The sequence below is a fragment of the Ranitomeya imitator genome, chromosome 9 (assembly GCF_032444005.1).
Source record: "Ranitomeya imitator isolate aRanImi1 chromosome 9, aRanImi1.pri, whole genome shotgun sequence".
In the NCBI taxonomy this organism is placed as follows: domain Eukaryota; kingdom Metazoa; phylum Chordata; class Amphibia; order Anura; family Dendrobatidae; genus Ranitomeya; species Ranitomeya imitator.
The window spans coordinates 151,858,139-151,930,227 of NC_091290.1; the positions used below are offsets into that span (position 1 = coordinate 151,858,139).

The 72,089-nt window shown below is 43.6% G+C and overlaps 2 protein-coding genes and 1 long non-coding RNA gene across 6 annotated transcripts in view; 1 reads left to right on the forward strand and 2 right to left on the reverse strand.

The window, feature by feature from the left end:
• Positions 1 to 19,551: 19,551 nt before the first annotated feature.
• LOC138649835 (uncharacterized) lies at positions 19,552 to 28,314 on the reverse strand. Its single transcript, XR_011315371.1, has 3 exons — positions 28,251 to 28,314; positions 22,774 to 22,865; positions 19,552 to 20,035 (listed from the first exon to the last, which is right to left on the reverse strand). It is a non-coding gene; the product is annotated as an uncharacterized lncRNA (long non-coding RNA).
• Positions 28,315 to 29,031: 717 nt separating this feature from the next.
• Positions 29,032 to 37,180, forward strand: FOXF1 (forkhead box F1). Its single transcript, XM_069739446.1, has 2 exons — positions 29,032 to 30,669; positions 36,462 to 37,180. The coding sequence occupies exons 1-2, from the start codon at positions 29,697 to 29,699 to the stop codon at positions 36,614 to 36,616; spliced, it is 1,128 nt and encodes a 375-aa protein (XP_069595547.1). The 5' UTR covers positions 29,032 to 29,696; the 3' UTR covers positions 36,617 to 37,180.
• A 32,010-nt stretch (positions 37,181 to 69,190) lies between these two features.
• The window catches only part of MTHFSD (methenyltetrahydrofolate synthetase domain containing), a 13,401-nt gene continuing 10,502 nt past the window's right edge, over positions 69,191 to 72,089 (reverse strand). For all 4 annotated transcript variants that reach the window (XM_069739449.1, XM_069739447.1, XM_069739448.1 and 1 more), the window contains exons 5-8: positions 71,377 to 71,467; positions 70,632 to 70,744; positions 70,435 to 70,560; positions 69,191 to 70,252 (exon numbers count right to left, since the gene is read on the reverse strand). In XM_069739449.1, coding sequence (XP_069595550.1) covers positions 69,704 to 70,252; positions 70,435 to 70,560; positions 70,632 to 70,744; positions 71,377 to 71,467 — 879 coding nt within the window. In that variant the 3' untranslated portion in view covers positions 69,191 to 69,703. The remainder of the gene's footprint in view (positions 70,253 to 70,434; positions 70,561 to 70,631; positions 70,745 to 71,376; positions 71,468 to 72,089) is intronic.

Below are 72,089 nucleotides of genomic sequence, written 5' to 3' on the forward strand. Positions count from 1 at the left end.
TCAGGTATTATCTTTATCTTTGTCATGATTCATTAACATTTCAATGCTTGTATCAGCCTAACACATACTGGGGCATAGTACAATTATTTGATTGTTTTGATTTTCACTCTTGACGTGCGTACATATGATTTATACCCACTGTGGTTTTACTTTCTGCACATTTGTCATTTTTTCTCCCATTTTTTTCCTTCTATCCTAGCATATGTTTTAGCACTGTTTTGTCATCATGGATTCATCGCATGCACTTGTGCCTTGTTGATTCTTGATTTTTTATTTTACATCATGAAGCAGGTTGTTCCCGGGTATTGTGTCTTTACTAATATCTTTCTGATAATTGTATCTAGTTCTATGTATTGATTTTTGGGTCACTTACTAAGTTTTCCCATGTTGGTATTGCTCTCTCTCTAATTGGTCCCCGGAGTGGCGCAGGTACTCTCATGTGCTGTTAGTGCCTTTTATTGTTTGTCTCAATAAACGTGATATTTTTTATATACTTTTTAATTTTTGTTTCACCATTTATTACCTTTTTGTTCGGATTGTTCTCCTTATACACTAATCCTCTTTCCTGGGGTCTGGCTGATCATGGAGGGGTCCCTGATATCATCTGCGATTTCTGTGGGGGCTTCTTTACTACAGGGGTTTTCAGCAATTGCAGAAGTTAATGTGATAATGAAGCTGCGCAACCGAACAATGAGCAAGTAGTGCAGGCAACAATGTGGACAACGTCCGGTCACCTCGATGACTGTGCGGACATGATGGCGGCTCCCAGACACGGTAATATCAGCATCGCGGAGCTCAAAATGGTAATTTATAACTAAATATATCCTGAAATAAGTGGAAAGATGCAGCATTACCACATCTATGCAGGAACTACTGCGTTCATCCTGTACCTTCTGGTTCATGAACAAAATCCTAAAACCAAAAGCTCATCAACAGAATGCCAAGAGTGTGCAAAGCAGTCATCAAAGCAAAAGGTGGCTACTTTGAAGAACCTAGAATATAACACATAATTTCAGTTGTTTCACACTTTTTTGTTAAGTATATAATTCCACATGTGTTAATTCATAGTTTTGATGCCTTCAGTGTGAATGTACAATTTTCACAGTCATGAAAATACAGAAAAATCTTTAAATGAGAAGGTGTGTCCAAACTTTTGGTCTGTACTGTACTTGGCACGTAAACTGGCCAATTCATGTGTGCCCATCAATCACAGCACCATTAGGCTTATGGTCTCTTCAAAGAAAGGTTACCCTATGGTGGCTGCAGACAGGATCTTATCATATATCTCTGTATACAGGGAGCTCCCCCTATGGTGGCTGCAGACAGGATCTTATCATATATCTCTGTATACAGGGAGCTCCCCCTAGTGGTGGCTGCAGACAGGATCTTATCATGTATCTCTGTATACAGGGAGCTCCCCCTAGTGGTGACTGCAGACAGGATCTTATCATGTATCTCTGTATACAGGGAGCTCCCCCTAGTGGTGACTGCAGACAGGATCTTATCATGTATCTCTGTATACAGGGAGCTCTCCCTAGTGGTGGCTGCAGACAGGATCTTATCATATATCTCTGTATACAGGGAGCTCCCCCTAGTGGTGACTGCAGACAGGATCTTATCATGTATCTCTGTATACAGGGAGCTCCCCCTAGTGGTGGCTGCAGACAGGATCTTATCATGTATCTCTGTATACAGGGAGCTCTCCCTAGTGGTGGCTGCAGACAGGATCTTATCATATATCTCTGTATACAGGGAGCTCCCCCTAGTGGTGGCTGCAGACAGGATCTTATCATGTATCTCTGTATACAGGGAGCTCCCCCTAGTGGTGACTGCAGACAGGATCTTATCATGTATCTCTGTATACAGGGAGCTCCCCCTAGTGGTGACTGCAGACAGGATCTTATCATGTATCTCTGTATACAGGGAGATCCCCCTAGTGGTGGCTGCAGACAGGATCTTATCATATATCTCTGCATACAGGGAGCTCCCCCTAGTGGTGACTGCAGACAGGATCTTATCATGTATCTCTGTATACAGGGAGATCCCCCTAGTGGTGGCTGCAGACAGGATCTTATCATATATCTCTGCATACAGGGAGCTCCCCCTAGTGGTGACTGCAGACAGGATCTTATCATGTATCTCTGTATACAGGGAGCTCCCCCTAGTGGTGGCTGCAGACAGGATCTTATCATATATCTCTGTATACAGGGAGCTCCCCCTAATGGTGACTGCAGACAGGAGCTTATCATGTATCTCTGTATACAGAGAGCTCCCCCTAGTGGTGGCTGCAGACAGGATCTTATCATGTATCTCTGTATACAGGGAGCTCCCCCTAGTGGTGACTGCAGACAGGATCTTATCATTTATCTCTGTATACAGGGATCTCCCTCTAGTGGTGACTGCAGACAGGATCTTATCACGTATCTCTGTATACAGGGAGCTCTCCCTAGTGGTGGCTGCAGACAGGATCTTATCATATATCTCTGTATACAGGGAGCTCCCCCTAGTGGTGGCTGCAGACAGGATCTTATCATGTATCTCTGTATACAGGGAGCTCCCCCTAGTGGTGACTGCAGACAGGATCTTATCATATATCTCTGTATACAGGGAGCTCCCCCTAATGGTGACTGCAGACAGGAGCTTATCATGTATCTCTGTATACAGAGAGCTCCCCCTAGTGGTGGCTGCAGACAGGATCTTATCATGTATCTCTGTATACAGGGAGCTCCCCCTAGTGGTGACTGCAGACAGGATCTTATCATGTATCTCTGTATACAGGGAGATCCCCCTAGTGGTGGCTGCAGACAGGATCTTATCATATATCTCTGCATACAGGGAGCTCCCCCTAGTGGTGACTGCAGACAGGATCTTATCATGTATCTCTGCATACAGGGAGCTCCCCCTAGTGGTGGCTGCAGACAGGATCTTATCATGTATCTCTGCATACAGGGAGCTCCCCCTAGTGGTGACTGCAGACAGGATCTTATCATGTATCTCTGTATACAGGGAGCTCTCCCTAGTGGTGGCTGCAGACAGGATCTTATCATATATCTCTGTATACAGGGAGCTCCCCCTAGTGGTGGCTGCAGACAGGATCTTATCATGTATCGCTGTATACAGGGAGCTCCCCCTAGTGGTGACTGCAGACAGGATCTTATCATGTATCTCTGTATACAGGGAGCTCCCCCTAGTGGTGACTGCAGACAGGATCTTATCATGTATCTCTGTATACAGGGAGATCCCCCTAGTGGTGGCTGCAGACAGGATCTTATCATGTATCTCTGCATACAGGGAGCTCCCCCTAGTGGTGACTGCAGACAGGATCTTATCATGTATCTCTGTATACAGGGAGCTCCCCCTAGTGGTGGCTGCAGACAGGATCTTATCATATATCTCTGTATACAGGGAGCTCCCCCTAATGGTGACTGCAGACAGGATCTTATCATGTATCTCTGTATACAGGGAGCTCTCCCTAGTGGTGGCTGCAGACAGGATCTTATCATATATCTCTGTATACAGGGAGCTCCCCCTAGTGGTGGCTGCAGACAGGATCTTATCATGTATCTCTGTATACAGGGAGCTCCCCCTAGTGGTGACTGCAGACAGGATCTTATCATGTATTTCTGTATACAGGGAGATCCCCCTAGTGGTGGCTGCAGACAGGATCTTATCATATATCTCTGCATACAGGGAGCTCCCCCTAGTGGTGACTGCAGACAGGATCTTATCATGTATCTCTGTATACAGGGAGCTCCCCCTAGTGGTGGCTGCAGACAGGATCTTATCATATATCTCTGTATACAGGGAGCTCCCCCTAATGGTGACTGCAGACAGGAGCTTATCATGTATCTCTGTATACAGAGAGCTCCCCCTAGTGGTGGCTGCAGACAGGATCTTATCACGTATCTCTGTATACAGGGAGCTCCCCCTAGTGGTGACTGCAGACAGGATCTTATCACGTATCTCTGTATATAGGGAGCTCCCCCTAGTGGTGACTGCAGACAGGATCTTATCACGTATCTCTGTATACAGGGAGCTCCCCCTAGTGGTGACTGCAGACAGGAGCTTATCATGTATCTCTGTATACAGGGAGCTCCCCCTAGTGGTGACTGCAGACAGGAGCTTATCATGTATCTCTGTATACAGGGAGCTCCCCCTAGTGGTGGCTGCAGACAGGATCTTATCATGTATCTCTGTATACAGGGAGCTCCCCCTAGTGGTGGCTGCAGACAGGGTCTTATCATGTATCTCTGTATACAGGGAGCTCCCCCTAGTGGTGGCTGCAGACAGGATCTTATCATGTATCTCTGTATACAGGGAGCTTCCCCTAGTGGTGGCTGCAGACAGGATCTTATCATTTATCTCTGTATACAGGGAGCTCCCCCTAGTGGTGGCTGCAGACAGGGTCTTATCATGTATCTCTGTATACAGGGAGCTCCCCCTAGTGGTGGCTGCAGACAGGATCTTATCATGTATCTCTGTATACAGGGAGGTCCCCCTAGTGGTGGCTGCAGACAGGATCTTATCATGTATCTCTGTATACAGGGAGCTTCCCCTAGTGGTGGCTGCAGACAGGATCTTATCATGTATCTCTGTATACAGGGAGCTCCCCCTAGTGGTGGCTGCAGACAGGGTCTTATCATGTATCTCTGTATACAGGGAGCTCCCCCTAGTGGTGGCTGCAGACAGGGTCTTATCATGTATCTCTGTATACAGGGAGCTCCCCCTAGTGGTGGCTGCAGACAGGAGCTTATCATGTATCTCTGTATACAGGGAACTCCCCCTAGTGGTGGCTGCAGACAGGATCTTATCATGTATCTCTGTATACAGGGAGCTCCCCCTAGTGGTGGCTGCAGACAGGAGCTTATCATGTATCTCTGTATACAGGGAGCTTCCCCTAGTGGTGGCTGCAGACAGGATCTTATCATGTATCTCTGTATACAGGGAGCTCCCCCTAGTGGTGGCTGCAGACAGGATCTTATCATGTATCTCTGTATACAGGGAGCTCCCCCTAGTGGTGGCTGCAGACAGGAGCTTATCATGTATCTCTGTATACAGGGAATTCCCCCTAGTGGTGGCTGCAGACAGGATCTTATCATGTATCTCTCTATACAGGGAGCTCCCCCTAGTGGTGGCTGCAGACAGGAGCTTATCATGTATATCTGTATACAGGGAGCTCCCCCTAGTGGTGGCTGCAGACAGTATCTTATGTATCTCTGTATACAGGGAGCTCCCCCTAGTGGTGACTGCAGACAGGAGCTTATCATGTATCTGTGTATACAGGGAGCTCCCCCTAGTGATGGCTGCAGACAGGATCTTATCATGTATCTCTGTATACAGGGAGCTCCCCCTAGTGGTGACTGCAGACAGGATCTTATCATGTATCTCTGTATACAGGGAGCTCCCCCTAGTGGAGGCTGCAGACAGGATCTTATCATGTATCTCTGTATACAGGGAGCTCCCCCTAGTGGTGGCTGCAGACAGGATCTTATCATGTATCTCTGTATACAGGGAGCTTCCCCTAGTGGTGGCTGCAGACAGGATCTTATCATGTATCTCTGTATACAGGGAGCTCCCCCTAGTGGTGACTGCAGACAGGATCTCATCATGTATCTCTGTATACAGGGAGCTCCCCCTAGTGGTGACTGCAGACAGGATCTTATCATATATCTCTGTATACAGGGAGCTCCCCCTAGTGGTGACTGCAGACAGGATCTTATCATGTATCTCTGTATACAGGGAGCTCCCCCTAGTGGTGACTGCAGTCAGGATCTTATCATGTATCTCTGTATACAGGGAGCTCCCCCTAGTGGTGGCTGCAGACTGGATCTTATCATGTATCTCTGTATACAGGGAGCTCCCCCTAGTGGAGGCTGCAGACAGGATCTTATCATGTATCTCTGTATACAGGGAGCTCCCCCTAGTGGTGGCTGCAGACAGGATCTTATCATGTATCTCTGTATACAGGGAGCTCCCCCTAGTGGTGGCTGCAGACAGGATCTTATCATGTATCTCTGTATACAGGGAGCTCCCCCTAGTGGTGGCTGCAGACTGGATCTTATCATGTATATCTGTATACAGGGAGCTCCCCCTAGTGGAGGCTGCAGACAAGATCTTATCATGTATCTCTGTATACAGGGAGCTCCCCCTAGTGGTGGCTGCAGACAGGATCTTATCATGTATCTCTGTATACCGGGAGCTCCCCCTAGTGGTGGCTGCAGACAGGATCTTATCATGTATCTCTGTATACAGGGAGCTCCCCCTAGTGGTGGCTGCAGACAGGATCTTATCATGTATCTCTGTATACAGGGAGCTCCCCCTAGTGGAGGCTGCAGACAGGATCTTATCATGTATCTCTGTATACAGGGAGCTCCCCCTAGTGGTGACTGCAGACAGGATCTTATCATGTATCTCTGTATACAGGGAGCTCCCCCTAGTGGTGACTGCAGACAGGGTCTTATCATGTATCTCTGTATACAGGGAGCTCCCCCTAGTGGTGGCTGCAGACAGGATCTTATCATATATCTCTGTATACAGGGAGCTCCCCCTAGTGGTGGCTGCAGACAGGATCTTATCATATATCTCTGTATACAGGGAGCTCCCCCTAGTGGTGGCTGCAGACAGGATCTTATCATGTATCTCTGTATACAGGGAGCTCCCCCTAGTGGTGGCTGCAGACAGGATCTCATCATGTTTCTCTTTATGCATGACTTATCCTTATGTTAAATGTCAGCAATTTATAAAATGTAAATGCTCCTTTTATTTTTCCTTGTGTGAGAAGTTTACTGTTTCTGACACCCTACGTCCACTTCTAGAAAGCTCAGATGTGGTTCTCTACTAATGAGACTGATAGTTTGTAGCACAGGGGACATCGCCATTGTGCGGTCAGGAAATTGATACGATGTATCTGCTGATGACGGATCCCACACAGTAATGTCGTCCATCCGTCATGAAGTCCGGAACGTAGAAGAGAAGACGACCCCTCGGGGGCTGATTTTTGTGGGACTTTTCGATGTTCTGACATTTTCCCTCAGTCTGTGTGGCCTGTAAATGAAGTGACATCTCCAGCAGTTCATTATTGCTCGTGGGATCTCACTGCCATGGCCGCTTCTCGCAGTCTGTGTCTCTCTGATTAGATGGCCCCTGTGTCTGCGGACCCCCTGACATGAGGCTTGTATCAGACTAAACATTACAATCCACTCCGCGCAGTCCGCAGCGCTGATGAGGAGCCGGAGACGCGCCGCGCATTAAGCACCTGCTCCGGACGCTTTGTGGGATCGTCTTGGTGCTGACAGACAAATTGAGGGGATTGATGCCGGCGCTGGAGATGTGGGGGCTCCGACTGCCGCATCATGTGCAAGTGATGGCGCTTTCATCTCCACTTTCTCTGATGAGACCTCAAGAAGACGTCTCATGTGACCCGAGGTGCCGCCGAACAAGCCCCATCCCCCCAGAACCTGATAATGGGGCGTCGGGATGAAGAATATTCATGACTTTGCATAGTGTCAAAGGGAACTTCGCTCTGTACATGCCGCTCTATCTGCAGGCTTCTCGTGGGAAACCACTCATTATAACACGTTATGCATGTCATTTCCTGCTATCCTGAGCTTAGGAGTCCAGTGGGCGGTCCTACCAGTGACTGACAGCTAGGTGTCTGCAGACTCACCTGGAGTCTGTCTGCGGACCCCTGCTACCCGCAGATCAGGCTCGGGGTTAATGTGACAAGTTCCCCTTAATAATATCATACTTGAGGGCTGAGATGCAGTGGATGTTCTGTTATTGGGGGGCTTAGATGCAGTGTATGTTGTGTAATGAGGTCCTATATGCAGTGCATGCTGTGTTGTCTTAGATGCAGTGTATGTTCTGTTATTGGGGGCTTAGATGCAGTGTATGTTGTGTTATGGGGTCTTAGATGCAGTGTATGTTGTGTTATGGGGTCTTAGATGCAGTGTATGTTGTGTTATGGGGTCTTAGATGCAGTGTATGCTGTGTTATGGGGTCTTAGATGCAGTGTATGTTGTGTTATTGGGTCTTAGATGCAGTGTATGTTGTGTTATGGGGTCTTAGATGCAGTGTATGTTGTGTTATGGGGTCTTAGATGCAGTGTATGTTATGTTATGGGGTCTTACATGCAGTGTATGTTGTGTTATGGGGTCTTAGATGCAGTGTATGTTATGTTATGGGGTCTTAGATGCAGTGTATGTTGTGTAATGAGGTCCTATATGCAGTGCATGCTGTGTTGTCTTAGATGCAGTGTATGTTCTGTTATTGGGGGCTTAGATGCAGTGTATGTTGTGTTATGGGGTCTTAGATGCAGTGTATGTTGTGTTATGGGGTCTTAGATGCAGTGTATGTTGTGTTATGGGGTCTTAGATGCAGTGTATGCTGTGTTATGGGGTCTTAGATGCAGTGTATGTTGTGTTATGGGGTCTTAGATGCAGTGTATGTTGTGTTATGGGGTCTTAGATGCAGTGTATGTTGTGTTATGGGGTCTTAGATGCAGTGCATGCTGTGTTGTCTTAGATGCAGTGTATGTTCTGTTATTGGGGGCTTAGATGCAGTGTATGTTGTGTTATGGGGTCTTAGATGCAGTGTATGTTGTGTTATGGGGTCTTAGATGCAGTGTATGTTGTGTTATGGGGTCTTAGATGCAGTGTATGTTGTGTTATGGGGTCTTACATGCAGTGTATGTTGTGTTATGGGGTCTTAGATGCAGTGTATGCTGTGTTATGGGGTCTTAGATGCAGTGTATGTTATGTTATGGGGTCTTACATGCAGTGTATGTTGTGTTATGGGGTCTTAGATGCAGTGTATGTTGTGTTATGGGGTCTTAGATGCAGTGTATGTTGTGTTATGGGGTCTTAGATGCAGTGTATGTTGTGTTATGGGGTCTTACATGCAGTGTATGCTGTGTTATGGGGTCTTAGATGCAGTGTATGTTGTGTTATGGGGTCTTAGATGCAGTGTATGCTGTGTTATGGGGTCTTAGATGCAGTGTATGTTGTGTTATGGGGTCTTAGATGCAGTGTATGCTGTGTTATGGGGTCTTAGATGCAGTGTATGTTGTGTTATGGGGTCTTAGATGCAGTGTATGCTGTGTTATGGGGTCTTAGATGCAGTGTATGTTATGTTATGGGGTCTTACATGCAGTGTATGTTGTGTTATGGGGTCTTAGATGCAGTGTATGTTGTGTTATGGGGTCTTAGATGCAGTGTATGTTGTGTTATGGGGTCTTAGATGCAGTGTATGTTGTGTTATGGGGTCTTACATGCAGTGTATGCTGTGTTATGGGGTCTTAGATGCAGTGTATGTTGTGTTATGGGGTCTTAGATGCAGTGTATGCTGTGTTATGGGGTCTTAGATGCAGTGTATGTTGTGTTATGGGGTCTTAGATGCAGTGTATGCTGTGTTATGGGGTCTTAGATGCAGTGTATGTTGTGTTATGGGGTCTTAGATGCAGTGTATGTTGTGTTATGGGGTCTTAGATGCAGTGTATGTTATGTTATGGGGTCTTAGATGCAGTGACTATCACTATTGCCCAGATGTTCCCCTCTTTGATCGATGACAATGGCTTTTTTCTGCAGTGATTCCTGGGCTCTCAGCTGAGATTTCATTTGACTTTATGTATTTATACAAACATGGAATCTTCGCAATCACCTTTCATTTAACCCTTTCTCTTTCTTCTGTTCTGCGCAGCCACAACACTGGATGAGAGAGCAGAGGAGGAAACATTTGAATGTAGCGCAAGCACCAGACACACTGCACACTGTATAATCATAAAGATTGCTCCAGCTCCAAAGGGTTAAAATAGCTCTCTTTATTAAAACTTCACAATCACAGGGAGAAAATAGAAGAAAACTAGTTTCGGATGCAGCAAAGATCCTTAATGGTGGCACACCACACTGCGTCTGATGCAGAGGTTTGTTTTTTTTTTCTAATTTCTCACAGTGACTGTGAAGTTTTTATTATATAAATAAAAAGTTATTTTAACCCTTTGAAGCTGGAATAATCTTTATGGATTAACATTACCCAGTTGGAAGTCTTGTTACGGAGCAGTGTGTGCAGCAAGAAACATCAGCACCACATGGAGGAGGAGCACGTCACATCCACTGCTCATTACTGTACAGCATCACACGTTACACTGCAAAATATTATCTGCCACAGTGACTACTGATACATAACACACTGCACAATATTATATATCACACTGCACAATATTATACATCACACTGCACACAGTACATAGCACACTGCACCGTATTATATATCACACTGCACAGTATTATATATCACACTGCACACAGTACATAACACACTGCACAGTATTATATATCACACTGCACACAGTACATAACACACTGCACACAGTACATAGCACACTGCACCGTATTATATATCACACTGCACAGTATTATATGTCACACTGCACACAGTACATAACACACTGCACAGTATTATATATCACACTGCACAGTATTATATATCACACTGCACACAGCACATAACACACTGCACAGTATTATATATCACACTGCACACAGTACATAACACACTGCACAGTATTATATATCACACTGCACACAGTACATAACACATTGCACAGTATTATATATCACACTGCACAATATTATACATCACACTGCACACAGTACATAGCACACAGTACATGACACACAGTACATAGCACACTGCACCGTATTATATATCACACTGCACAGTATTATATATCACACTGCACACAGTACATAACACACTGCACAGTATTATATATCACACTGCACACAGTACATAACACACTGCACAGTATTATATATCACACTGCACAATATTATACATCACACTGCACACAGTACATAGCACACAGTACATGACACACTGCACACAGTACATAGCACACTGCACCGTATTATATATCACACTGCACACAGTACATAACACACTGCACAGTAGCATAACACACTGCACAGTATTATATATCACACTGCACACAGTGCATAACACACTGCACGGTATTATATATCACACTGCACACAGTGCATAACACACTGCACAGTATTATATATCACACTGTACACAGTGCATAACACACTGCACAGTAGCATAACACACTGCACAGTATTATATATCACACTGCACACAGTGCATAACACACTGCACAGTAGCATAACACACTGCACAGTATTATATATCACACTGCACACAGTGCATAACACACTGCACAGTATTATATATCACACTGCACACAGTACATAACACACTGCACAATAGTATACATCACACTGCACAATATTATACATCACACTGCACACACTGCTTAACACACGACACAATATTGTACACCACACTGCACACACTACATAACACTGCACAATGTTTTAACACACTACACAATATTATACATCACACTGCACACATTACATAACACACTGCACAATATTGTACATCACACTGCACACACTGCATAACATAGTAACATAGTAACATAGTTAGTAAGGCCGAAAAAAGACATTTGTCCATCCAGTTCAGCCTATATTCCATCATAATAAATCCCCAGATCTACGTCCTTCTACAGAACCTAATAATTGTATGATACAATATTGTTCTGCTCCAGGAAGACATCCAGGCCTCTCTTGAACCCCTCGACTGAGTTCGCCATCACCACCTCCTCAGGCAAGCAATTCCAGATTCTCACTGCCCTAACAGTAAAGAATCCTCTTCTATGTTGGTGGAAAAACCTTCTCTCCTCCAGACGCAAAGAATGCCCCCTTGTGCCCGTCACCTTCCTTGGTATAAACAGATCCTCAGCGAGATATTTGTATTGTCCCCTTATATACTTATACATGGTTATTAGATCGCCCCTCAGTCGTCTTTTTTCTAGACTAAATAATCCTAATTTCGCTAATCTATCTGGGTATTATACACCAAACTGCATAACAAACTGCACAATGTTATATCACACTACATAACACACTGCACAATATTATTTCACACAGCACATAACACACTGTGCAATATTATATATCACACTGCACACAGCACGTAACACACTGCACAATATTATTTCACACTGTACACACTATAACACAGCACAATATTATATCACACTGCGAACACTATATAACACACTGCACAATATTATATATCACACTGTACACAACACACTGCACAATATTATATATCACTGCACACACTATATAACACACTGCACAATATCATATATTACACAATACATAACACACTGCACAATATTATATATCACACTGTATACAACATAATATTATATATCACACTGCACACAGTACATAACACACTGCACAATATTATATATCACACTGCACACAGTACATAACACACTGCACAATATTGTATATCACACTGCACACAGTACATAACACACTGCACAATATTGTATATCACACTGCACACAGTACATAACACACTGCACAATATTGTATATCACACTGCACACAGTACATAACACACTGCACAATATTGTATATCACACTGCACACAGTACATAACACACTGCACAATATTGTATATCACACTGCACACAGTACATAACACACTGCACAATATTGTATATCACACTGCACACAGTACATAACACACTGCACAATATTGTATATCACACTGCACACAGTACATAACACACTGCACAATATTGTATATCACACTGCACACAGTACATAACACACTGCACAATATTGTATATCACACTCCACACAGTACATAACACACTGCTCAATATTATGTCACACTGCACACTAATACATAACCTACTGAACTACGTCAGACTGCACACAGTGCATGACACACTGCACAATATCATAGATAACACTGCAAATAGTACATAACACACTGCACAATATTCTATATCACACTGCAATATCTGCCAAAGTGACTATAGACAAAACTAAAGAAAAACAATGTGTGCATATACTCTAATGAAAATAAACATTAAATTAGCATAGGGTATTTAGTAAACACTGTTTTTGATACGTAACACACTGCACACTATTATGTCACATTGCACACAGTACATAACACACTGCACAATATTTACACCGAGCCCAGGATATAACGTATATTAGCCCCATGTTGTAATGTTATATACACTGATCCCAGGATATAATGTATATTAGCCCCATGTTATATACAGTGGGCCCAGGATATAATGTATATTAGCCCCATGTTATAATGTTATATACACTGATCCCAGGATATAATGTATATTAGCCCCATGTTATAATGTTATATACACTGATCCCAGGATATAATGTATATTAGCCCCATGTTATAATGTTATATACACTGATCCCAAAATATAATGTATATTAGCCCCATGTTATAATGTTATATACACTGATCCCAGGATATAATGTATATTAGCCCCATGTTATATACAGTGGGCCCAGGATATAATGTATATTAGCCCCATGTTATAATGTTACATACACTGATCCCAGGATATAATGTATATTAGCCTCATGTTATATACACTGAGCCCAGGATATAATGTATATTAGCCCCATGTTATATACACTGAGCCCAGGATATAATGTATATTAGCCCCATGTTATATACACTGAGCCCAGGATATAATGTATATTAGCCCCATGTTATATACACTGAGCCCAGGATATAATGTATATTAGCCCCATGTTATAATGTTACATACACTGATCCCAGGATATAATGTATATTAGCCTCATGTTATATACACTGAGCCCAGGATATAATGTATATTAGCCCCATGTTATATACACTGAGCCCAGGATATAATGTATATTAGCCCCATGTTATATACACTGAGCCCAGGATATAATGTATATTAGCCCCATGTTATAATGTTATATACACTGATCCCAGGATATAATGTATATTAGCCCCATGTTATAATGTTATATACAGTGGGCCCAGGATATAATGTATATAAGTTCCATGTTATAATGTTATATACACTGATCCCAGGATATAATGTATATTAGCCCCATGTTATAATGTTATATACAGTGGGCCAAGGATATAATGTATATTAGCCCCATGTTATAATGTTATATACACTGAGCCCAGGATATAATGTACAGTAGCCCCATGTTATATACACTGAGCCCAGGATATAATGTACAGTAGCCCCATGTTATGTATACTGAGCCCAGGATATAATGTACATTAGCCTCATGTTATATACACTGAGCCCAGGATATAATGTATATTAGCCCCATGTTATATACACTGAGCCCAGGATATAATGTATATTAGCCCCATATTATATACACTGAGCCCAGGATATAATGTACATTAGCCCCATGTTATATACACTGAGCCCAGGATATAATGTATATTAGCCCCATGTTATATACACTGAGCCCAGGATATAATGTACAGTAGCCCCATGTTATGTATACTGAGCCCAGGATATAATATATTAGCTCCATGGTATATACACTGAGCCCAGGATATAATGTACAGTAGCCCCATGTTATATACACTGAGCCCAGGATATAATGTATATTACCCCCATGTTATATACACTGAGCCCAGGATATAATGTATATTACCCCCATGTTATATACACTGAGCCCAGGATATAATGTACATTAGCCTCATGTTATATACACTGAGCCCAGGATATAATGTATATTAGCCCCATGTTATATACACTGAGCCCAGGATATAATGTATATTAGCCCCATATTATATACACTGAGCCCAGGATATAATGTACATTAGCCCCATGTTATATACACTGAGCCCAGGATATAATGTATATTAGCCCCATGTTATATACACTGAGCCCAGGATATAATGTACAGTAGCCCCATGTTATGTATACTGAGCCCAGGATATAATATATTAGCTCCATGGTATATACACTGAGCCCAGGATATAATGTATATTATCTCCATGTGTTATTCACTGAGCCCAGGATATAATGTACATTAGCCCCATGTTATATACACTGAGCTCAGGATATAATGTACATTAGCCCCATGTTATATACACTGAGCCCAGGATATAATGTACATTAGCCCCATGTTATATACACTGAGCTCAGGATATAATGTATATTAACCCCATGGTATATACACTGAGCCCAGGATATAATGTATATTAGACCCATGTTATATACACTGAGCCCAGGATATAATGTACAGTAGCCCCATGTTATATACACTGAGCCCAGGATATAATGTACAGTAGCCCCATGTTATATACTCTGAGCCCAGGATATAATGTATATTAGCCCCATGTTATATACACTGAGCCCAGGATATAATGTATATTACCCCCATGTTATATACACTGAGCCCAGGATATAATGTATATTAGCCCCATGTTATATACACTGAGCCCAGGATATAATGTACAGTAGCCCCATGTTATATACACTGAGCCCAGGATATAATGTATTAGCTCCATGGTATATACACTGAGCCCAGGATATAATGTACATTAGCCCCATGTTATATACACTGAGCCCAGGATATAATGTACATTAGCCCCATGTTATATACACTGAGCCCAGGATATAATGTGCATTAGCCCCATGTTATATACACTGAGCCCAGGATATAATGTATATTAGCCCCATGTTATATACACTGAGCCCAGGATATAATATACATTAGCCCCATGTTATATATACTGAGCCCAGGATATAATGTGCATTAGCCCCATGTTATATACACTGAGCCCAGGATATAATGTATATTAGCCCCATGTTATATACACTGAGCCCAGGATATAATGTACATTAGCCCCATGTTATATACACTGAGCCCAGGATATAATGTATATTAGCCCCATGTTATATACACTGAGCCCAGGATATAATGTACATTAGCCCCATGTTATATATACTGAGCCCAGGATATAATGTGCATTAGCCCCATGTTATATACACTGAGCCCAGGATATAATGTATATTAGCCCCATGTTATATACACTGAGCCCAGGATATAATGTATATTAGCCCCATGTTATATACACTGAGCCCAGGATATAATGTATATTAGCCCCATGGTATATACACTGAGCCCAGGATATAATGTACAGTAGCCCCATGGTATATACACTGAGCCCAGGATATAATGTACAGTAGCCCCATGTTATATACACTGAGCCCAGGATATAATGTACAGTAGCCCCATGTTATATACACTGAGCCCAGGATATAATGTATATTAGCCCCATGTTATATACACTGAGCCCAGGATATAATGTATATTAGCCCCATGTTATATACACTGAGCCCAGGATATAATGTACAGTAGCCCCATGTTATATACACTGAGCCCAGGATATAATGTACAGTAGCACCATGTTATATACACTGAGCCCAGGATATAATGTATATTAGCCCCATGTTATATACACTGAGCCCAGGATATAATGTATATTAGCCCCATGTTATATACACTGAGCCCAGGATATAATGTATATTAGCCCCATGTTATATACACTGAGCCCAGGATATAATGTACAGTAGCCCCATGTTATATACACTGAGCCCAGGATATAATGTATATTAACCCCATGGTATATACACTGAGCCCAGGATATAATGTATATTAGCCCCATATTATATACACTGAGCCCAGGATATAATGTACATTAGCCCCATGTTATATACACTGAGCCCAGGATATAATGTATATTAGCCCCATGTTATATACACTGAGCCCAGGATATAATGTACAGTAGCCCCATGTTATGTATACTGAGCCCAGGATATAATATATTAGCTCCATGGTATATACACTGAGCCCAGGATATAATGTATATTATCTCCATGTGTTATTCACTGAGCCCAGGATATAATGTACATTAGCCCCATGTTATATACACTGAGCTCAGGATATAATGTACATTAGCCCCATGTTATATACACTGAGCCCAGGATATAATGTACATTAGCCCCATGTTATATACACTGAGCTCAGGATATAATGTATATTAACCCCATGGTATATACACTGAGCCCAGGATATAATGTATATTAGACCCATGTTATATACACTGAGCCCAGGATATAATGTATAGTAGCCCCATGTTATATACACTGAGCCCAGGATATAATGTACAGTAGCCCCATGTTATATACACTGAGCCCAGGATATAATGTATATTAGCCCCATGTTATATACACTGAGCCCAGGATATAATGTATATTACCCCCATGTTATATACACTGAGCCCAGGATATAATGTATATTAGCCCCATGTTATATACACTGAGCCCAGGATATAATGTACAGTAGCCCCATGTTATATACACTGAGCCCAGGATATAATGTATTAGCTCCATGGTATATACACTGAGCCCAGGATATAATGTACATTAGCCCCATGTTATATACACTGAGCCCAGGATATAATGTACATTAGCCCCATGTTATATACACTGAGCCCAGGATATAATGTGCATTAGCCCCATGTTATATACACTGAGCCCAGGATATAATGTATATTAGCCCCATGTTATATACACTGAGCCCAGGATATAATATACATTAGCCCCATGTTATATATACTGAGCCCAGGATATAATGTGCATTAGCCCCATGTTATATACACTGAGCCCAGGATATAATGTATATTAGCCCCATGTTATATACACTGAGCCCAGGATATAATGTACATTAGCCCCATGTTATATACACTGAGCCCAGGATATAATGTATATTAGCCCCATGTTATATACACTGAGCCCAGGATATAATGTACATTAGCCCCATGTTATATATACTGAGCCCAGGATATAATGTGCATTAGCCCCATGTTATATACACTGAGCCCAGGATATAATGTATATTAGCCCCATGTTATATACACTGAGCCCAGGATATAATGTATATTAGCCCCATGTTATATACACTGAGCCCAGGATATAATGTATATTAGCCCCATGGTATATACACTGAGCCCAGGATATAATGTACAGTAGCCCCATGGTATATACACTGAGCCCAGGATATAATGTACAGTAGCCCCATGTTATATACACTGAGCCCAGGATATAATGTACAGTAGCCCCATGTTATATACACTGAGCCCAGGATATAATGTATATTAGCCCCATGTTATATACACTGAGCCCAGGATATAATGTATATTAGCCCCATGTTATATACACTGAGCCCAGGATATAATGTACAGTAGCCCCATGTTATATACACTGAGCCCAGGATATAATGTACAGTAGCACCATGTTATATACACTGAGCCCAGGATATAATGTATATTAGCCCCATGTTATATACACTGAGCCCAGGATATAATGTATATTAGCCCCATGTTATATACACTGAGCCCAGGATATAATGTATATTAGCCCCATGTTATATACACTGAGCCCAGGATATAATGTACAGTAGCCCCATGTTATATACACTGAGCCCAGGATATAATGTATATTAACCCCATGGTATATACACTGAGCCCAGGATATAATGTATATTAGCCCCATGTTATATACACTGAGCCCAGGATATAATGTATATTAGCCCCGTGTTATATACACTGAGCCCAGGATATAATGTACAGTAGCCCCATTTTATATACACTGAGCCCAGGATATAATGTATATTAGCCCCATGTTATATACACTGAGCCCAGGATATAATGTATATTAGCCCCATGGTATATACACTGAGCCCAGGATATAATGTATATTAGCCCCATGTTATATACACTGAGCCCAGGATATAATGTATATTAGCCCCATGGTATATACACTGAGCCCAGGATATAATGTATATTAGCCCCATGTTATATACACTGAGCCCAGGATATAATGTATATTAGCCTCATGGTATATACACTGAGCCCAGGATATAATGTATATTAGCCCCATGTTATATACACTGAGCCCAGGATATAATGTATATTAGCCTCATGGTATATACACTGAGCCCAGGATATAATGTATATTAGCCCCATGTTATATACACTGAGCCCAGGATATAATGTATATTAGCCCCATGGTATATACACTGAGCCCAGGATATAATGTACAGTAGCCCCATGGTATATACACTGAGCCCAGGATCCTATCAGCACAGAGCAGATAATATTCTATGTACTGACCCAGGACATGACATACACTGACCATATACATACACAGACTGTTTTACATAATTATTATACAAATATATGTCACTAAATGACCTGGATTAAATAAAGGTAGGACATTAATTGCTAATTATAATTATCAAATGTAAAAATAGGCTAAATAAAATATATTAACCATGTGACCACCTGGGTGAGAACATGTAATATACATGTATGGTAGATGTCACAGAGATCCAGATACATAGAGTTTACATCATAGACGTGTGTACATACAACGCCCATGGAAACCCTTATATATTATTATTATTATTATTATTATTATGTATTTATATAGCATCATTGATTCCATGGTGCTGTACATACAAATTACAGATATCACTTACAGGAAACAAATACACCTAATATCCATAATAAATGATCTATCTCTCCACGTAATACACCTACTATTAACCCTTATATACAATGCACAGAATATTATATATGATGATTTATAGTAGAATCCCTGATGTGTAGTGCACATAATACATGACATCTCATCACATATAATACACATAATAATCGTCTGTGATTTGTGCCTTCTGTAGTCTCCATTTTGTCTGTCCAGCGGCTTCTTTGTGTGTAATCGATCCTGTATTGGTTGTAATATCTTTGATAACCCCTATTGTTTCTGGTACACTCTGGGTATACATATTATGAGTTTGTTTCTCATTGTGTCGGGTGCTGAATGTAATAAATGTTGGCACCTGACATCTAATGCACACAGCACACCCCGGTATATGTCAGACACATCATTAGCTCTGCTACTCTGCAGCTTTCTGCCAGGTTCTTGCCATATTTCTGTCCTTTTGCTGCGGATCCTCCGGTGTCATCAGGGAGTGATCATTGCGATCGATTACAGATCGTGTGATCCCCGGGTTTTCCCCAATTCTGGCCTCCTGGGATCCAAAGTGACAATCTGCAAAAAAGATCAGCGCAATGAGGAGATAAGCCGCTGTTCACACACAGAAGCGGGGCCGGGGCAGCGACCACCTGCGACCAGGGGGCATGGGAGGGGGGTATCTGCCCGCAGCAATCACAGGACTTGTAGTCCTTCTAATCGCAACAACAATCTGGACTTCTCACCTTTATAGATTCCAGGACAGAGACACAGACTGGCGGCTGAGTGATCACCGGCAGACAAATGGTTAATGAGCTGCAGCCCCCAGGACCCCCTCTTATCAGGCAGCAAAACACCCCTAGAGATGTATATATGGCATATCTATTCATTATCTATTTATATATGATCTATTTATTATCTATATATATATATATATCTATATATCTATTATCTATATATCTATTATATATCATCTATCTATTATCTATCTATTATCCATCTATCTATCTATTATCTATATATATCTATCTACTATATATCTATTATCTATCATCTATCTATCTATTATCTATTCATCATCTATCTATCTATTATCTATCTATTATCTATTTATTATCTTTCTATCTATCATCTATTATCTATCTATTATCCATCTATCTATTATCTATCCATCATCTATCTATCTATTATCTATCTATCTATTATCTATCTATTATCTATCTATCTATTATCTATCTATTATCTATCTATCTATTATCTATCTATTATCTATCTATTATCTATCTATTATCTATCTATTATCTATCTATTATCTATCTATTATCTATCTATTATCTATCTATCATCTATTATCTATCTATTATCTATCTATTATCTATCATCTATCTATTATCCATCTATCTATTATCTATCATCTATCTATCTATTATCTATCTATCAATCTATATATATATATATATATATATATATATAAAATCTATCTATCTATTATCTATCTATCTATTATCTATCTATTATCTATATATCTATTATCTATCATCTATCTATTATCCATCTATCTTTTATCTATCTATCATCTATCTATTATCTATCTATATATATAATCTATCTATCTATTATCTATCTATTATCCATCTATTATCTATCTATTTTTCATCTATCATCTATCTATTATCTATCGATATATAATGTATCTATCTATTATCCATCTATTATCTTTTTATCTATTATCTATCCTTATAGCTATCTATTATTAACTGATCTAATATCTATCTACCTACTATCTATATTTCTATTATCTATCCACACTATATGGGCTTAAAAAAAGTCCACTCTTTTCATCATTTATTGGAGTGCTGCATATATATATATATATATATATATATATATATATATATATATATATATATATATATATATATATATATAATTATTATTATATATTTTTTTTCTACAAATGGATATTTGTTTGGAGGACAATTCACCCTAAATTCCTTTTTACGGTGCTGTTCCATTTTTCTCCTATTATCTATCTATCTATCTATCTATCTATCTATCTATCTATCTATCTATCTATCTATCTATCTATTATATATCTATCCATTATCGATCTATTTATCATCTATCTATTATTTGTCTATTATCTTTTATCAATATATCTATATATTATTATCTATCTATTATCTATTTATTATTATTATTTATTGCTATAGCGCCATTTATTCCATGGCGCTTTACATGTGAGGAGGGGTATACATAATAAAAACAAATACAATAATTGACAATACAAGTCACAACTGGTACAGGAGGACAAGGGATGGGTGAGGATACAGTAGATATCCATCAATAATCTATCTATTATCTATCATCTATCTATCTATTATCCATCTATCATCTATCTATTATCTATCTATCTATTATATATCTATCTATTATCTATCTATCTATCTATCTATCTATTATCTATCATCTATTGTATATCTATCTATTATCTATTATGTATCTATTATCTATCTGTCTATTATCTATCATCTATCTATTATCTATCTATCATCTATCTATTATCTATCATCTATCTATTATCTATCTATTATCTGTCTATTATCTATCATCTATCTATTATCTATCTATCATCTATCTATTATCTATCATCTATCTATTATATATCTATCTATTATCTATCTATCTATTATCTATCATCTATCTATTGTATATCTATCTATTATCTATCTATTATCTGTCTATTATCTATCATCTATCTATTATCTATCTATCATCTATCTATTATCTATCATCTCTCTATTATATATCTATCTATTATCTATCTATCTATTATCTATCATCTATCTATTGTATATCTATCTATTATCTATCTATTATGTATCTATTATCTATCTGTCTATTATCTATCATCTATCTATTATCTATCTATCATCTATCTATTATCTATCATCTATCTATTAACTATCTATTATCTATCTGTCTATTATCTATCATCTATTATCTATCTATCTATCATCTATCTATTATCTATCATCTATCTATTATCTATCTATCTATTATCTATCATCTATCTATTGTATATCTATCTATTATCTATCATCTATCTATTGTATATCTATCTATTATCTATCTATTATGTATCTATTATCTATCTATTATCTATCTATCATCTATCTATTATCTATCTATTATCCATCATCAGATAATTTTCGGCTGATTGTATATTTGCTGGTGGGGGCATTTTACAATCTAAAGTGTCTTTTTGCTAAGAAGAATTATTTTTTTCGGACATTTTATCATCTGAACCTTCTTACGTTTTATACTTTTTCCACTTTGACATCAGGGTCAGAAATAAATGGAGGCAGGAGTGCAGGTATAAAGGCTACAGAGGCTGATGTGCTGTATACTGCAAAATGGAGATGATATATCCTAATAAAGGACTGTAAATTGTATAATTAATACACAGCAATTGTCATATGTAATACACACTGCACCGGACATACAGCCATTCCATAATGTACAGAATATATTGTCATTACCAGGAATGAATGGTGCACAGACCTCCACATACAGTGACTATATACCATATATGTAATATACAGTGAATATATATATATATATATATATATATATATATATATATATATATATATACATGTAGTACAGTGGCTATATACACACAATCTACATTAAGTATATACTATATGTATTATACAGTGACTATATATACAGGGCACGGCGACTGTATCCTATATATACAGTGATTGTGTTCAGTATTCCTCCAATAGTGTGATGAGTATACACTGTATAGACACTGCAAAAATGGACACTGTGAAATGCACAGTGTATGGACAATAAATGGGTACTATGTTCACACTGTATGGACACTATATCGACACTGCATGCACACTGTATGGACACTATATTGACACTGCATGCACACTGTATGGACAATGTATTGACACTGTATGGACAATAAATGGGTACTATGTTTACACTGCATGGACACTATATTGACACTGCATGCACACTGTATGGACAATAAACGGACACTGCATGCACACTGTATGGACAATAAACGGACACTGCATGCACACTGTGTGGACATTATGGACACTGCATGGACACAATATGGACACTATGTTGACACTGCATGCACACTGTATGGACATTATGGTCACTGCATGCACACTGTATGGACACTGTAGGCACACTGTATGGACAATATATTGACACTGTATGGACAATAAATGGGTACTATGTTCACACTGCATGGACACTATTGACACTGCATGCACACTGTATGGACACTGTAGGCACACTGTATGGACAATATATTGACACTGTATGGACAATAAATGGGTATTATGTTCACACTGCATGGACACTGCATGGACACTGTATGCACACTGTATGGACAATATGTTGACACTGCATGCACACTGTATGGACGATAAACGGATACTGCATGCACACTGTATGGACACTGTAGGCACACTGCATGGACACTATGTTGACACTGCATGCACACTGGACATTATGGACACTGCATGCACACTGTATGGACACTGTATGGACACTGTATGGACACTGTAGGCACACTGTAGGCACACTGCATGCACACTGTATGGACATTATGGACACTGCATGCACACTGTATGGACACTGTATGGACATTATGGACACTGCATGCACACTGTATGGACATTATGGACACTGCATGCACACTGTATGGACACTGTATGGACATTATGGACACTGCATGGACATCATGGACACTGCATGCACACTGTATGGACACTGTATGGACATTATGGACACTGCATGCACACTGTATGGACACTGTAGGCACACTGCATGCACACTGTATGGACACTGTAGGCACACTGTATGGACATTACTGTATGGACACTGTAGGCACACTGCATGCACACTGTATGGACATTATGGACACTGCATGCACACTGTATGGGCATTATGGACACTGCATGCACACTGTATGGACATTATGGACACTGCATGCACACTGTATGGACATTATGGACACTGCATGCACACTGTATGGACATTATGGACACTGCATGGACACTGCATGGACACTGTATGGACACTGCATGGACACTGTATGGACACTGCATGGACAGAGCTTGGCCCTGTAGGTCGCACACTAATCTCTGAGATTGTATTGCTGCTCCTTGTATCGCACCCACCTGCAGAGATCCGGCCGATCATTGCTACATCGTGTAGAATGCCCCATAATAAGAGACTACATTATTATGTTACCCCGGATGATGAATACAGTGGGCATCCTGAGACTTATAGTCCGACAGTAAAGTAATCACACAATGAACCTTACTTGGAGCCATTGTCATGTGTTACATCAGGGTGATTATGATATGGGGGTCTCCTGACCACTGAGGGTCCTGTCATCACCACTGAAGTGTCAGTACCAGGGGTCAGCAGCACCTTATGTAAACGCCCCCCAGTCCTACATCAGATCAGTGTTAATGAGAAGCAGGGAGAGCAGAGGGGAGCAGGCCTGTCTGCTGTGTCCATGGGTGGTCTCCAGTCTGATAAACACAGGCCCCTCACAGAGCTGCAGTCTGCACCTATAGACACACACTGGGGCTCAGGTTACACCCAGCTCCTCTGCAGTCTACTGCCCCACTTAAACAATTAGCTGCTGCACAGAAAGGGTCCTCTGTGTGCCCCCCACCGTCCAGAAAACACAATGCCCCCCAAAACACACAGACAAACACCTCCCAACCCAACCCACGAGTCAGTCATATTCTACACAGGAAAGATTCAATTGTCCATAAAATAAAAGAAAATAAGAACGAAGAATCATTATTATTATTATTATTATTATTATTATTATTATTATTATTATTATTATTACTATTATTATTGGTTGTAGTAGTAAAACTATTTCACCTTAGTGCCCGAAGGAATACAAAATAATAAGTATAAATATCAAATATGTAATATCAGAAGATACATAAACAAGAGAAACCAGAGATGGATAACAGATATATAGATAATATATAAATATAGATAATATATACATAGATATAGATATATATTATATACATAGATATAGATAGATAATATATATAGATAGATATATACATAGATATAGATAATATATTGATAGATTATATAGATAATATATACATAGAAAATAGATAAATAGATAGATAATAGATAGATCATATATACATAGATAATAGATAATATATAAATATAGATAATATATACATAGATAATAGATAATATGTAAATATAGATAATATATACATAGATATAGATAGGTAATAAATAATATCTACATGGATAATAGATAGATAATAGGTGATACATAATAGGTAGATAATAGATGATAAATAGATAATATATAGATAATAGACAGATAATAGATTCTATATATATTTGTAATAGATAGATAATAAATAGTGAGATGATAGATAACAAATAGATGATAGAGAGATGATGGATAATATATACATAGATAGATGGATAATAGAAGATAGATAATACATAGATAATATATAATAAATAGAGATAGATAATAGACAGATAATACATAGATAATAGATAAATAATAGAATATAGATAGATAATAGATAGATAATACATAGATAATAAATAGAGATAGATGATAGATAACAGACTGATAGATGATACACAGTAGATAATAGATTATAGAGAGATGATAGATAATAGATAGATAAAATATACACTATAGATCGATAATAGACAATAGATAGTAACATAGTAACATAGTTAGTAAGGCAGAAAAAAGACATTTGTCCATCCAGTTCAGCCTATATTCCATCATAATAAATCCCCAGATCTACGTCCTTCTACAGAACCTAATAATTGTATGATACAATATTGTTCTGCTCCAGGAAGACATCCAGGATAACAATATTATTATTATTATATATAGACAATAGACAATATATAGATAATAATTAATAGATAGATAATAGATAATAAATAGATGTGAACCTTAGACTTCTATCTGTATATGGTGCTCTGACAATTGTTTGGACTGTATTGAAGGTCTGTTATGTACCTGTTCGGTTTTGCACTGGTGCTGACCCCCCAGATATATAGATACAATGATATCATGCAATTGCTTTCTACCCATGATCCTCGTTCTTATTTTTGTTTGTTATTGTAGAAGTATGAAGCGCTATACTGAGATCATATCATATGCCGGATTTGGGCTCGGTGTCAGCACCCAGTGTTATGTGCTGTGATGATTATTTTCCCCATCTACAATAATGAATATTTGCTCCCAGGATCAGTGCGGATCTGTGAATGTGTCCATATAGGAGACTATAACGTTTTGTATATGAGGCGGGGTGCTGGACAGAGTCTAGAAATAATATAGATGCTCGGCAGGATAGATCAGATGTTTTATGAAATGCCTAAACTGGCAATATAAGAACTGCAGTATATAAATACTTCGTTATATACATAATATAAAATAAGAAAACACTCCTGATATATATATATATATATATATATATATATATATATATATATATATATATATATATATATATATATATATATATACACTCCGACTATCTATGAATAGTTCTGGTTGTCATAGAATCATCTGGAGTAATCACAGAAATTAAATAATTAAAGGAAATTTAGATATTTGCCAGAGATGAGCCAAGAGATAACTGGGGAATACAAATAATCTACTGAATATACTGGGAGAACAGAGATAATGAGACATTATATTGTACAGGACATAATTTGTTGCGCACCCTCATTATATATATATATATATATATATATATATATATATATATATATATATATAGTGTGTTTATTTTACACCCTCTATGTCGCATATTGAGACCTGTATATGTTCCTCCCACATAAGGTCGCTATGATACACTTATTATACACCTTCTGCTGTATTATTATTTATTATTCCATTCTGTGCTTCTTCTGTTACATATTCGATGCCTTAACTATACAATGTTTTTGTGCTATTGTCTCCAGCCATGGTGTGTGTTATTCTAGAGGCTGCATGTTATTTATTGCACATGATACATGCTCTGATATATATATTATATATCTTGTCTGCAGTCAATCATTCTACCTTTTCTTCCTCTTATTATACATATTCTGCATTCTACTTTCTTCCTATCCTGTGCTGCATACAATATAGATACATGTTCTCTGTCACTCATCCTCTATGTTGTATATCATATATGTCGCACACTCTACGCGTTTTGTGCTCCTTCCTATAAGCGTTTTACATTTATTACTGATGTTACAATATATTCACGTTTTATATTATTTGACAAATCAATACAGAACAAAAATAAACATTTATTGTCTTCTCTACAGGCAGAAAAGTTTGTTGTTCTGGCTTTTTTTTCTTCAATGACATAAAATCTAATAATAATAATAATAATAATAATAATAATAATAATAATAATAATAACCCTCATCATTGCTTCTCCAGGTTTTTGTAGTAGTTGTCGCCTCCATAAATGAAAATCCCGTTTTTAATGTAATGATGTATTTTTTATTTCTCAGGGATGTCACACTCTTGGTGGATTTGTAGGGTATACGATCATCTCTCCGGGGGTCTCTGCAGACAGAATGCTGGCCCCCATAGTGATTAACCCTCTGGGGCAGGGCCTGGTGATTGTCACCTGGGGAGAGGTGACCTGATGTCCCCATTTCGCAGCCACTTGAGCTCTTAGCCCAGATCTGAGGCCGGGGAGAGCGTCAGCAAGTAGGTGACAGGACTTACCCTGGCCGAGGCTCGGTCTCTGGGGCTTTGGCCCCCTGTTCGGCTGCAGCCTGGTGCAGACCCTGCGGACGGAGCGGATTTGAGGCTTCTGAGGACTCGGCTGCGGTTTTTTTTCTTCCCAGAACCTGTTTACATTGAGTTGTATAAACTTCCTGCCATGTTCTCTGTATCTCCAGATCTCCCGCACAAGCCTCGACCACCTTCCCTCAGCCCCAGTGTCCCCCCATCTGCTCCTATTACTTCCTAGCTGGAGATTTCAGGCTTTTCTGCCCTTTTCTGCCAAGTCCTGGGAGCCACAAGTATGTTCTAATATCCGCTGTACAGTGAGGCCGGGGAGACCGTCAGCAGCCAGGGCAGAGCCGACAATCTCTGCAGCGGACAACAAGTCGCAGACTATCAGTCAGGCTGCAGTTATTGGGGGCAGCCTGGGACTTGTAGTTACACAATATATGGGGGGGGGGGGGCAGAATTGTGATCGGGTCAATGCAGAGAGATGGAAATAATACCCCCCAGAACAGGAGGAGACCCCTGTGCCCCAGAGCAGGGGCAGCTCGGTGTCCACTCTGGTGGGGGATCTATGGGGGCAGAATGGAGAGGAGATGTTATAAAGTGAGATAAATCGAGTTTAGGAGAGAGTTGGGCTGTTGCTCCTTTAAGTGACCCCCAGTTATCGGGGGAGGGGAGAAGAGGGGGGGGGCAGTGGGCGGGGAGACCCCTCTTCTTACGTCTCTCTGTGAAGAGCCGACAGAGTCTGATGACAAGAGATAAGTAAAAGGCGATCACTCCGGAGGGCAGAGTCCTGCTGCCATGAGAAGCAGCAACTGCCTGCAGAGCTGAGGACCCCCGAGCAGAGCTGACGACCCCCGAGCAGAGCGGAGGAGCCTCACACACAGCAGCACAGCTGTGAGCAGAGCTTAGGACCCCAACACTGCCGTGAGCCGAGCTGAGGACCCCCAACACTGCCGTGAGCCGAGCTGAGGACCCCCAACACTGCCGTGAGCCGAGCTGAGGACCCCCAACACAACTGTGAGCAGAGGACCACCAGCACAGCAGCACGTCTGTAAGCAGAACCGAGGACATACGGACACAGTAGCAGAACCGAGGACACACAATTTGGACTCCGTCTTCTTCCTGCTCCATCTTTCCCCACAAGTCCAGAGCAGCAGAGCCTCATCTGTGAGCAGCAGAGCCTCATCTGTGAGCAGCAGAGCCTCATCTGTGAGCAGCAGAGCCTCCGCCTTCTCCAGAGCTGCAGAGCCTCATCTGTGAGCAGCAGAGCCTCCGCCTTCTCCAGAGCTGCAGAGCCGCCAGACAGACAGCGGAGTCCGGTCAGACATCCAGGACAATCTTCCTTCTGCTCCATCTTTGCGCACCAGCTGAGGAGGAGCCGGACCCGTCCATCCCCAGCACAGCTCCACATCCTCGTGACTGCCTGCAGCGCTGACAATGACAGCAGAGATCCAGCAGCCCCCAGCCCAGACCCCTGCACAGAGCAGCCCCATGTCAGCAGCTGCAGACAAGCACAGCGGCCAAGCCTCTGTCATGGAATCTGCTTCCTGCGCCACCAAGACCAAAAAGACCAACGCCGGCATCAGGAGGCCGGAGAAGCCCCCCTACTCCTACATCGCCCTGATCGTCATGGCCATCCAGAGCTCGCCCACCAAGCGGCTGACCCTCAGTGAGATCTACCAGTTCCTACAGAGCCGCTTCCCCTTCTTCAGAGGGTCCTACCAGGGCTGGAAGAACTCGGTCAGGCACAACCTGTCCCTCAACGAATGCTTCATCAAGCTGCCCAAGGGCCTTGGCAGACCCGGGAAAGGGCACTACTGGACCATCGACCCCGCCAGCGAGTTCATGTTTGAGGAAGGGTCTTTCAGGAGGAGACCGAGGGGCTTCAGAAGAAAATGCCAAGCGCTGAAGCCCATGTACAGTATGATGAATGGCCTGGGGTTCAACCACATCCCAGACACCTACAGCTTCCAGGGGTCTGCAGGGACCATCTCCTGCCCACCCAACAGCCTGGCACTGGACAGTGGCATAGGGATGATGAACGGTCACTTATCCAGTAACGTGGATGGGATGGGGCTGAGCGGACACCCGCACCTGGCTGCCAATGGTGCCCACTCCTACATGGGCAGCTGCACAGGGTCCACAGGGGGAGACTATTCCCACCATGACTCTGGCTCTCCTCTCCTGGGTGGGGGAGCAGTAATGGAGCCTCATTCCGTCTACACGAGTCCTGCGTCTGCCTGGGCACCAACCTCTACTGCCCTGTCTGGAGGTGCCCCCTATATCAAGCAGCAGCCCCTCTCACCCTGCAACTCTGCCAACAACCCCCTGTCCTCCAGCCTCTCCTCACACTCCTTGGATCAGCCATACCTGCACCAGAACAGCCACAACTCAGCGTCAGACCTCCAAGGTAAGTGCCCCCTGCTCTGCCCAAGGACAAGCCCCCCAGAATCATGCACTGGCACAAAACCCCCAAAGACATCCACTGGCACGAACCCCCCCCCCCCCCCCCCCCCCAGAGTCATACACTGGCACAAACCCCCCAGAGACATACACTGGCACAAACCCCCTCCCAGAGAGATGTACTGGCACAAAAACCCTCAGAAACATGTACTGGCTTAAAACTCCCAGAGACATGCACTGGCACAAAAAAAAACCCCAGAGACATCCACTGGTGCAAAATCCTCCAGAGACCTGCACTGGCACAAATCCCCCCAGAGTGATACACTGGCACAACCCCCCAGAGAAATACACTGGCACAACCCCCCCCCCCCAGAGAGATGTACTGGCACAAAACCCCCCAGAAACATGTACTGGCGTAAAGCTCCCAGAGACATGCACTGGCACAGATCCCCCCCAGAGATATGCACTGGCACAAAAAAACCCAGAGACATGCACTGGCCCCAAACCCTCCAGAGACCTGCAGTGGCCCAAACCCCTCCAGAGACATGCACTGGCAGAAAACCCTCCAGGGACATCCACTGGCGCTAAACCCTCCAGAGACATGCACTGGTCCAAAACCCTCCAGAGACATGCACTGGTCCAAAACCCTCCAGAGACCTGCACTGGCCCAAAACCCTCCAGAGACCTGCACTGGCCCAAACCCCTCCAGAGACATGCACTGGCACAAACCCCCTCCCCCCCCAGAGTCAAGCACTGGCGCAAATCCCCCAGAGACATGCACTGGCGCAAAAAACCCCAGAGACATGCACTGGCACAAAACCCTCCAGAGACCTACACTGGCACAAAAGCCCCCAGAGACATCCACTGGCACAAAACCCCCAGAGACTAGCACTGGCGCAAAACCCCCAGAGACATGCACTGGTGCAAAACCCCCAGAGATATGCACTGGCGCAAAAAACCTCAGAGACATCCACTGGCGCAAAACCCCCAGAGACATGCACTGGCACAAAACCCTCCAGATACCTGCACTGGAACAAAACCCTCCAGAGACCTACACTGGCGCAAAAACCCCCAGAGACCTGCACTGGCCCAAAACCCTCCACAGACATGCACTGGCCCAAACCCCTCCAGAGACCTACACTGGCGCAAAACCCCCCAGAGACCTGCACTGGCACAAAACCCTCCAGAGATATCCACTGGCACAAAACCCCCAAGATACATGCACTGGCGCAAAACCCCCAAGAGACATGCACTGGCGCAAAACCCCCAAGAGACATGCACTGGCCCAAACCCCACCAGAGACATCCACTGGCCCAAACCCCCCCAGAGACCTGCACTGGCACAAAAAACCCCATAGACATGCTGACACCCTCCATAGACATGCACTGGTACCCCCCATAGACATGCACTGACACCCCCATAGACATGCACTGGCACCCCCCATAGACATTCACTGGCACCCCCCATAGACATGCACTGGCACCCCCCATAGACATGCACTGGCACCCCCCATGGACATGCACTGGCACCCCCCATGGACATGCACTGGCACCCCCCATAGACATGCACTGGCACCCCCCATGGACATGCACTGGCACCCCCCATGGACATGCACTGACACCCCCCATGGACATGCACTGACACCCCCCATGGACATGCACTGACACCCCCCATGGACATGCACTGACACCCCCCATAGACAGGCACTGGCACCCCCCATGGACAGGCACTGGCACCCCCCATGGACATGCACTGGCACCCCCCATGGACAGGCACTGGCACCCCCCATGGACAGGCACTGGCACCCCCCATGGACATGCACTGGCACCCCCTATAGACATGCACTGACACCCCCCATAGACATGCACTGGCACCCCCCATAGACATGCACTGGCACCCCCCATAGACACGCACTGGCACCCCCCATAGACACGGACTGGCACCCCCCATGGACACGCACTGGCACCCCCCATGGACACGCACTGACACCCCCCATGGACACGCACTGACACCCCCCATGGACATGCACTGACACCCCCCATGGACATGCACTGACACCCCCCATAGACAGGCACTGGCACCCCCCATGGACATGCACTGACACCCCCCATGGACATGCACTGACACCCCCCATGGACATGCACTGACACCCCCCATAGACACGCACTGGCACCCCCCATAGACACGGACTGGCACCCCCCATAGACACGCACTGGCACCCCCCATGGACACGCACTGACACCCCCCATGGACACGCACTGACACCCCCCATGGACACGCACTGACACCCCCCATGGACATGCACTGACACCCCCCATAGACAGGCACTGGCACCCCCCATGGACATGCACTGACACCCCCCATGGACATGCACTGACACCCCCCATGGACATGCACTGACACCCCCCATAGACACGCACTGGCACCCCCCATAGACACGGACTGGCACCCCCCATAGACACGCACTGGCACCCCCCATGGACACGCACTGACACCCCCCATGGACACGCACTGACACCCCCCATGGACATGCACTGACACCCCCCATGGACATGCACTGACACCCCCCATAGACAGGCACTGGCACCCCCCATGGACAGGCACTGACACCCCCCATGGACATGCACTGGCACCCCCTATAGACATGCACTGACACCCCCCATAGACATGCACTGGCACCCCCCATAGACATGGACTGGCACCCCCCATAGACATGGACTGACACCCCCCATAGACAGGCTGTGCACCATGGAGTCACCTATCAGGAGCATTAGGATGTTGGGAGTTGTAGTTCTTGCTCTAGTCCTGGAGAAGCTGAGGGGGGACAGGGGACGTTGTGTTCTGTGAATCTCCACATCTGGGACATGGCAGCAGTTAGTGTGGAGACCCCGGTAATTATGGCTCCTGGGGGGGCGGCCTGTGTCTGTGGCCCTGGGCTCCGGCGCCTGCACAGGAGGATGTGTGAAAGACCCCCAGTCACATTCGTCTCGTCCCCAGAGACCCCTCTGCTCTCAGAGGAAACCAGTTACCACCTAATGACCGGGAGTAGTCAGCTGATCGATCAATATTATTATTAATATTAGCTCCTGATCTCCAGATGTCAGTATACTGGGACCATCAACAACTGGGAAGAAACGTCCCAACTAATGATCCCTAATATCACTAGTGAGAGGAGACCCTGCGGCTGTGATGAGGATGATGAGGGTCCGGCTGCTCCTCCTCAATGTCTCCTTCCTCCACAATCACCAGAATTATAAGAAAATCTGCACAAAATACACAAATATATACAAGATCCATCTCTACAAGTCCTAACAGTTACACTCACTCCTAACAGTACTCCTCCACACAATCTGCCCCTTTATTTTTAGTGTGTCTGTCTATTATCTATCTATCTATCTATCTATCTATCTATCTATCTATCTATCTATCTATCTATCTATCTATTATCTATCTATCTATCTATCTGTATCTATCTATTATCTATCTATTATCTATCTATTATCTATCTATCTATCTGTATCTATCTATCTATTATCTATCTATCTATCTGTATCTATCTATCTATCTATCTATTATCTATCTATTATCTATCTATCTATCTGTATCTATCTATCTATTATCTATTATCTATCTATCTATCTATATATCTATCTGTATCTATCTATTATCTATCATCTATCTGTCTATCTATCTATCTATCTATCTATCTATCTATCTATCTATCTATTATCTATATACCTATCATCTATCTATCTATTATCTATCTATTTATCTATCTATTTATCTATCTATCTATCTATCCATCTATCTATCTCTGTACAAATCCCTAGTTAGACCGCACATGGAGTACTGTGTCCAGTTTTGGGCACCGGTGCTCAGGAAGGATATAATGGAACTAGAGAGAGTACAAAGGAGGGCAACAAAATTAATAAAGGGGATGGGAGAACTACAATACCCAGATAGATTAGCGAAATTAGGATTATTTAGTCTAGAAAAAAGACGACTGAGGGGCGATCTAATAACCATGTATAAGTATATAAGGGGACAATACAAATATCTCGCTGAGGATCTGTTTATACCAAGGAAGGTGACGGGCACAAGGGGGCATTCTTTGCGTCTGGAGGAGAGAAGGTTTTTCCACCAACATAGAAGAGGATTCTTTACTGTTAGGGCAGTGAGAATCTGGAATTGCTGCCTGAGGAGGTGGTGATGGCGAACTCAGTCGAGGGGTTCAAGAGAGGCCTGGATGTCTTCCTGGAGCAGAACAATATTGTATCATACAATTATTAGGTTCTGTAGAAGGACGTAGATCTGGGGATTTATTATGATGGAATATAGGCTGAACTGGATGGACAAATGTCTTTTTTCGGCCTTACTAACTATGTTACTATGTTACTATGTATCTATTCATCTATCATCTATCTATCTAATATCTATCTATCACTATATATATCACTGAAATTAATGATCACTAAATAGAGAGAGATTATTCATTTTAGTGCTATATTAAAAATAATCACTGTGTAAAGGGACAAATTGTGTGGGGAAATATTTATAACTAATAGTAATTAATTACAGTATATTTTTTATGCTGCAAATATAATTATAAAGGAATAAATAATATAAACGGTGGTGGTAATATTACTACTACTACTACTATGCTAATGATAATCTAAAATAATAATAACTCATACATAATACTGGCAATTAGAACGATTATTTTATTATTGTCAGCACAGTTATATTCTGTGAATTCTTATTGTTGCAATCACTATTAATATTACATGACACTATACTATTATTATTATTATTACAATCATTATTATTACATCACACTGTACTATTGTTATTATTATGGTTAAAATCATTATTACATCACACTATACTATTATTATTATTATATCACACTATATTATTATTATTGTTATTATTGTTACAATAATTTATTATTATTATTACACTATACTATTATTATTGTTACAATCACTAATATTACATCACACTATACTATACTATTATTATTGTTACAATCATTTATTATTACACTATACTATTATTATTACTACATCACACTATATTATGATTGCTATTATTGTTACAATCATTGATTATTATTATACTATACTATTATTATTGTTACAATCACCAATATTACATCACTCTATACTATTATTATTATTATTATTATTATTATTATTATTATTGTTACAATCATTTATTATTACACTATACTATTATTATTATTACATCACACTATATTATGATTGGTATTATTGTTACAATCATTGATTATTATTATACTATTATTATTATTATTGTTACAATCATTGATTATTATTATACTATTATTATTATTATTATTATTACAATCATTGATTATTATTATACTATTATTATTATTATTATTACAATCATTGATTATTATTACACTATACTATTCTTATTGTTACAATCACCAATATTACATCACACTATACTATACTATTATTATTATATCACTCTATATTATTATTATTACATCATACTATATTATTATTATTGTTATAATCATTGATTATTATTACACTATACTATTATTATTATTGTTATTATTATTATATCACTAATATTACATCTCACTCTATACTATTATTATTATTATTGTTACAATCGTTCTTATTAATATTGTTACTATTGTTCTATTATCATGATGAGTAGAGTCCTTGTGTTTGTGGACAGAACTACAAGTTGCAGCCAGCTGTGTCAGTAGTGGGGCTGCTGCGCCTTGTAGTTCCCTGACTGAGCCTTGTGTCCCCCCAGGTGTGCCCAGGTATCACTCCCAGTCCCCCAGCATGAACGACAGGAAGGAGTTTGTCTTCTCCTTTAATGCCATGGCCTCCTCCATGCACGGGGGCAGCGGCTCCTACTACCACCAGCAGGTCAGCTACCAGGACATCAAGCCCTGTGTGATGTGAGGACCCTCGGATCGGGGCGGACCCCCAGTGTCACAGACCCCCAGTGTCACAGACCCCCAGTGTCACAGACAGTGAAGGACCATGCGTGGTGCTGATCCACAGGGACGAGACCACCTGCAACAATGTATCCGCCAGACCCTAATGTATCTCCCGCTGGGGGTCTCCAGACGTCGGTGGTCCTGCTGCAGGCCCGGAACCCTCCACACTTTGTGGCACCTGTGATGTTTCCTTATATTTATTGATCCTGTACCGGCAGATCCGCGCCCCCTGCACTTATCACCAGGACTTTGGGGGCTTTTCTTGGCAATATTTGCCGTGTGAAGGGTTTTTGTTTTTTTGTTTTTTTACAATTTTGGTCGCTGTAAATTCAGAAGATTCGATGTTCGGTTTCTAGATGATGATGATGATGATGATGGACTTCGCTATAAACGACGCTTTGTATTTGGGAATAAAGTTTCCGATCTTATTTTTCTCTGCACTGTAAAAAAAATATCATTTTTTTGTGTTTGTAAATTTAAAAAAAAAGGGAAAAAATCAAAATAAAATTTTTATTCTATTTGTTAATTTTAAGAGAAATTCTCATTATTTTATTTATTTAATAGATGTCACGGTAATGAGGAGATCGGCCATTATTCCCTTATGTCACAACACAAATGTAATTATTAAATGATCAAAGTGGAATTGCCCCAAACAGAGAAAAGGAGAAATCCGAGAAATCTGATGGTGAAACCACTACAAGTAGAAGTACTACAAGTACCACAAATACCACTATTACCACTACAGGTACTACAAGTACCACTATTACAAGTACTACAAGTACCACAAATACCACTATCACTACTACTACTAACAATAATAATATTGGGCTGTACAATAAAAATGTATATATTTTGCAGAAAAAAAATACATTTTTTTTCTTGGACTCCTAGAATACTTTTGTAATTTGTGGGAATAATAATAAATAATAATAATAATAATAATAATAATAAATGTCAAAATTATACTATCACATTATTCAAGAAATATAACCTTTATTAAAGTATTATTATTATTATTACATATGGGATGTCGGGCTGTAGTAACATGTTGAAGTTATGAAGCATTATTAGTTTTATTTATCATGGATGAAATGTAGTTGCTGTTATTATAAATTCTGATATAAAGAGCAATGTATAAAAACCAAGAAGGAAAGAAACTATAAGGATGTGGAGTGGTGACATTACAGGCTGGGGCCAGGGATTTGTGCCTGGTACAAACTATTGCTATGTATTTGTATATGTTCTAGCAGTTTATTTGCTGTATAATAATAATAATAATAATAATACTTATGTATATATACATTATTATTATTAAACAGTACATATATAAATGTGTATTATTATTAGTATAAATATTGAATGAGTGCATTTGTCAGGAATGCTATAAAATATTCTGATTATTATGCACTATATGGAGGATGATGCTTTCCACAGATGATTGCTGTACTCTTATGGTTGATGTTTCATCCTGTGAAATGATTTTGGCGCAAGGACACAGTTTTGGGGTCTCCAGAGGCAGTTGTGGGGTCTCATCTTTGCGATCAGATTAGAAAGGGGCAGAATACACACGAGGCGTTGTTGTTTTTGTTTTTTGTTACCTACAGGAGAGAGTAGGCAAGTGAAGTGCAGACATTGCGTTTTGTCGCAGGATTTTCACTTCTTTCTAATAATCTCATTAGTTTTATGACTGAACAATTACTAGGGTTATGTGCACACGTTGCAGATTTTCCTGTGGAATTTTCTGTGCGAATTCTGCATCTCTTGGCAGAAAACACAGGTCAAAGTCTGCGCGTTTTGTATGTGGATTTTGTGCATTTTTGTTGCGGATTTACTGCGGATTCTGTGCGGATTTCATATGTTTGTTTTTTCCCCCTGCAGATTTCTATTATGGAATAGGTGCAGAAACGCTGCAGATCCGCACAAAGAAGTGACATGCTCCATCTTTTAATCCGCTGCGTTTTCCATGCGGAATTTTCGGCACAGCATTTTTTTTTTCCGTTGATTCACATTGTACTGTAAATCACTTGCGGATCTGCAGCGTTTCTGCACGGAAAAAAACGCTGTGGATCAGCAGGAAATCTGCAACGTGTGCACATAGCCTAATAATAAGTGTTCAGGGGGAGATGAGTGTCTGCAGCGTCTGTGGGGAGAAGAGGAAATAAAATGAAACAAACAATAACCTGCTGTGGAAGGAGGTAAAGTGTGAATTGTGGCCGAACAGCAGCCGCTCAGCACTAATCACAGCAAGATCCAAAATCCTTCATTCCCAAGAATCAGAACATTAAAGAAAGTTCATCTCTATAAAACTGCAGCCACTTTATGGGATGAATCCTCTGCAAATCTGCACAGAAATACTAATAACATAAAACCCATCAATCAATGTTCTGTTTCTGGATCTCTGCAGAATCTTTCTCCATCTCAGGGAAGGTTATTGGGACAATCAGTGATTATCTGATCAATCTCCATCATCCTCTGCTGAGGGTCTCGCTGCAGTCTTCATGGTTCTTTCTATTTGTTTCTTCCGGTATCTGATACATTCACCATCTCATTATCAGGTATTTTGTGTCGGTTTTTGGTTCTGTAATCAGAGAAGAAGAAGAAGAATCTCCTCACTGAGCTGCTCCAGCCGGAGAGAATGTGCTGTTCTGTAGGCCACAGATATAAATGTGTAAGTGTAAGCCCCCCGGATCGGAGGCCGAGCCCCCATATCAGAGGTGGCACAGGCTCCTGGTGGGAAATAATCACTTGTAACAGAGACAGATCGATGTCATTCTCTGAATCCAGACTCCTGCTCAGGCCTCGTTCACACCGTCAGTATTCGCTCAGTATTTACATCAGTATTTGTAGCCAAAACCAGGAGACGAACAATCAGCGGAATAGTATGAGGCTATGTGCACACGCTGCGGATTAGCCTCTGGAATTTTTTGTGCGGATTCTGCATCTCCTGGCAGAAAACACAGCTGCGGATTTGCTGCATTTTTACCTCTGCGGATTTCTATAATGGAATAGGTACAAAAACGCTGCAGATCCGCAAAAAAGAAGTGACATGCTACTTCTTTTAATCCGCAGCGTTTCCGCACGGATTTTTCCGCACCATTAACACAGCATTTTTTTTTTCCCATTGATTTACATTGTACTGTAAATCACTTGCGGATCTGCAGCGTTTCTGCACTGCAAAAAACGCTGCGGATCTGCAGGAAATCCATAACATGTGCACATAGAATAAAAGAGACACGTCGCCACTTCTGCATTTATCACCCACTCCTGGTTTTTGCAACAAATACTGGTGTAAAATACTGACCAAATACTGAACATGTTAACGTAGCGTTACGGAGAGCAGTGCTGTGCCTCGCCAGTAATGTTGCGTCTCACCAGTAATGCCTCACCAGTAATGCCTCACCTCACCAGTAAGGCTACGCCTCATTTACATTATAAAAAGCATCCAGAAAGTCTCTGCAAAAAGGTAAAAATCTGACAAATGATTATTAAAGAGCAAATCCTTAAGGAGCCCAAACACCTGATATAATTGTCCCAACACTATTTAACCCACAGCTATTCCCCCTGACTGCACCATACACATACACGCTCCATTCTGCTGAAACCTGCTTGTGATCTGAGTGGACAGAGGGGAATAAGTTGTTGCCAGACTTCCCAGTCTCTTCCATACCTCTCTCTGTCCCCCTCAAAACTACTCTGTCCCTCCCGTCTCCTCTGTCCCTTCTGGACCCCCAGGTCCCCTCCAGTCTCCTCTAGACCACTATGTCCCCTCCAGATCCCCATGTCCCCTACTGTCTCCTCCAGATCCCCATGACCCCTACTGTCTCCTCTGTTCCCTCCAGATCCCCATGTCCCCTACTGTCCCCTCCAGATCCCCATGTCCCCTACTGTCTCCTCCAGATCCCCATGACCCCTACTGTCTCCTCTGTCCCCTCCAGATCACCATGTCCCTTACTGTCTCCTCCAGATCCCCATGTCCCCTACTGTCTCCTCTGTCCCCTCCAGATCCCCATGTTCCCTACTGTCTCCTCTGTCCCCTCCACATCCCCATGACCCCTACTGTCTCCTCTGTCCCCTCCAGATCACCATGTCCCTTACTGTCTCCTCCAGATCCCCATGTCCCCTACTGTCTCCTCTGTCCCCTCCAGATCCCCATGTCCCCTACTGTCTCCTCTGTCCCCTCCAGATTCCCACATCCCCTACTGTCTCCTCTGTCCCCTCCAGATTCCCATGTCCCCTACTGTCTCCTCTGTCCCCTCCAGATTCCCGCGTCCCCCGCAGTCAGGAAAAGTTGGGGGCACCATACACAATAGGACTGATCCTGCAGATTTTGCAGAATGGCTAAAATCTGCCATAAAATCCATTTGCAGGTCAAATTTTCCAGGGGTAACAATGTATCACATGTACTAGTTACAGTTTATTGGGTTTATTATCTACTTTTTTGGGGGTAATTTTTGACATACGTCTTTTCAATCATCATTTTTATTATCATTTTGCTGTTTTTAGCGTTATTTAAAATAAATAATAAATATCTCGCAGTGTACTGTGGCCTCATTCAAAATGTTAAAACTAATAATTGTGTCTATGGGGAATGTTTTCACTGATGCACAACAACTTCCTATCTGATCTCAATCAAAATGATAACAGAGAACAATTCTTTGTTTCAATTTTTTTTTTTGTTATGAATTATGAGTGAATCGATCCAGAACTCATCAAATATTTACAAATTTCCCTAAAAATTTGGGGATTTAATTTTCAGAAATCCAGCAAGATGGCGGTCAATGAAATGCGTCCCCTCACATAACACTGTGAGGCCTGGGCAACTGCAAGGGGCCTCGGACAGGTGGGTATATATATATATTTAACCCCTTCCCTCCTGTCCGGTAATTACACTTTGGGGTCCAGGACTTTTTCGATTTGATGTTTTGATTCAAATCAAATTTTTGAGCCAAATGGCGAGAATCTGCGGGAATTTTTTGGGAGATTTTCTCATCATTGGTTTTCACCAGATATTCTGTGTGTGGAGGGACAGCACCCGGGCCCCTATGGAACATCTGTACAGGGGCCCAACACCAAGCACGTCATTGATGGCTACAGCCCTGTTATAGAGCTGGTGCCCCCGATATCGCCCCATAGTGGGGTCCAGGCCGGGCTGTGGGACCACAGTGGTGGGAGACACTTTCCTCCCGATATCCTGAGTGTTCAGGAAGCCGCAGGGACACTCTATGTAGAGGAAGTCTGGCTCTGCTCGGTGGGCCGGGACCCTCGCCGTGTCACACGCACTCATCTCCACCATTGTCCTCCTGTCCGCAGAGGCGCAAACAATGGAGACGTATTTATAACATCAGCGGGAACCGCTTCACTTCTTGGAATATTATATTAATATTAATATTTCTGCAGCTGGGAAAGCTGGGTACAACCTCTATGGATGCTCAGTGGTCGCCACCCAACTTTACTAGAATCAGAGGTCCCACAATAATCTGCTGCTCCCACCTCACTGACAGCATGGAGGAGGGGAAGCACATGAACCAGGAGGCTCAGGATGAGCCATAGATCCAGGGGATTGTGGGAGATACAGGGACTATAAATTCACAGTTGTAATATCTCAGTGAGGTAGGACCAGGTTGTAGAATCTGGGGGGCACAGATCTGGGGGAGGTGGTTCCTGGGATATCACTAGGGGACGTTCTCACCATTCTGCTGCTCCCAAAAGGTCACCTGTCATTTACACTATATACAGGTGTACAGCGCCCTCTAGTGTCAGCTCTATGGGGTCACATTACCAGCAGGATATAGTGCCTCAGCAATACTGCATGCAATGTTCTGCAGGTCACTAGAGAGGTCAGCGGTGTAATAATCTGCAGATATATCACTATGTATCTGTCAGTAGGTGGAGGAGCGATGCTCTGCAGAGAGGTCAGCGGTGTAATAATCTGCAGGATATATCACTATGTATCTGTCAGGAGGTGGAGGAGCGATGCTCTGCAGAGGGGCAGTGGTATAATAATCTGCAGGATATATCACTGTGTATCCGTCAGGAGGTGGAGGAGCGATGCTCTGCAGAGAGGTCAACGGTGTAATAATCTGCAGGATATATCACTATGTATCTGTCAGGAGGTGGAGGAGCGATGCTCTGCAGAGAGGTCAGTGGTGTAATAATCTGCAGGATATATCACTATGTATCTGTCAGGAGGTGGAGGAGCGATGCTCTGCAGAGGGGCAGTGGTATAATAATCTGCAGGATATATCACTGTGTATCTGTCAGGAGGTGGAGGAGCGATGCTCTGCATAGGTCAGTGGTGTAATAATCTGCAGGATATATCACTGTATCTGTCAGGAGGTGGAGGAGCGATGCTCTGCAGAGAGGTCAGTGGTGTAATAATCTGCAGGATATATCACTGTGTATCTGTCAGGAGGTGGAGGAGCGATGCTCTGCAGAGAGGTCAGTGGTGTAATCATCTGCAGTAGATGGACCGGTCAGGAGGAGCGATGCTCTGCAGAGGGCAGTGTGTATCACTTGCTGTATTCTGGATACATTGGAGCTGTTCCTTCCTGGTGATTAGGGATCTGTATGTGGAGACCCAGAGTTTATATCATGTGATGTGAGCGACACCTAGTGGCCAAAATGTGCAAAGCAGCGAATCCTCCACAGTGATCTGCAGACAGGCGGTTAGTGAAATAAAGTCAGAGAATTCCTGCAGGTGATGAGAGAGGAAGGCACTGATCGAAAGGGACAGGATAGAGCGCCACAGCAGCACAGAGGATTTCAGCGGATGGTACGGAGGGTCGTACAGAAGGTCACGGATTTTTATTTTCATTATTATTATTTATTATTAAAGCGTCATTTATTCCATGGCGATTTACATGTGAGGAGGGGTATACATAATAAAAACAAGTACAATAATCTTAAACAATACAAGTCATAACTGGTACAGGAGGAGAGAGGACCCTGCCCGCGAGGGCTCACAATCTACAAGGGATGGGTGAGGATACAGGAGGAGAGAGGACCCTGCCCGCGAGGGCTCACAATCTACGAGGGATGGTGAGGATACAGGAGGAGAGAGGACCCTGCCCGCGAGGGCTCACAATCTACAAGGGATGGGTGAGGATACAGGAGGAGAGAGGACCCTGCCCGCGAGGGCTCACAATCTACAAGGGATGGGTGAGGATACAGGAGGAGAGAGGACCCTGCCCGCGAGGGCTCACAATCTACAAGGGATGGGTGAGGATACAGGAGGAGAGAGGACCCTGCCCGCGAGGGCTCACAATCTACAAGGGATGGGTGAAGATACAGGAGGAGAGAGGACCCTGCCCGCGAGGGCTCACAATCTACAAGGGATGGGTGAGGATACAGGAGGAGAGAGGACCCTGCCCGCGAGGGCTCACAGTCTACAAGGGATGGGTGAGGATACAGGAGGAGTGAGGACCCTGCCCGCGAGGGCTCACAGTCTACAAGGGATGGGTGAGGATACAGGAGGAGAGAGGACCCTGCCCGCGAGGGCTCACAATCTACAAGGGATGGGTGAGGATACAGGAGGAGAGAGGACCCTGCCCGCGAGGGCTCACAGTCTACAAGGGATGGGTGAGGATACAGGAGGAGAGAGGACCCTGCCCGCGAGGGCTCACAGTCTACAAGGGATGGGTGAGGATACAGGAGGAGAGAGGACCCTGCCCGCGAGGGCTCACAATCTACGAGGGATGGGTGAGGATACAGGAGGAGAGAGGACCCTGCCAGCGAGGGCTCACAATCTACAAGGGATGGGTGAGAGTACAGGAGGAGAGAGGACCCTGCCTGCGAGGGCTCACAATCTACAAGGGATGGGTGAGGATACAGGAGGAGAGAGGACCCTGCCCGCGAGGGCTCACAATCTACAAGGGATGGGTGAGGATACAGGAGGAGTGAGGACCCTGCCCGCGAGGGCTCACAATCTACAAGGGATGGGTGAGGATACAGGAGGAGAGAGGACCCTGCCAGCGAGGGCTCACAATCTACATGGGATGGGTGAGGATACAGGAGGAGAGAGGACCCTGCCCGCGAGGGCTCACAATCTACAAGGGATGGGTGAGGATACAGGAGGAGAGAGGACCCTGCCCGCGAGGGCTCACAATATACAAGGGATGGGTGAGGATACAGGAGGAGAGAGGACCCTGCCCGCGAGGGCTCACAATCTACAAGGGATGGGTGAGGATACAGGAGGAGAGAGGACCCTGCCCGCGAGGGCTCACAATATACAAGGGATGGGTGAGGATACAGGAGGAGAGAGGACCCTGCCCGCGAGGGCTCACAATCTACAAGGGATGGGTGAGGATACAGGAGGAGAGAGGACCCTGCCCGCGAGGGCTCACAATCTACAAGGGATGGGTGAGGATACAGGAGGAGAGAAGACCCTGCCCGCGAGGGCTCACAATATACAAGGGATGGGTGAGGATACAGGAGGAGAGAGGACCCTGCCCGCGAGGGCTCACAATCTACAAGGGATGGGTGAGGATACAGTAGGAGTGAGGACCCTGCCCGCGAGGACTCAAAATCTACAAGGGATGGGTGAGGATACAGGAGGAGAGATGACCCTGCCCGCGAGGGCTCACAATCTACAAGGGATGGGTGAGAATACAGGAGGAGAGAGGACCCTGCCCGCGAGGGCTCACAATCTACAAGGGATGGGTGAGGATACAGGAGGAGAGAGGACCCTGCCCGCGAGGGCTCACAATCTACAAGGGATGGGTGAGGATACAGGAGGAGAGAGGACCCTGCCCGCGAGGGCTCACAATCTACAAGGAATGGGTGAGGATACAGGAGGAGAGAGGACCCTGCCCGCGAGGGCTCACAATCTACAAGGGATGGGTGAGGATACAGTAGGTGAGGATAGAGCTGGTCATGCAGCGGTTTGGTGGATCGGTGGTAACTGCAGGTTGTTGGGAAGGAGCAAGGTTTGACAGCAGCACAAAGTATTTCAGAAAAGAACTCCAATGTGGGCAAGATTACAGACAGAAAGGAACAGAACCCAGCAGCACAGAGGATTTAATTAGAGCAGTGAGCTCATCATACAGGGGAGGTCCGGACAGTTCTATATAGTGAAAGGCACAGAATCATAAGCAGCACAGAGGATTTCAGGAGAGCAGAGTCCTAATTCCTAGGGAGATGGAAGACTAAATGTTACGTAGTGCAAAGGAGCAGCATCCACAGCACTTTAGAAATTGAAATCAATGAACAGATTGGTTAGATGTGTTGGGCAGCTATGTCTATTGGTTAGATGTGTTGGGCAGCTATGTCTATTTGTCCCGACCGTCCCATAGGTGCCGGGAGTCATATAGATCAGAGGTCCCCAACTCCAGTCCTCAAGGCCCACCAACAGGTCATGTTTTCAGGATTTCCTTAGTCTTGCCCAGGTAATAATTGCATCACCTGTGCAATGCAAAGGAAATCCTGAAAACATGACCTGTTGGTGGGCCTTGAGGACTGGAGTTGGGGACCTCTGATATAGATGACTTACCCAGAGGTTAGCACTCGGGAAGCATGGTGGTGCAGTGGTTAGCACTGCTGGTGTCCTCAGCTCTGACTGAGGGCAATGGGATTTCTCCTCTCGTACACGTCTTAGAAAATGAAATCAGTTCCAATCTGACTGAGGTCGGAGTGATTCTACCTCTCAGTTGTATTTTAGGAATTGCAAATGGACCCTCTCTAGTTTTTCCTGATGCTGGTAGTAATATCAATGACTTTGCTAAAGGATAGCTTCTGAGCAGCACGGTGGCCCGGTGGAAAGGACTGGTGCTTTGAAACATTGGAGTTCAGGGTTCTAATCCCACCATGGGAAATGCCAAATGGACCTGCTCTAGTTTTTCCTGATCTTCCTGGTGCTGGTAGTAATTTCTATGACTTCCGAAAAGGTTATTTTCAGAGCAGCATGGTAGCCCAGTGGAAAGGACTGGTGCTCTGCAGCATGGGAGTCCAGGGTTCTAATCCCACCATGGATGACATCTGCAAGGAGTTTGTATGTTCTCCCTGTGCTCAGGTGGTGGCCACCCATGATCTAAAGACATACAGTGATGGAAGTGTTACTTGTGTCAAGTAACTGACCTGTGTTTGTGAAGACAGGAGGAATAGCAGAAATGAGAGGGAAGAAATGGTGAAAATTTTGGCTAAGTCCAAAAGGACTTTATATATATAACAGCTGATCAGGATACTTGCCCAAAGGGGGGACAGGCAAGTAGCCCTCCTGGATGCTGTTCAGGTGACACATCATTAGCCACTGCACATGTCCACACCTGTATGTTTTTAGAGCCGCCCACCTGAGCACGGGGAGAACATACAAACTCCTTGCAGATGTCGTCCATGGTGGGATTAGAACCCTGGACTCCCATGCTGCAGAGCACCAGTCCTTTCCACTGGGCTACCGTGCTGCTCACAAAGTAACCTTTTCCGAAGTCATAGATATTACTACCAGCACCAGAAAGATCAGGAAAAACTAGAGCAGGTCCATTTCATATTTCCCATGGTGGGATTAGAACCCTGGACTCCCATGCTGCAGAGCACCAGTCCTTTCCACTGGGCTACCATGCTGCTCACAAAAAAAACTTTTCTGAAGTCATAGATATTACTACCAGCACCAGGAAGATCACGAAAAACAAGAGCAGGTCCATTCCTTACTTCCCATGGTGGGATTAGAACTCTGAACTCCCATGCTGCAAAGCACCAGTCCTCTCCACTGGGCCACCGTGCTGCTCACAAAGTAACCTTCTCCGAAGTCATTGATATTACTACCAGCACCAGGAAGATCACGAAAAACAATAGAACTTCCATTTACATTTTCCCATTGTGGGATTTGAACCCTGGACACCCACACTGTAAAGCACCAGTCCTTTCCACTGGGCCACTGTGCTGCATGGAAGATAACATTGATATTACTCATATCAATCATTGATATTACTACCAGCACCAATGAGAAGATCAGTTAAAACAAAAAAAAGTCCATTTGCAATTTCACATTTGGGGGTTCAAACCCTGGACTCTCAGGATGCAAAGCACCAGTCCTTTCCACTGGGCCACCGTGCTGCTCAGAAAATAGTCATTGGCATGTCAGTGATATTACTACCAGCACCTATGGAAAGACTAGGAAAAAGCTAGATCAGCTCCGTTTGAAATTTCCTAATGTGAGATTTGAACCAATGACTCACATGCTCTAAAGCACCAGTACTTTCCACTGGGCCACCAACAGCTCATGAAAAGGAAGAGCAAGTTTTATTTGAGGTCTCTGATTTCATTTTCTAAGATGTGTCTGAGAGGAGGAATCTCATTGCCTCATTCAGAGACCTCAAATGAAACCTGCTCTTCCTTTTCATGACCTGTTGGTGGGCACTGATGGACATATTGATGACCTAGCCATCAGGTAATCTTCAGGTAGCACGGTGGCTCAGTGGTTAGCTCACCAGCCTTTTAACGCTGGGTCCTTAGTTCAATTCTGAATGAGGTCAGAGTAATTCTACCTCTCAGTTGTACTTTAGAAATTGCAATTGGACCTTCTCTAGCTTTTCCTGATCTTCCCATAGATGCTGGTAGTAATAACAATGACTTCGCCAAAGGTCATCTCTCGAGCTGCACGGTAGCCTAGCAGAAAGGACTGGTGCTTTACAGCATGGGAGTCCAGGGTTCTAATCCCACCATGGGAAATATGAAGTAGACCTGCTCTAGTTTTTCCTGATCTTCCTGGTGCTGGTAGTAATATCAATGACTTCGGAAAAGGTTACTTTGTGAGCAGCACGGTGGCCCAGTGGAAAGGACTGGTGCTCTGCAGCATGGGAGTCCAGGGTTCTAATCCCACCATGGGAAATTTGAAATAGACCTGTTCTAATTTTTCCTGATCATCCTGGTGCTGGTAGTAATATCTATGACTTCCGAAAAGGTTTCTTTGTGAGCAGCACGGTAGCCCAGTGGAAAGGACTGGTTCTCTGCAGTATGGGAGTCCAGGGTTCTAATCCCACCATGGGAAATTTGAAATAGACCTGTTCTAATTTTTCCTGATCATCCTGGTGCTGGTAGTAATATCTATGACTTCCGAAAAGGTTTCTTTGTGAGCAGCACGGTAGCCCAGTGGAAAGGACTGGTGCTCTGCAGCATGGGAGTCCAGGGTTCTAATCCCACCATGGACGACATCTGCAAGGAGTTTGTATGTTCTCCCCGTGCTCAGGTAGGCGGCTCTAAAAACATGCACGTGTGGACAAGTGCTGTGGCTAATGATGTGTCACCTGAACAGCATCCAGGAGGGCTACTTGCCTGTCCCCCCTTTGGGCAAGTATCCTGATCAGCTGTTATATATGCAGCTCAGCCTAGCTGAGCTGCACAAAGTCCTTTTGGACTTAGCCAAAATTTTCACCATTTCTTCCCTCTCATTTCTCTAAATCCTGATATTCCTCCTGTCTTCACAAACACAGGATACTTACTTGACACAAGTAACACTTTCATCACTGCATGTCTTTAGATCATGGGTGCCCACCCACCAGAGAACAGACAAACTCCTTGCAGATGTCATCCATGGTGGGACTAGAACCCTGGACTCCCATGCTGCAGAGCACCAGTCCTTTCCACTGGGCTACTATGCTGCTCACAAAGAAACCTTTTCGGAAGTCATATATATTACTACCAGCACCAGGATGATCAGGAAAAATTAGAACAGGTCTATTTCAAATTTCCCATGGTGGGATTAGAACCCTGGACTCACATGCTGCAGAGCACCAGTCCTTTCCACTGGGCTACCGTGCTGCTCACAAAGTAACCTTTTCGGAAGTCATAGATATTACTACCAGCACCAGGAAGATCAGGAAAAACTTGAGCAGTTCCTCGAGCAATTTCCAATGGTGGGATTAGAACCCTGGACCCCCATGCTGCAGAGCACCTGTACTTTCCACTGGGCTACCATGCTGCTCACAAAGTAACCTTTTCCGAAGTTGTTGATATTACTACCAGCACCAGGAAGATCAGGAAAAACTAGAGCATGTTCATATGGTATTTCCCATGATGGTATTAGAACCCTGGACTCCCATGCCGCAAAGCACCAGTCCTTTCCACTGGGCTATAGTGCTGCTCAGAAGATAATTTTTGGCGATGTCATAGAAATTACTACCAGCACCTATGGGAAGATCAGGAAAAACTAAAGCAGGTTTATCAGCAACTTCACATGGGATTAGAACTCTGGACTCCTATGCCGTAAAGCAACAGTCCCTTCCACTGGGCTACCGTGCTGCTCGGAAGACAACTTTTGTCAAAGTCATTGATATTACTACCAACACCAATAGGAAGTTCAGAAAAAACTAAAGGAGATCCGTTTGCAATTTCCCATGGTGGGATCAGAACCCTGGACTCCCATGTTGCAAAGCACCAGTCCTTTCCACTGGGTCACCGTGCTGCTCAGATTTCCTTTGACGAAGTTATAGATATTACTACTAGCACCAATGGGAAGATAAGGGAAAATGAAAGCAGGTCCATTTGCAATTTCTAAAGTACAACTGAGAGGTAGAATTGCAATTTCCCATGGTGTGGTTTGAACCCTGGAGTCACATGCAGCAAAGCACCAGTGTTCTCCAATGGGGTAACGTGCTACTCGAAAAATAAGTTTTGGCAAAGTCATAGCTATTTCTACCAGTTCCAATGGGAAGGTCAGGAAAAAACAATTTAGGTCCATTTGCAATATCCCATGGTGGAATTTGAACCCTGGACTCCCAAGCTGCAAAGTACCATTGCTTGCCACAGTGATACCGTGCTGCTCAAAAGATAGTTTTTGGAGAAGTAATAGATATTGCTGCCAGCACCAATGGGAAGATCAGGAAAAACTAGAAGAGGTCTATTTCCAATTTCCCAAGGTGGGTGTTTATTCGTGGACTCCCAAGCTGCAAAGCACCAGGGCTTTCCACTTTGTCACAGTGCCGCTTGAAAAATGACCTTTCACAAAGTCATTGATATTACTACCAGCACCAATGGGAAGATCAGAAAAATCTAGAGGAAGTCCATTTGCAACTCACCATGGTGGGATTTGAACCAAGGTCTCCAAAGCTGCAACGCACCATTGCTTTCCACTGGGCCACCTTGTTGCTCAGAAAACAACATTTGGTGAAGTCACCCTAGCAGCACCAATGGGAAGTTCAGGAAATAGTTTTCCATGGTGGGATTTGAACACTGGATTCAGATGTTGCAAAGCACCAGTGCTTCCCAACATGCCACAGTGCTGCTCAGAGGAGTACGTTTTGCAAAGTCATTGATACTAATACCAGCACCAATGGGAAGATCAAGAAAAGCTAAAGCAGGTCCATTTGCAAATGCTCATTGTGGGATTAGAACCTGGACTCCCATGCTGCAAAGCACCAGTGCTTTCCACAGGACCACCGTGCTGCTCAGAAAAAAAAACCTCTTGATGAAGTCATTGATATTACAACCAGCAGCAATGTGAAGATCAGGAAAAAATGAAGCAGGTCTATTTGCAATGGTGGGATTTGAACTCTGGACTCCCAAGCTGCAAAGCACCAGTGTTTTCCACTGGGATACTGTCCTGTTCGAAAGATAACTTTTGGTGAAGTCATAGATATTGCTACCATCACAAATGAGAGGATCAGGAAAGACCAGAGCAGCTTTATTTACAAGCTCTCATGGTGGGGTTTGAACCCTGGACTACCAAGCAGCAAAGAACGAATGCTTTTCAATTAGATACCACACTGCTCGATAGACAATTTTTGGCGAAGTCATAGATATTACTGCCAGCACCAATGGGAAGATCAGGAAAAACTAAAGCACATCCTTTTGCAATTTCCCAATGTAGGACTCGATCACTGGATTCCCATGCTGCAAAGCACTAGAGATTCCCAATGGGCCACCGTGCTACTCAGAACTTCTGCAAAGTCATGGATATTACTACCAGCACCAATAGGACGATCAGGAAAAACTACTGCAAGTCCATTTGGAATTTCCCATGGCGGGACTTGAACCCTGCACTCCAATGATGCAGAGCACCTGTGCTTTCCACTGGGATAGCGTGCTGTTTAAAAGATAATTTTTGGTGAAGTCATATATATTACTACCAGCATCAATGGGAAGATCAGGAAAAACTGTAGCAGGATCATTTGCAATTTCCCATGGAGTGGTTTGAACCCTGAATTCCCAAGCTGCAAAACACCAGTGTTTTAAACTGGGATACTGTGCTGCTCTAAAGTTGACTTTTGGTAAAGTCATAGATTTTACTACCAGCACCAATGGGAAGATCAGGAAAAACTGAAGCAGGTCCCATGGTGGGATTTGAATCCAGGACTCCCAAGCTACAAAGCACCAGCGCTTTCCACTGGCTATTGTGCTGCTTGGGAGTTGATTTGTGGCAAAGTCATTGATATTACTACCAGCACCTATCGGAAGATCAGGAAAAACTAGAGAAGGTTCATTAGCAATTTCTAAAGTACAATTGAGAGGTAGAATTACAGTTTCCCACGGTGGGATTAGAACCCTCGACTCCCAATGGTGCAAAGCACCAGTGCTTTCTCTGGGCTACCGTGCTGCTCAAAAGATAATCTTTGGTGAAGTCATTGATATTACTACCATCACAAATGGGAAGATCAGGAAAAGATAGTGCAGGTCCATTTGCAATCTCAACTTCCCATGGTGGGATCCAAACCATGGACCCCACACTGGAATGAAAGTGCTTTCCACTGGGCTAACATGCTGCTCAGAAATTAACAGTTGGCAAAGTCAGTGATATTACTACCAGCACATATGGGAAGATCAGGAAAAACTGAAGCTGGTTCATTTGCAATTTCCCATGGTGTGATTTGAATACTGCACTCCCACGCTGCAAAGTACCAGCGCTTTCCACTGGGTCACCGTGCTGCTTAGATGATATCCTTGGGCAAAGTCATTATTACTACCATCACCTATGGGAAGATCAAAAAGACTAGAGCAGGTCCATTTGCAATTTCTAAAGTACAACTAAGAGGTAGAATTACTCAGAATCAAACTAATGACCCCACCATTGAAAGGTAATCGAGCTAACCAATGAGCACTGTGCTGCCTGAGAATTACCTGATGGCTCGGTCATCAATATGCATCAGTGCACACCAACAGGTCATGAAAAATCTGAGGAGGTCCATTTGCAATTTCTAAAGTACAACTGAGAGGTAGAATTACTCAGACCTCAGCCAGAATTGAACAAAGGACCTAAGCATTGAAAGGTAGTCAAGCTAACCATTGAGCCACCATTGAATTATCGGATGGCTGGGTCATTATTATGCCTATCAGTATATACAGACAGGTCAGGACAAACTAGATAGGGTCAATTTTAAATTTGTAAAGTACAACTGAGAGGTAGAATTACTCCAACCTTTTCCAGAACTGAACTAAGAACCCAATCGTTTAAAGGTAATTGAGCTAACCAATGACCCACCATAGAATTACCTGCTGGCTAGGTCATTAATATGTCTATCAGTAACCACCGACAAGTCATGAAAAGGAAGAGCAGGTTCCCTTGTGATCACTGATTTCATTTTCTGAGATGTGTCTGAGAGGAGGAATCTCATTGTTCTTGGTCATAGCTGAACCAAAGAAAACAGCAACAAGAAATAGAAAGCAGCAGTGTTACCATGCTGCCCCATGGGCGCTTAACCACCAGCAACAGCAGGCTGTGCCCCGATCTATGAGATGGGAACATAACAGCAGGCTTTGCCCCGATCTATGAGATGGGAACATAACAGCAGGCTGTGCCCCGATCTATGAGATGGGAACATAACAGCAGGCTGTGCACGATCTATGAGATGGGAACAAAAGGCTTTTAGTCTCTGTGTCCTCAGACAAGAGACCGGAGAGGGCGGCCGTTCACTGTGGGATATTTCTGACACTTCCACTTACTAGAAAACATCACATAATAATCTCCATGACACGTTCTCCAGAGCTCGGTGCACAAGTGTCCTAGATCCATCCCATTCTTGAATGGAGCAGAAGCGTGCGGGCTTATTATTATTATTATTCATTTTTATAGTGCCATTAATTCCATGGCGCTTTACATGTGAACGGGGCAAATATAAAAAAGTACAATAAACATGAGTAAAACAAGGCACACACAATTACAGGAGGAGAGAGGACCCTGCCCGCGAGGGCTCACAGTCTGCAGGGGATGGGTGAGGATACACTAGGAGAGGGTAGAGCTGATAATGCGGCGGTTCAGTATACTGGGGATCACTGCAGGTTATAGGCTTGTCGGAAGAGGTGGGTCTTCAGGTTCCTTTTGAAGGTTTCCGTGGTAGGTGAGAGCCTGATGTGTTGGGGTAGAGAGTTCCAGAGTATGGAGGAAGCACGGGAGAAGTCTTGTATGCGGTTGTGGGAGGAAGAGATGAGAGAGGAGTAGAGAAGAAGATCATGAGATGATCGAAGGTTGCGTGTAGGTAAGTACCGGGAGACCATGTCACAGATGTATGGAGTCAGATTGTGAATGGCTTTGTATGTCATTGTTAGTGTTTTGAACTGTAGCATCTGGGCAATAGGAAGCCAGTGAAGGGTCTGGCAGAGAGGAAAGGCTGAGGAGTAACATTGAGACAGGTGGATTAGTCAGGCAGCTGAGTTTAGGATGGATTGGAGTGGTGCCAGAGTGCTAGAGAGGAGGCCAGAGAGTAGGAGGTTGCAGTAGTCGAGGCGGGAGATGATAAGGGCATGTACTAGAGTTTTGTGGTTTCATGGTTAAGGAATGAACAGATCCGGGAAATGTTTTTGAGTTATTCTCCACTTTATTCATTGTCTACTGGATTGTTTGGAAATAACAGAGCTGTGCGTTCTCAGACGGTTCCATAAACAATGAATGGAGCAGAGTATGAGCAGCTCTATTTCCAAAGACATACTGATAGGATGTGAGTCCTGACAGGGCAATAATATCTGAAAAGTGAGACCTTTCTTATGAAGCATAAAAACTAAGTTTATTGATTGTACAGCACGTTACAGACATCACTGCACCCAACAGGGGTCATATCCTCTACAGGTCTGTCTTCAGAACATGGAAGGAAACCCACAGTCACACAAAATCAGGGCTGTGGAGTCGGGAAGCCAAACTTCCGACTTCTCAATTTCCATGACTGACTCTACGACTCCCTCATACATGGCTCATGTTTAAGTGATACATTTTGTCACGGTTCACACCGTGACTGCCAGCACTAGGTCGCGGGTCCCACCAATATGTCAGGGATCTCGGGGAGGATACCTTTATCGTCCCCACTACTCACACCAATTTGTCATGAACCGGAGTTGTTTGGTTGCCCCTGGTTCCTTCTGAAGGGGATTTATCTACAGGTCCTTCTCAAAAAATTAGCATATAGTGTTAAATTTCATTATTTACCATAATGTAATGATTACAATTAAACTTTCATATATTATAGATTCATTATCCACCAACTGAAATTTGTCAGGTCTTTTATTGTTTTAATACTGATGATTTTGGCATAACTCCTGATAACCCAAAAAACCTGTCTCAATAAATTAGCATATCAAGAAAAGGTTCTCTAAACGACCTATTACCCTAATCTTCTGAATCAACTAATTAACTCTAAACACATGCAAAAGATACCTGAGGCTTTTATAAACTCCCTGCCTGGTTCATTACTCAAAACCCCCATCATGGGTAAGACTAGCGACCTGACAGATGTCAAGAAGGCCATCATTGACACCCTCAAGCAAGAGGGTAAGACCCAGAAAGAAATTTCTCAACAAATAGGCTGTTCCCAGAGTGCTGTATCAAGGCACCTCAATGGTAAGTCTGTTGGAAGGAAACAATGTGGCAGAAAACGCTGTACAACGAGAAGAGGAGACCGGACCCTGAGGAAGATTGTGGAGAAGGACCGATTCCAGACCTTGGGGAACCTGAGGAAGCAGTGGACTGAGTCTGGTGTGGAAACATCCAGAGCCACCGTGCACAGGCGTGTGCAGGAAATGGGCTACAGGTGCCGCATTCCCCAGGTAAAGCCACTTTTGAGCTACAGAGAAGCAGCACTGGACTGTTGCTAAGTGGTCCCAAGTACTTTTTTCTGATGAAAGCAAATTTTGCATGTCATTCGGAAATCAAGGTGCCAGAGTCTGGAGGAAGACTGGGGAGAAGGAAATGCCAAAATGCCTGAAGTCCAGTGTCAAGTACCCACAGTCAGTGATGGTGTGGGGTGCCATGTCAGCTGCTGGTGTTGGTCCACTGTGTTTCATCAAGGGCAGGGTCAATGCAGCTAGCTATCAGGAGATTTTGGAGCACTTCATGCTTCCATCGGCTGAAATGCTTTATGGAGATGAAGATTTCATTTTTCAGCACGACCTGGCACCTGCTCACAGTGCCAAAACCACTGGTAAATGGTTTACTGACCATGGTATTACTGTGCTCAATTGGCCTGCCAACTCTCCTGACCTGAACCCCATAGAGAATCTGTGGGATATTGTGAAGAGAAAGTTGAGAGACGCAAGACCCAACACTCTGGATGAGCTTAAAGCATCCTGGGCCTCCATAACATCTCAGCAGTGTCACAGGCTGATTGCCTCCATGCCACGCCGCATTGAAGCAGTCATTTCTGCCAAAGGATTCCCAACCAAGTATTGAGTGCATAACTGAACATTATTATTTGATGGTTTTTTTGTTTGTTATTAAAAAAACACTTTTATTTGATTGGATGGGTGAAAGATGCTAATTTATTGAGACAGGTTTTTTGGGTTATCAGGAGTTGTATGCCAAAATCATCAGTATTAAAACAATAAAAGACCTGACAAATTTCAGTTGGTGGATAATGAATCTATAATATATGAAAGTTTAATTGTAATCATTACATTATGGTAAATAATGAAATTTAACACTATATGCTAATTTTTTGAGAAGGACCTGTATATCCCACTTCCGATTTGGAAGTTGCAGCTCTCTGGCGCCCCCTTACCCTCAGGTCAGATTAGGTACTGCACCAAGGGTAGTTAGTTGCCAAAAAGGCTGCCTGCTATGTACTGGCTATTGGACACACTGCAGCAAGGGCAATATAACTACTCCCACTCAGGCATGAACAATAATTATCAACGCCGTCCGTCGCTACAACGATTCCCAATTGCACCGAACAAGTATGCTGCCACCAGCTCTGATTAAATGGGTCCGAAGCCAACCCAAATCAGTAGCGCAATTCACTTCAGAGTACGCACAGTTCGTAATAGAGCAGAAGAGACAAGCTAGCAATTAAATATTTTACTCCATTAAAAATTAGGCAGTGTTTATAAAGTATAAAAAGATATTAGAAAGGAGACGAATCGTATATATAGTACAGATTACAAAATAAACTAAAGATTAAAATAGAAGATTACACTCACATTTTGCTTAAGTCATTGCGGGCTAACCATGTTGGTTGAGGATCCAGACATCACAGTGCATGACAAAGACTCTTCATGGATTAAGCTCCCAGGCAAGAATGAAAGCTGGGCTCCATGCAGGAACTTACACCTCTGAGCTTGTGACATCACTAAAGGGGCTGGTTAATGATATGCACTGAAGGGACAGTTCTTTATGTTCTCCAAGGTCTGAGACAAAAGAAAGTCCTGAGTGAGAAGGGAGGGACAACAGGTGGCTTTGCAGGATTGGTCACCTGCAGTTTAAAGCCACACCCTGCTCACACACTAGCTTCAAGTTACCCAGTGTCTTGGCCATACAGCTTGTTTGTTGTATTCAGGGGAGAGAGAGAGAGAGAGAGAGAGGGGGGTCAAAGCTGACGTGTGCTTTCAGGACCATGGTCACGTGCAAAAATCCCTCTGCTATGGTATTTTACATTATTGTGACACATTTACTGTAGTAAAATGGTAACATCAGGCTTTTAATCATTATTATGATACAGTAATCAAGCCATTTAGATAGAACATACAATATATTTATTGGAAACAACTTTAGAACAAAAAACTTTTGCATATTTACAATCTATTATACACTATGCATTAAGTGGAAAAAAACAATTTTCAACAAAAACATACTGAATAACATTTGTGCAGTCTCTGAATTTGTTCTGCAAAATAGTATTGCCTCCATCAGATCCTCCTTCATAGATGACCTCACATCTGACCTACCGTATATACTCGAGTATAAGCCAACCCGAGGATTACCTTTAAGGCTCGTGGAGACAGAAGCTTTCCGCAATCTGATGGTGGTGGCCGTCCCAAGGTACTCTATCCCCAGTCGCCGCTATAACTACCAGTGTGGCGTCCCCGCATTACACCAGCACATGTCCCACAACATTACCCGTGCCCTCAACAATGCTGTTACTGGGAAAGTCCACCTAACCACGGACACGTGGACAAGTGCTTGTGGGCAGGGACAGTACATCTCTCTGACATCACATTGGGTTAACATAGTGGAAGCCGGGACCCAGTCGGACCTTGGGATGGAACATGTCCTCCAGATGCCGAGGATTGCGGGCCCTACGTCAATCAGGGTTGCTCCCACAGTCTACAGCACCTGCACCTCCTCCTCTTCAGCCTCCATCTCTGAAATTACCACATCAGTCGCAAGCTGGAAGCACTGCAGCATTGCCTCAGTCAAGCGGCAACAGGCTGTGCTGAAGCTAATCTGCTTAGGTGGCAAGCCGCTCAATGCTGAAGAGTTGTGGACAGCTCTGAAAGAGTAGGAAGATCTGTGTCTGACATCGCTGAACCTACAGCCAGGCATGGTCATGTGTGGCAATGGCCAAAACCTGGTGGCGGCTCTGATGTGAGGCAAGCTCACACATGTAGCATGCCTGGCCAATGTGCTTAACCTCGTGGTTCAGCGGTTTCTCAAAACCTACCCGGAGCTGCTGGATATGCTTGTGAAAGTACGCCGCCTGTGCGCCCATTTTACAAAGTCATCTACAGCTTCTGCCGGCCTTGCCGTGCTCCAGCAGCGTTTGCAGCTTCCGGCTCACCGGCTGGTGTGTGATGTCCCCACGCATTGGAACTCTACACTGCATATGTTGGAAAGGATTTGTGAGCAGAAGATTGCAGTTGTTGACTACCAGCATCAACAAGGCCGTCGGTATTCAGTACAGACTCCACACATAAGACCTCAGGAGTGGACATGGGTGTCAGACATGTGTACCTTCCTCCAAAACTTTGAGGACTCCACCAAGATGGTGAGCAGAGATGACGTAATAATTAGCATCACCATCCCGCTTCTCTGCATTCTGAAAAGCTCTCTGCTCACAATGAAAGAGGATACATTGCAGATGGAGCACAATGAGATGGAGCAAGGAACCATACAGGGTGATTACACACAGCCCAGCTTCATCTCATCCCAACGTGGATTGGGTGACAATGAGGAAGAAGAGGCAGAGGAAGAACAGGAGCTACTTTCATGTGCTATAGACGGTACTACCTGCACAACTGTCATGCCGTCTGTTGAGAGTGGATGGCCTGAGGACATGGAGGAGGAGAGCATAGTCAGTCATCCTCTTGGTCTTGCCTGTTAGCAGTCTGGCACGCATGGCTGAGTTTATGTTGCACTGCCTTTCCTGTGACCATCGCGTTCTCAAAATTTTGGGTGACCATCATTACACTTCTAGACCCACGCTACAAGGAGAATTTTCTTTCTCTTATTCCCGTGGTGGACAGGTCTACTAAAATGGTGCATTACCAGAAGACCCTTGTTGCAGAATTATTAAAAAAATTCCCATCTGAAAACACTGGCGGCAGAGGTCATAGTTCGTTGGACAACCAACAAGTACAGGTGAGAGACACACAACTCCAATCCAGCAGAGGCAGGGGAACACTGGCAAAGCTCTGGGAGAGTTTTGCCAGACCCTCCCATCGCACAGGGCCTGAGACATGGGGTACTCTCACAAGGAATGCAAAGTTTTGGAAGATGCTGAGGGAGTACCTTGCTGACCATACCAACGTCATCCGTGATTCCTCTGTGCCTTATAATTATTGGGTATTCAAGCTGGACATGTGGCATGAACTGGCTCTCTATGCCTTGGAGGTCCAGGCCTGCCCTGCCGCTAGCGTTTTGTCAGAGGTTTTTAGTTCCGCTGCTGGAGGAATTGTAACTGATAAGCGCATCTGCCTGACAAATGAAAATGCTGACAGGCTGACTTTTATAAAAATGAACAAGGGCTGTATTGGGCCAGACTTCTCTACACCACCAAATGATAACAGCGAAACATAACCTCCAATACAATGTGTTTTTTTGGGAGGTGTATTCCCATGCACCTCTTTATACCCACATGGGTATATGCTTCCTGATTTTGACTATTTGCTGTTGTCCTCCTCCTTCTCCACGACCATATCACCAGGGTGACTGTGGTCCATGATGCAACACCGACATAATTTTTTTAAAGGGTGTTTATGATGCCCGTAAAAACAATTTGTTACACAGTATGTTCATGTATACTCCCCCCCCAGGGGTAAATGTTTGCCAGCCCATACACTTAGTGCTTGGGCATTACAAGTCTAGGATACCAGCTCCTTTCTGATGGGAACATTTTTTTTTTTATGAGTCCCTCCTCTGTATCTCTTCCAAGGGGCATTGGAGTGCCCCCAAATTTTTGTCAGGTCTTGCATTCACTGCATAGGTAAACAGTATGGGAGACCCACTTACTAATAATGGGAACATGGTTTTCAGGAGGACCTCCTGTATGTCCCTTCAAAAAGGTACTGGGGTGTGTCCAAATTTTGAGCAGCCCTGCCACTCACTGCATAAGCAATAACAGTATAGGAGACCCACTGTTTAATAATGAGAGCAACAAAGCATAGCCGGCTGATGGCTCTCTAAGAATAGTGAGGGCCAACTGCTGGCCCTTTTACCCCTTAATCCCATTGGACGTACTATCCCATCAAGGTGACCTGGGACTTAATTCCCAGTGACGGGATAGTACGTCCAGTGCGGTCAGCCGCGCTCATGGCGGGAGCACGGCCGATCACGGCCGGGTGTCAGCTATCGCAGCTGACATCCGGCACTATGTGCCAGGGGCGGTCACGGACCGCCCCCGGCACATTAACCCCCGGCACACTGCGATCAAACATGTTCGCAGTTTTCCGGCGGTATAGAGAAGCATTGCGCAGGGAGGGGGCTCCCTGCGTGCTTCCCTGAGACCCTCGGAGCAACGCGATGTGATCGTGTTGCACCGAGGGTGTCTTACCTCCTCCTCCCTACCGGCCCGGATCCAAAATGGCCGCGGGGCTGCATCCGGGTCCTGCAGGGAGGTGGCTTACCAGCGCCTGCTCAGAATAAGCGCTGGTAAGCCTCCCTGCTGTGCCTGTGTGATCGCTGATCTGACACAGTGCACAGCAAAGTGTCAGATCAGCGATCTGTCAATATAATGTGATGCCCCCTCCCCCCCCCCCCCCCCCCTCCGGGGAAAAGTAAAAAAAAAACATTTTTTTTACTTGTGTAAAAAAAAAAAAACTAAATAAAAAAATAATATATATTGTTCCAATAAATACATTCCATTATCTAAATTAAAAAAAACAATAAAAGTACACATATTTAGTATCGCCGCATCCGTAACAACCTGACCTATAAAACTGTCCCACTAGTTAACCCCTTCAGTGAACACCATAAAAAAAAAGCGAGGCAAAAAACAACCCTTTATTATCATACCGCAGAACAAAAAGTGGAATAGCACGCAATCAAAAAGACGGATATAAATAACCATGGTACCGCTGAAAACATCATCTTGTCCTGCAAAAAACGAGCCACCATACAGCATCATCAGCAAAAAAATAAAAAAGTTATAGTCCTTAGAATAAAGCGATGCAAAAATAATTCTTTTTTCTATAAAATAGTTATCGTATAAAAGCGCCAAAACATAAAAAAAATCTAAATGAGGTGTCGCTGTAATCGTACTGACCCGAAGAATAAAACGGCTTTATCCATTTTGCGGAACGGTATAAACGACCCCCCCCCCCCCAAAATAAATTCATGAATAGCTGGTTTTTGGTCATTCTGCCTCACAAAAATCGGAATAAAAAGCGATCAAAAAATGTCACATGCCCGAAAATGTTGCCAATAAAAACGTCAACTCGTCCCGCAAAAAAACAAGACCTCACATGACTCTGTGGACCAAAATATGGAAAAATTATAGCTCTCAAAATGTGGTAACGCAAAAAAATATTTTTTGCAATAAAAAGCGTCTTTTAGTGTGTGACGGCTGCCAATCATAAAAATCCGCTAAAAAACCCGCTATAAAAGTAAATCAAACCCCCCTTCATCACCTCCTTAGTTAGGGAAAAATAAAAAAAAGTTAAAATATGTATTTATTTCCATTTTCCCATTATGGTTAGGGATAGGGTTGGGGCTAGGGTTAGGTTTACATTTACGGTTGGGATTAGGGTTAGGGGTGTGTCAGGGTTAGGGGTGTGGTTAGGGTTGGGGTTTCAGTTATAATTGGGGGGTTTCCACTGTTTAGGCACATCAGGGGCTCTCCAAACGCGACATGGCCTCCAATCTCAATTCCAGCCAATTCTGCGTTGAAAAAGTAAAACACTGCTCCTTCCCTTCCGAGCTCTCCCGTGCGCCCAAACAGGGGTTTATCCCAACATATGGGTTATCAGCGTACTCAGGACAAATTGGACAACAACTTCTGGGGTCCAATTTCTCCTATTACCATTGGGAAAATACAAAACTGGGGGCTAAAAAATAATTTTTTAGGTACATCAGAGGGTCTGCAAATGCAACGTGACGCCGGCAGACCAATCATCTAAGTCTGCATTCCCTTTGGTGCTCCTTCCCTTCCGAGCTCTGCCATGCGCCCAAACAGTGGTTCCCCCCCCACATATGGAGTATCAGCGTACTCAGGACAAATTGAACAACAACTTTTGGGGTACAATTTCTCTTGATACCCTTTGGAAAATAAAAATTTGGGTGGCTAAAAAAAAACATTTTTGTAGGAAAAAATGATTTTTTATTTTCACGGCTCTGCGTTATAAACTGTAGTGAAATACTTGGGGGTTCAAAGTTCTCACAACACATCTAGATAAGTTCCTTGTGGGGTCTACGTTCCAATACGGGGTCACTTGTGGGGTGTTCCTGCTGTTTAGGTACATCAGGGGCTCTGCAAATGCAACGTGACGCCTGCAGACCAATCCATCTAAGTCTGCATTCCAAATGGCGCTCCTTCCCTTCAGAGCTCTGCCATGCGTCCAAATGGTGGTTACCCCCCACATATGGGGTATCAGCGTACGCAGGACAAATTGCACAACAACAACGTTTGGAGTCCAATTTCTCCTGTTACCCTTGGGAAAATACAAAACTGGGGCTAAAAAATAATTTTTGTGGAAAAAAAAATAATTTTTATTTTCACGGCTCTGCGTCATAAACTGTAGTGAAACACTTGGGGGTTCAAAGCTCTCACAACACATCTAAATAAGATCCTTAGGGGGTATACTTTCCAAAATGGTGTCACTTGTGGGGGGTTTCAATGTTTAGGCACATCAGGGGTTCCCCAACGCAATATGGCGTCCCATCTCAATTCCAGCCAATTTTGCATTGAAAAGTCAAACGGCGCTCCATCCCTTCCGAGTTCTGCCATGCGCCCAAAGAGTGGTTTACCCCCACATATGGGGTATCGGCGTACTCAGGACAAATTGTACAACAACTTTTGGGGTGCATTTTCTCCTATTACCCTTTGTAAAATAAAACAAATTGGAGCTGAAGTAAATTTTTTGTGAAAAAAAATTAAAAGGTTAATTTTTTTTTTTAAACATTCCAAAAATTCTTGTGAAGCACCAGAAGGGTTAATAAACTTCTTGAATGTGGTTTTGAGCACCTTGAGGGGTGTAGTTTTTAGAATGGTGTCACACTTGGTTATTTTCTATCATATAGACCCCTCAAAATGACTTCAAATGTGATGTGGTCCCTAAAAAAAAAAAGGTGTTGTAAAAATGAGAAATTTCTGGTCAACTTTTAACCCTTGTAACTCCCTAACAAAAAAAAAATTTGTTTCCAAAATTGTGCTGATGTAAAGTAGATATGTGGGAAATGTTGCTTATTAACCCCTCTGTGACCTTAGACGTACTATCCCGTCGAGGTGCCCTGGGCTTATCTGACCCTGGACGGGATAGTACGTCATAGCCGATCGGCCGCGCTCACGGGGGGAGCGCGGCCGATCGCGGCCGGGTGTCAGCTGCTTATCGCAGCTGACATCCGGCACTATGTGCCAGGAGCGGTCACGGACCGCCCCCGGCACATTAACCCCTGGCACACCGCGATCAAAGATGATCGCGATGTGCCGGCGGTGCAGGGAAGCACCGCGCAGGGAGGGGGCTCCCTGCGGGCTTCCCTGAGCCCCCCGCAGCAACGCGATGTGATCGCGTTGCTGCGAGGGTCTCCTCACCTCCCTCCCTGCTCGAGCCCCGGATCCAAGATGGCCGCGGATCCGGGTCCTGCAGGGAGGGAGGTGGCTTCACAGAGCCTGCTCAGAGCAGGCACTGTGAAGCAGCCTGCACTCCTATCAGATCAGTGATCTGACAGAGTGCTGTGCAAACTGTCAGATCACTGATCTGTGATGTCCCCCCCTGGGACAAAGTAAAAAAGTAAAAAAAAATTTTTCCAAATGTGTAAAAAAAATAAAAAAAAAATATTCCAAAATAATGAAAAAAAAAAAAAAATATTATTCCCATAAATACATTTCTTCATCTAAGTAAAAAAAAAAAAACAATAAAAGTACACATATTTAGTATCGCCGCGTCCGTAACGACCCGACCTATAAAACTGTCCCACTAGTTAACCCCTTCAGTAAACACCGTAAGAAAAAAAAAAAAAAAACGAGGCAAAAAACAACGCTTTATTATCATACCGCCGAACAAAAAGTGGAATAACACGCGATCAAAAGGACAGATATAAATAACCATGGTACCGCTGAAAGCGTCATATTGTCCCGCAAAAAAAGAGCCGCCATACAGCATCATCAGCAAAAAAATAAAAAAGTTATAGTCCTGAGAATAAAGCGATGCAAAAATAATTATTTTTTCTGTAAAATAGTTTTTATCGTATAAAAGCACCAAACCATAAAAAAATGATATAAATGAGGTATCGCTGTAATCGTACTGACCCGAAGAATAAAACTGATTTATCAATTTTACCAAACGCGGAACGGTATAAACGCCTCCCCCAATAGAAATTCATGAATAGCTGGCTTTTGGTCATTCTTCCTCACAAAAATCGGAATAAAAAGCGATAAAAAAATGTCACGTGCCCAAAAATGTTTTCAATAAAAACGTCAACTCGTCCCGCAAAAAACAAGACCTCACATGACTCTGTGGACCAAAATATGGAAAAATTATAGCTCTCAAAATGTGGTATTGCAAAAAATATTTTTTGCAATAAAAAGGGTCTTTCAGTGTGTGACGGCTGCCAATCATAAAAATCCGCTAAAAACTCGCTATAAAAGTAAATCAAACCCCCTTCATCACCCCCTTAGTTAGGGAAAAATAAAAAAAAATGTATTTATTTCCATTTTCCCATTAGGGCTAGGGTTAGGGCTAGGGTTAGGGCTAGGGTTAGGGCTAGGGTTAGGGCTAGGGTTAGGGCTAGGGTTAGGGTTAGGGTTAGGGCTAGGGTTAGGGCTAGGGTTAGGGTTAGGGCTAGGGTTAGGGCTAGGGTTAGGGCTAGGGCTAGGATTAGGGTTAGGGCTAGGGTTAGGGCTAGGATTAGGGTTAGGGTTAGGGTTGGGGCTACAGTTAGGGTTGGGGCTAAAGTTAGGGTTAGGGTTTAGATTACATTTACAGTTGGGAATAGGGTTGGGATTAGGGTTAGGGGTGTGTCAGGGTTAGAGGTGTGGTTAGGGTTACCGTTGGAATTAGGGTTAGGGGTGTGTTTAGATTAGGGTTTCAGTTATAATTGGGGGGTTTCCACTGTTTCGGCACATCAGGGGCTCTCCAAACACGACATGGCGTCCGATCTCAATTCCAGCCAATTCTGCGTTGAAAAAGTAAAACAGTGCTCCTTCCCTTCCGAGCTCTCCTGTGTGCCCAAACAGGGGTTTACCCCAACATATGGGGTATCAGCGTACTCAGGACAAATTGGAGAACAACTTTTGTGGACCAATTTCTCCTGTTACCCTTGGGAAAATACAAAACTGGGGGCTAAAAAATAATTTTTGTGGGAAAACAAAAAGATTTTTTATTTTCACGGCTCTGCGTTATAAACTGTAGTGAAACACTTGGGGGTTCAAAGTTCTCACAACACATCTAGATAAGTTCATTGAGGGGTCTAGTTTCCAAAATGGGGTCACTTGTGGGGGGTTTCTACTGTTTAGGTACATTAGGGGCTCTGCAAACGCAATGTGACGCCTGCAGACCAATCCATCTAAGTCTGCATTCCAAATGATGCTCCTTCCCTTCCGAGCCCTCCCATGCGCCCAAACGGTGGTTCCCCCCCACATATCGGGTATCAGCGTACTCAGGACAAATTGGACAACAACACTTAGGGTCCAATTTCTCCTGCTAACCTTGGAAAAATACAAAACTGGGGGCTAAAATATAATTTTTGTGGAAAAAAAAATATTTTTTATTTGCATGTCTCTGCGTTATAAACTGTAGTGAAATACTTGGGGGTTCAAAGCTCTTACAACACATCAAGATGAGTTCCTTAGGGGGTCTACTTTCCAAAATGGTGTCACTTGTGGGGGGTTTCTACTGTTTAGGTACATTAGGGGCTCTGCAAACGCAATGTGACGCCTGCAGACCATTCCATCTAAGTCTGCATTCCAAATGGCGCTCCTTCCCTTCCGAACCCTCCCATGCGCCCAAACGGTGGTTCCCCCCCACATATGGGGTATCAGCGTACTCAGGACAAATTGGACAACAACTTTTGGGGTCCAATTTCTCCTGTTACCCTAGGGAAAATACAAAACTGGGGGCTAAAAAATAATTTTTGTGGGAAAAAAATTTTGTTTTATTTTTATGGCTCTGCATTATAAACTTCTGTGAAGCCCTTGGTGGGTCAAAGTGCTCACCACACATCCAGATAAGTTCCTTAGGGGGTCTACTTTCCAAAATGGTGTCACTTGTGGGAGGTTTCAATGTTTAGGCACATCAGTGGCTCTCCAAACGCAACATGGCGTCCCATCTCAATTCCTGTCAATTTTGCATTGAAAAGTCAAACGGCGCTCCTTCCCTTCCGAGCTCTCCCATGCGCCCAAACAGTGGTTTACTGCCACATATGGGGTATCAGCGTACTCGGGACAAATTGGACAACAACTTTTGAGGTCCAATTTCTTCTCTTACCCTTGGAAAAATAAAAAATTGGGGGCAAAAATATAATTTTTGTGAAAAAATATGATTTTTTATTTTTACGGTTCTGCATTATAAACTTCTGTGAAGCACTTGGTGGGTCAAAGTGCTCACCACACCTCTAGATAAGTTCCTTAGGGGGTCTACTTTCCAAAATGGTGTCACTTGTGGGGGGTTTCAATGTTTAGGCACATCAGTGGCTCTCCAAACGCAACATGGCGTCCCATCTCAATTTCTGTCAATTTTGCATTGAAAAGTCAAATAGCGCTCCTTCCCTTCCGAGCTCTCCCATGCGCCCAAACAGTTGTTTACTGCCACATATGGGGTATCAGCGTACTCAGGACAAATTGGACAACAACTTTTTGGGTCCAATTTCTCCTGTTACCCTTGGTAAAATAAAACAAATTGGAGCTGAAGTAAATTTTTTGTGTAAAAAAGTTAAATGTTCATTTTTATTTAAACATTCCAAAAATTCCTATTAAACACCTGAAGGGTTAATAAACTTCTTGAATGTGGTTTTGAGCACCTTGAGGGGTGCAGTTTTTAGAATGGTGTCACACTTGGGCATTTTCTATCATATAGACCCCTCAAAATGACTTCAAATGAGACGTGGTCCCTAAAAAAAAATGGTGTTGTAAAAATGAGAAATTGCTGGTCAACTTTTAACCCTTATAACTCCCTAACAAAAAAAAAAATTGGTTCCAAAATTATGCTGATGTAAAGGAGACATGTGGGAAATGTTACTTATTAAGTATTTTGTGTGACATATCTCTGTGATTTAATTGCATAAAAATTCAAAGTTTGAAAATTGCGAAATTTTCAAAATTTTCGCCAAATTTCCGTTTTTTTCACAAATAAACGCAGGTACTATCAAAGAAATTTTACCACTATCATGAAGTACAATATGTCACGAGAAAACAATGTCAGAATCACCAGGATCCGTTGAAGCGTTTCGGAGTTATAACCTCATAAAGGGACAGTGGTCAGAATTGTAAAAATTGGCCTGGTCATTAACGTGCAAACCACCCTTGGGGGTAAAGGGGTTAAGTATTTTGCGTGACATATCTCTGCGATTTAAGGACATAAAAATTCAAAGTTGGAAAATTGCGAAAGTTTCAAAATTTTCGCCAAATTTCCGTTTTTTTTTCACAAATAAACGCAGGTAATATCAAAGAAATTTTACCACTATCATGAAGTACAATATGTCACGAGAAAACAATGTCAGAATCACCAGGATCCGTTGAAGCGTTCCAGAGTTATAACCTCATAAAGGGACAGTGGTCAGAAAATTGGCCTGGTCATTGACGTGCAAACCACCCTCGTGGCTTAAGAATAGTAATGGCCGCCTGACGGCCCTGTAAAAATAGGCTTTGTGACTTTCAGAGTCCCTCCTTCATAAATGAAACAGGATCTGTCAGATGATGTGTCACACACCACATGGCCAAATAAGGTTGTAAAATGTTTAAATGTAATTTCCCAGTGAGTGCATTTGTCTTGGTTGGAAGTAATGCTAAAGTTCAAAAACGCTACGTGTGAACATAGCCCAAGGTGTGGAGGAGCATTTTTGTTTTTGGTTATTTATTTTGCCTTATATACAAGTCATTACCATGGAAAGGCTGTTCCTTAACATATTTCCTAAGAAAATCCATTTTGTTTTTGTATGTTTTATTGTGAGTCTGTAAAAGTGGCGTAAGACTCCGACAACATTGTTCACAGCAGTGACCTGGGAGTCAGAAATGATTCCAGGGGTCTTCCCCATGCCATTTGAGCACTGTTCCCATCGATTTCTGCAATTTCTAGTCCCTCTGCAGACCGACGTGGGGGGTGGGGGGGGTGGGTCTGCCGGAAAATGCTCGAGTTCTTTCCCATAGACTTACATTGGGCTCGTTGCTTGGGTCGAGCACCCGAGCATTCCAATTTGCTCAACCCGAGCAACGAGCACCCGAGCATTTTAGTGCTCGCCCATCAATAATGATGAGAACTAGATGAACTTCCAGCCAGAAAGAGAACCCCAAGCTTCAGTGTCATTATCATATAGTCCAAGAATCAGTGTGCAATTATTCTGTTCCGTAATTGTCAGCATCATTACTCCCGATTCAAGGTATCAGTGTCATTACCCTGTACCCAAAGTGTTAGTGTCATTATGCTGGCATAATGCTGGCTGGGATCTTGGCATCGTGTCTGCCAGCTTGTAAAGTGAAAGTAGACTGTGCTCCATCTACACACACAGTGTGAGCAGTGAGCGGGAACGTCCTGGACTCTTATTTTAGACAATGTGTTACTGACAATATAACAGTATTATTGGAGGAGACAGACTCAGGCACCAATAAACAGTAGCACATAGTAGTTGTAATTTATGCAATAATAAACATTATTCCCACAGGACAGCATTGCAGGCTTCCATGGCTCGGGTTATTGGTTCACATCTAAACAAGAACAAGAATTTTCCAGTGGAGTATTTCAGGAGAGTGATGTTCTGGTCTTCGGGGGAAGTCAGAGTGTGGTGGTCTCAATACCGTTCTCTGATCGCTTGTACCACCAGCCCTGATGTTTCACTCCCACCAATCATTGCCCTGACTGGGGGACACAGACAATCCCCAGGGGCCACATACAATCCTAAGGACTACAGACAACCCCAAGGGGCCTCATGATCCCGCTGGCATCCAGGTTTATTCGTTCCACTCAGATGTCGCAGGACAGAAGACTGGGGGTAATTATCGCGACCGCCAAGAAATATGTAACAAATGTGTCCGCCATTACAGCTCCTGTCCTCTGTTATCAGCCACTCTCCCACATTCCTGGAAATCTGCTCAGTTTCCGAGTTTGCTGTCGTCAGGCTGAATTACATTTTCTCATCCTCAGAGCAGCGTGCAATTCTACCAGTTCTCCGCAGGTGACCTATATTTTCCTGAGGGGTCTCCCCATGTCTGGAGTAATGGCTTCTCTTCCTCTGATCCCCGTTCTCTCTGTCCCACTGGGTTCTGGCCATTTCTACCTGCACTCTCTGCCCTCCAATACTCAGCCGCTCCAGGATTAGCAGAGCCCTCTGGGCCCCCTGTGGGTCAGTGTAGTCAAGGAAGGCTCGGTGCTGGGCTCCCTGCCAGGTCAGGTGCACCGGAGAAGCCCCCCGCTCTCGTAATATGCCCTTCAGCTCACTGACTCTGGTAGTGGGGGGGATATTCCCCATATACACAGTGCTGACCTGGCTCTGGCCTGGGTGGTCTGTGGTGGGCACAGTGGGAGTGGGGTGGGCCGCTCGTGTTGACCCCCAGGTCGGGCTCCTCATGGGCGGCTCCTCTTCACTCTTCAGCGTCACGTCTTTCCCAGCGCTCCGCTCCATTTCTTGCAGTCTCCTCAGGATCGGAATCTTACTCATTAGGTCTCGACTGATCTGAGAGTCCGGGGGAAAAAACAGTCATCAACATTCTCAAAAAGAGCAGAATCCCACCCCAAATCCTGACGTTCTGCAGCTTCATGACAAACTTTAGGGTACATACTGACAGCAAGCAGCCATATTCCAGGCACATGCTGGACCCTAATATACGGGAGCCCCTGTATAGACCCCATACTGACCTTGGACCATATAATCCCCTGTGGCTTTGGGCGAGTGCAGCCAGTTTTGATGACCCGTGTGGGGGTGAGGATATAATCCACGGTCAGGTCGTGATCATCCAGCAGATCCTCTGGGAAATCCAGAACCTGCAGACGACAAGATGACAATGGCGCCTCTCACCTTACACCAAAACAAAACCATCCCAGACTCCACTTACCTGACAGTCATGGACCACAGTGACCACCACGGTCCGCTCTGTCACGGCGCCCATGGCCACCATCATCGCAAACTCCATATCTGCAAAACCCTCTCCTTTCCCGATTCTCCACCCTGTGGACAATGGAAGAAGTCACATTATTCCCATAATGCCTCAATGGTTGATGACCCCATTTTTTGTGTGGTATGGTGGGACGTCTGGGTCTTCTCGGGAGCTGGAACTATTCTCTTGGGAGGTTTGATGAGACATCTAGGACTCCTCAGGGGCTGAACCTATTCTCTAGTAAGGAGTGATGGACCATCTAGGACTCCTCAGGGGCAGGACCTTGTTAGAGATGATGGGGGATTTGGGTTTCTTTGGGGCTAAACTGGAGTGATGGGCCATCTGGGACTCCTCAGGAGCTGGACGTATTTTCTTGTGAGAGGTGATGGGACATTTGGGTCTCCTAAAAGGTTGGACCTATTCTTTTGTGAGAGGTGATGGGACATCTGGGTTTCCTTGGGGCTAAACTCCATCTCTTGGGTGAAGTGATGGGCCATCTGGGACTCCTCAGGGACAAAGTTAATACGGTTGAAAAAAGGCAAATGTCCATCAAGTTCAACCACCAGTTGATGGGACATTTTGATCTTCTTGGGGGTTGGACCAACTTTGTTGGGTGATGACGATTCTTGAATCTCATTGATGGCTGGACCTTTGTGTCTGTATAACCGAGTGCTGCATGGTCCCGGCTCGTGTTTCCTGTTACCTTTCTCTGATACAGCGACAGATCCCACAACCACCAGATCTACCCGCATCGCAGAATCCAGGCCCAACGGGATGCTGAAATCCTTCACCCCCTGCAGGAGAAGCGAGAATATGAGTGGACAATGTCCCGGAGATCAGCTGAATGAGGACCACATCCTCAGCCCAGTGCCACATCAGCCTCACATTGTTTTGATTGCAATCTTCCATTTTCATCACTGTATCATCAGGTAAGATTTAGTAATAACCGGATCAGTGTCCACTGTGCCGGGTCCTGAGGCTTTGTGCTGTGTGCTTAATTGAGACTGGTTCTGAGCTGCAGTAATCAGTACAGCTACTACAGAACATGGGGCGCTAACGGGCACAAGGTGCTCAATATTCGGGTGACAGTTTCTATGCACCAACGCTCCGCACAAGATGTAAGGTTTGCAGTGCACACTGTGATCCTAGTGTGTGAGCCCACCTGCCAATGACAAGACGGCCTCACAGCCGAGACCCCACACTACAGACTCGCCTCTCTCTGAGCCCAGGCCGCACATGACCTGGAGGAGCGTGGGATCTAGCGCACCTCACTAAATGCAGACACGTGAAGATGGTAGATGGGTGCAGCGCGCAGGAGGATGCAGTGCACACTGCATGTACACAGAGGCCGGCCAGCGCCACCTGCAGGATTCAGCTGATCCGGCGCAGTGCATGCGAGGCTGAAGTATATAGAGA

What these genes read in the sequence shown, in the direction of transcription:
- FOXF1 (XM_069739446.1), top strand. Translation starts at nt 29,697, where the DNA reads ATGACAGCAGAGATCCAGCAGCCCCCAGCCCAGACCCCTGCACAGAGC. An exon ending in CTCAGCGTCAGACCTCCAAG is followed by an intron (nt 30,670 to 36,461) that starts GTAAGTGCCCCC and finishes GTGTCCCCCCAG; the next exon opens with GTGTGCCCAGGTATCACTCC.